Here is a 72089-nt window from a genome sequence, read left to right on the forward strand (position 1 = left end):
AATCACGGAGAAATCATTATCATTATCATAATCCTATCTCCCTCACATTCAAGGGCTAGGCTTGAATCTCTGGAAACATGTGAATCCTCCCTTTCTCTCTACCTTTACTCTCACATGAAGTCCAGAACAGTCTCATCCCATCAATGCATCTTGGGAATTCATCTTTTCCTTTCCACTCACCTCTACTTTCACCACAATCCCCTTTCTCATTTTTCTCCTCACACAGCAGCCACTTCACCGTTGGCCTATTGTGATAGCTCCTCTACCTCCAGACTTTCTGCTCTGACCTCCTCACCTCCCCAAACAACTCCCATTATTCCAGCCTCTAAAAAGGCTCAGAAACCTGCCATGTAGCATTATACAAAAAAATGAAGGCTTTGTCAGACAGACATGGGGCCAAATCTTGGTTGTGCTGTTAACTAGCTCTGTGACTTTGCAGAAGTTACTTAATTCTATTCAGCCTCATTTTTTTTTGTCTTTAAAATGTAAGTAATAATAAGTAGCTCACTGGATTGTGTTAAAGTGTATAATGGGCAATGAATACTTACTGATTTAAAGAGAGTAGGTGAGATGGCATATTAAACATCAATGGCAGGATCAGGTAACTATTAGACATTCAACACTGGCACCAGTCATCATTCATATTGTGTTTACCATCCGTAATCACCATACCATATATGGTGACTGTCTCAGGGATCTAATTTCTTGGCTTGGCATTTAAGCTTTACCTGGATTCCTAGGCTTATGTTTCTTCCCTCTCTTACATCAACACTTCACTCCAGTCATATTCTACTTGTTGTCTTCTAAATATAATTCATGCATTCCCAGCTCTAAATACTAGTTCCCTCTGTTACCCCTCCCAGAGTATTCTTCCCATGCATTGCTACTCATCTAAATAGTATCCCTCATTGAAGGCCTTTAAATCACCCTATCTCCTAAGTCATCTCTGACTGTACCAGACGAGAGCAACTTCCCCATCCACTAAGCTTTTTCTCCACAACAAGCATCCACCACTTAGCCTAAGTGTGTCTTCCCAACTTGAGTACAAACTGCTTGCGGGCATAGAGCGAGCTCACCCTATACCTCTTGGATCCACAGTGCTTAGCAAAGATTCCAGCACATAGTAGGAACCAAATAAATCTTAACCATTATCATTAACCACTACAATGCAGTGAGGCTACAACAACTTTTTTTTAAAAATCACTATCTGACGCTATCAAGTAGGTATCAAGCAAAAATCTTCTATCCCAGATTTTTGAGTTTCTGGGTATGGGCATACATTTCCTAAGTTAGAATTACGATTCCATGAGCAGTTCATGTAAGTAGACCTTGAGAGAATTGGTATCCATAGAAGTTTGTCTTAGCACCACTTCTTCCACCTTCACATCTCTCTCTCTCTCTCTCTCTCTCTCTCTCTCTCTCAATATAAATATATTGATGTAGATATATATAGAGAGAGGTTTCAGTCATTCACAGGTGACAGTCCTGGAACCTTTGGGTGTATCAGTAACAGCAGAGCTGGCTCCTGTTTATTGATGATAAATCAGTATGGAGAAAAACTGCTGGGTTTCCACTCCAGGGAAAGGGCCACAGGAAAAATAAGTTAATAAAGGTGAAAATACTTTGTCCACTGTAAAACAGTAGCCTATGGATGAGTATTACAATTGTCATCACCATTGTTATCACCTCCCGATAATACTTAAATCACAGGAATTCTCATATGGGCAAGAGTTGGTCTTCTACTTCTTGGAACCCCCCCTACCACCTAAACTGAGTTTATTTTAAAATAGCTCACACTCTAGCACTTCTTTCTTCGTAGTGAACAACTAGGAAAAAAAACTTTGAAAAGTTTCGTTTATTAATAATACTCTCACGGAAAAAAATATATGAGAGCTTAGCTGTGAGTGAATAAATGTGTGTGTTATCAATGACCCAAATTTCTCTAGAAATACCTGGAAGGGACCCCCCCCCTCCTTCTGACAGTGTCATTAACAAGCTGTGTGCACTCCTTGTCTCCATCCATGGAGCTCCCCACCGTTGTGCAGGAATCTGGGATCGAGGACGAGCAGTTCCACCAAGCACAGATTTTAATGAGGGACTCTGCAATGGGACACCACAGCTGCTGCTGCTTTTTACATTACTAGGGGCTGCTGATTGACACCACGGAGGCTTGCCAAGGTCTTGGGGCATGTGAAAGGGAGCGGGAGCTCTGTGCAGAGACTTTTTCCATGTCGTTGACAGCCAGTGGGCGCAAGCTACACAAACACAGTTCCAGGCCACACAAAGTTTGCAAAAATTAAACTTATCTGGATAGACAATACAAAATTAAAGTTAATTTCATTCAGCTGCATGCTATTGCATTTCAGGAAAACAACAACAACAACAACAAAACCTGTTTGCTCATGCAAACCTCTCTTCCCCCAAGCCAAAATTCTTCTAAATAAACTAACCAGATCCAAGATTTGGAGTCCGAAGTTCAGGATTTAAATCCCAGCTCTGTATCTTACTTATTAGTTGTGTGGTCATCAGGAAATCACTTAAATTCTAGAGCTGTCAGTTTCTTCATTTATCATGAGAACAATAAAAGTCATCTTTCAAAAATTTAATTCTCCAAGAGAAGCTGTGAGAATTCAATGAGATAATGTTATCTTAGGTCAGGTCTTCCAGAAGTAGAACCCAAGACAGGATTCCTAGGCAGGTGAGTCAGCACAAAATGCTCCCAGGAGAAACAGGCAAGGCAGTGGAAAGTCGAACAGGAAGAGGAAGAAACCAAGCTGGGGTGCAATTTCAGGCAAAGTTCCATCGACGGTTACCTCTGTCTGATCCCACGAGCAAACTCAGGAGCATAAAGTATGCATGAGTTTGTCCCAACTGGACCTTTAACTCTGTGTGTGGGAGGAGAGGCACTCCAGGGGCTGGGAGCAGTCTTCAGAGAAGGGAAGCAGGGGCGGCCTGATGGGAACAAACTTGCACCAAAGCTGGGAGAGAAGTTTATATGTACTGATAGCAAAAAGGAGTCAAGAGCAGACCCCTGCCTGGCACACAGTGTGGCTGGATCTCAACCTACCAGTGGCAAAAGGTGCCACTGGTACCTATCTATTTCAGCTTATCTATTTCAGCTCACAAGATGGAATATTCTATGCAACTAAATATCTAGAAGCCTGAAGGATTTTCTGAACTCTTGGCCCTGCCCAAAAGCTGCACATCCAAAGCTCTAGAGAGCCTCAAAATGGCTTCTTGGGAAATGATCAATATTTCTTCCTCATTGCCAGCCAGGCTGTAAGTGAGAAACCAAGATGAGGTTGACATTACAATAATGAACAGGAAGCAATTCAGGGGAAATGAACTCAATTCTTCTTGAACTTTTGGAGATTTTTGGCAGAAGATGGAAAGGGGTCAGGAAATGATTCCAACCTTGTTAATAGACAAACCCCCAGAGTTGAGTCTTGGGACACATTTCACAAATCCTTAGTAAAGACCTCTCCAGCCACACTCCTGAGGCCAAATCAGCTTCAAACAACACCTAGGAAAGGCTCATCAGGCATCCCCCCCATTGTCAGCAGTTCCTGTGGGGCATTTAATCTTTAAGGGACAGGAAGAGCCAAAACTGCAAAACTGAAAGAAGCTTAGATATGACTTTTGATTTCATCAATCTCTGAAATCAGAATACCCCCCAAACCCCAGGGATCCTGGCATTTTCTCTCTCATGAGGCACTAAATTCGGAGATTTAGTGAGCTGATGAAAATGTGACCCCTCCTGCCTGAATGAATGACTTTCCAAGTTTGTTAGTTGTTTCTTTCTCCAGGCAGAGGTGACAATGCCAAAACTCTTCAGTCTTCCTGGAGACGAACAAAGAGAGAAGGCTGAAGCAGAACCCTGAAGCTCCACTTACAGCCCCATATTATTATTCTGGTTAACAGGTATTTATGGAGTTGCCACTGTACCCTGGGCTCCCTACTACATGCCAGGGGGCAAAACAAAGCTGGTTGAGGTGGGTCCTGCACTAAGTTCACTAGGGAGACCTGCACTGCACTGGTCCCTCCCTCCCTGGAGAGCTTACTGTCTTTGGATGCAATGTGTTTCAAGGAGGGGTGGCCTAAGGGAGGAATCCCAGAGCTGAGGAGGAGAGCAAGGATGGAGAAAATCAGAGGGATTCCGAGCAGGGTTAGAAGCCAGCAGGCATGGATGAGTGAACCATGAAGCAGCAGCAGCAGCAGCAGCAGTAGCAGCAAAAATTCTTAGAGCAAAACGATTTCTCTCAGCATTCTTACCTCGAACCTCTTACTCAGCATTCTTACTAGAGAAATATCTGCCTTTGGGGGAGCACTTGGGAAAAGAGCTTCTGAGCTTCATTCCCTCCCCTCCTCACTCCCCCACAAGGCAGGAGAAGAGTCTCACCCAAGAGGCAAACCACACCCCAAGCCCCTAAGGATGATCACAAAGATGGCTCACAATAAATGTGGAAGCAGATGAAAAGGAGAGACTGAAAGAGCAACTGAAACAAGAACTATTTCAAGTCAAGAATCAAGGTGTAAAGGTGGGGAGGGGGCAGCAGAAATGGTGGTGACAATGCGTCCAAGATTTCTCAGGGCTGTGCTGGTTTTGCCTGTGGTCCTGACTTCATTCTTAATCATAGCCCCGTGACTCTCAGTATTGTCCCGGTTTAGACAATAAGTTATACAGTCACAATAAAGGAAATGGGATCAAGCACCTAGAAGGGAGAGTAGTGTGTTTTGATAGAAAAACATCTACTCCTCAGACAAAAGAAGAAGGAAAAGATGGAGGTTTACAAATGAGAAGTTAATACAAGTGACCAAAAGAACAGATAACTACATGAACCCAAGGAGAGAGGTTACATTATTTCTAAGGCCTCTTCCTAAGCTCTATGATTCTATGATTTCCCCCCCCCCCAACCAATAAGGGATGAGGGGAATATTGGGGGCTTAAATGGGTTGCTTGTTTGACAGAGTTACCAAGAGATAATTATCTTCTGATTTCCTCTACCTCGTATCTCATCTGCAGGCTTCTAACTCCTGCCTACCCCCTTGGGGGAAAAAACCCAAACACCCTAAATGAAGGCATTTTAATCTCTGAGAAATGGCTTGGAACCCAATTAATTGTACAGAAGGTTGTGTGAAAATTTAGTGAGAGAAAGTGGTCTTTCTTTCATGGAAGTAGAAAGTGGTCAACTTTCAAGGAGTCAAGACAAATAGAGACCAAACAATAAGAATGTACTGGTACATCTTTAGTGCTGCCAAGAGGATGATGTGTCCTTTTTATGAGCTTGTACTTAACAAAAAACTTTTAAATTATAACTTGTGGATTTACCTACACAGAGGGAAGGAGCCCAGCAGTCAATTCAGATTAACATACACATAAATACATATTTACTCCACACCACCCCAATAGTTATATATTCTCATTAGAAGTAAGTAACTGGGTTTTTCTACTTATACATCAAGCTCATGTGAGTTTGGTGAGTGTGAGTCAATTTCCTTAGCCTGGCTTTCTCAGAACACACTCATGTTTCTGAAACCAAAAAGCTAAATAGGTGACCCCAGCTGGGCAAGGTCCCATGAGGTCCCAACTGAACTGCCAGCCCACTTCTCTTTTGGATAACTCTGTCTATTCTTTCTTCAACATTAATACCTAGGAACTTGGAACAGCTATGAAGCCTCTGGGGACCCTCTGCTGTGGGTAATGACTGAATAACTCAAGGAGGCTCTGTGGTGGGACCGGAGCTCTGATTCTTCCTCTCTGCATCCCTGGAGTATCAGTAGACTCATCCTGGATTGTTCATCTAAGTCGTCTCTTAGCTCCATTCTCTTTGGGACCAACTTCCCAGAGTATACGGACCAGCAACTCTACCCTCCAGGATGCTTTCTATCCTTGAAGAGCCTCCTCAGGCCAATAGAAGTTTTCATCAAAGCAGTATGAACTTCTTTCTTAATTTCTTGTCTTTGCCAACCCACCTGACTTAGCTATTCTCCAACCCCAGCCAGGCAGATGTGGCCACCCCCTGTTCTCACCAGTACTCAGGTCCTTCTCCTACAGTATTTTCTCCCTTCCTTCCAGACCCAGCCTTTTTCATAAACTGGTTCACTTTTCTAACCTCCAAGAGTTCTCTAATCATCAAACCAAACATCTAGCACCTGCTGACACCCCAGCATCAAGAAAGAAGCTAGAATGAAGAAAGTGAGCACAGTCAGGGAAGCCTAGAGCCCAGGACATAATCTAGTAGGAGCTGTGTCATTTGAGGCCACCTACGAGCCAAGGGCCACTTTAGATTTTTAGGCCTGCTGAAAGTGATGTTTTATTAAGGAGAAGAACATTTTCAATAATACACTGGCATGGGATGCTGTTAGTGCAGAAAGCAGGCAGGAAATGCCTACTAGTTAGTATGCCTCTGCGTGGCTGCATCTTTCAAGCTTGATTAATACTTAATGTGATTGTCTTTAAAATCTGTCACTGCTTGGCAGTGATCAGATGAGTACCAGTGACAGAAGCACAAATATTTGTATTAGGGCTATGCCGTCTGCTAGGGTTGTATGATTAATAAATTTTGCCTGGTCACCCACAGAGATTTTGTTTTCTAATTTAACTGCAGTGGTATTAACCAAAAATGCTGGAACGAGTGTGGGGGAAAGAAAAGAGAGGAAGGGCAGGTTGTTAATAGCTTTGGGGTTTCTCCTTTAATTATTGAAAGGGTAGCCCATTGCTTAAAGGAACTGGCTGACAAATTTAAAAGTCCTCAAAATCCTGCTGGAACCAGAGCAGACACTCTTGAAACCTGAATTTCATCAAGGCAGATATAGCCTGAAGAGAGGAGAATGTGCCAAAGAAATGCTTTAAAATTAAAAAGCGGGTGGGGAGGGTGGGCACAGAGAGAGACAGAGATTTTACCCCAGGGAGGACAATAAGACTCCCCCCCTTTTTTTTTAATTTCAGAGAAAATGCACACAAAATACCAGATGTAACTTCAACAATTCCAATACAGCCACACTAAATATTTCCGAGCCAGAAAGAATGTTCTGAAAGGAGACGGAAGAGAGAAATGCCCAGGCTCACACTGTCTTGAGAACAGCTGTGAAGTGATTATTACCAAAGGCTCTGCCTGCTCCAGGCAGATCCCAAGATCTGCCTTTAACTCCTCAGTGGTCACAACATAGTCACATGGGACACCATGTTCTAGTTTTTCTGATTTCAGGTGGGAGGAAAGGCCTTCGGGTATTTCTCCAGGCCTTCCTGACTATGTGATCAAGCCAACCCTTCAGAATTGCAGCATCCTGCGGGGTGGGATTGGGGGGCTCCAAGCATGGGTTTCAGTCACTCAGGCCGGGGTTTGAATCATTATCTCTGTCACTTTATTAAGTATGTGATATAGGGCAAGTTACTTAACCTTTCTGGGCTCAGGTCTGCTGCTGGCTTACCTGGATACTCACCTCTATGACACACACAATCATCTTTCAAGTTGTAGTACAAGGACATTGATCCAAACAAATGAAGACAGCAGTCCCTACAGGATACAATACTAACAGAAGGTGTCTAGTTCAATCATCACTATATTATTACCATCATCATCATTAATTAGGAGTCTGCTGTGTGCTAGTTTTATAAAAGATGACTAGCCACCTGTGTCCTATAGGATAAGACCAATAAATTGCTGGCAAGGCCAAATTACTCTATGCCAAAAGCCAAGTAATACACAGGGTAGGGAGAATGTAGAAGGGAGAAACCCACAGAGGAGAGGGACTTGGGCTCAATGGCCAACTCTGAAAGTTGACAATTGTATGAAAGGAAGCTAACCCGGAATACGTGGCTAAGCCTGCAGAGTTTTCCATTTTTATTGAGATATAACTGACATATAATATTGTGTAAGTTTAAGGTGTACAAGGTGATGATGTGATACACACATATATTGAATGTGAAAATGATTACTACAATAAGGTTAGTTAACACATCTATCACCTCACTTTTGTGGGAGGTGGGGTGAGTAGTGAAAATTAAGACCTACTCTCTCAGCAACTGTCAAGTACACAATACAGTATTGTTAACCATTATCACTATGCTGTTGATTAGATCCCCAGAACTGCTTCATCTTATAACTCAAAGTTTGTATCCTTTGACTCATTTCCTCCACCCTCCATAACCACAACCTGGAAACCATGAATCTACTCTCTGTGTCTATGAGTTTAGTTCTTTTTAGATTCTACAAGGAGGAGATTATATATATATATATATATATATATATATATATATATATATATATTTATTTATATATATATATAAATATATATATAATATTATATATTATATATTGAATATATATTCTATATATATTCTATATATATCATATATTATATATATTATATGTATTATATTATATTTATATTATTTATATTATATAAAATATATATATAATTTTATAATATTATATTATATTATATTATATTATATTATATAAAATATATATATATATAATTTTCTTTGTTCATTCATCCATCAGTGGGCACGTAGTCAGTTTCCATGTCTTCACTATTGTAAATAATGCTGCAATAAACATGGGAACACAAGTATCTCTTCAAGATGGCGATTTCATTTCCTTTGGATATGTACCCAAAAGTGGGATGGCTGGATCATTCTGCTGCCTTGAAATAGTCAGTGACAGACCCACAAAAGAATCACACCCACCACCTATCTCTACATTCAAAATTCAAATTTTGAACACGAAGCCCCAACATATATAAATGCAAATGTAATTACATACACGTAAATTCAGATATGTTCTAACCATCTGAGCCTTCAGCCCCTTCAGTAAGGAGTGTTCATTCAAGGATGAACCAGTCAGACCCAATCCTGGCGCTCACAGTGCTCACAGGCTAGTGGGAGAAAACCACAAGAAACAGACCTTGTCAGCAGAATGTTGGAAGTTTGCTCTTGGGCACTTAGCACAGCCTAGCAAGGAAGAGAGAGCAATGCCTCCAGGAGCACACCTAAACCTGGTCGTGAAGCATGAGGAGGAATCAGGGATCCAAGGACGATGATCAATTGAATGACTACAAATTTGTTTCCATGTAGCCTTCCAAAAAACACATAGTGTAAAGGGGAGCACTGGTTAATGGAACCAGAAAAAATGAGGATTAAAACCTAAAAAGAACACAAAAAGGCATTTGTAACATGTCTTGACCTATGAATAATTAATTTGGAATTACACTAAATCTAAAAGCCAAAAGCTTGGCATCCCATTCCTACCTTGCCAGCCAAATCCCCGAGGAACAGAAAGCAGAGCATTTACAGCTTCTTGAACTCCATGATCCCATCTATAAAATGAAGTGGCAACAGATCACTTACTAACTATAGAAAATACTTTAATCATTAAACATGCAGAAATCCCTTGTAAATGTAAAAACATGCTATTTTGAAGCTTCCAGATCTAATCTCATTCCTTGTCTAAGTATCAATTAGAAGAGTTTTAACTACCCCAGTGAGCTAGGACTAATTTTCAAGGGCAGAAACTGAGACACCAGAGTGGCAAGAGCCTATCTCCTTTGGCACTGCTGAAGCCTGTCTTAGTATCAAGTCCTCTACCCATCCATACTGCTACTGCCCCATGGGTTCTGCCTTAGGCCCTCTTCTCCACTCTACCCTCTTCCTGGTGACCTCACCACTCCCATGAAGGTTCTGGGAGCTCCCATATCTCTACCTGTAACCTTGACCTCCTTTATGAGCTCCCTGCCTATGTATACAACTGCCTCCTGACCATTGCGCCATTGGATGTCCCAATTGAAATGTCCAATCTGAACATATTATTTTCCCTTGATAAACCTGACCCTCTTCCTGGGTTTCTTAGATGGTAGGACTATCTACCAGATTCCCTCAGCCAGAATTAGGGAGTTATTCACGCTTCCCATTTCTCATCCATCAATCACCCAGGACAATAGACTTCATCTGCTAACCAGCTCTCAAACCTCAAATCTCCCACATCTCTCCATCCCTATGGCCACTACCCCACTGAGCTTTCCTGAAATAGTGTTCTTCCCTTCCAATCCATTTTAAAATGAAACACTATCATGGCATTCTCTTCCTTAAAATCTTTCATGATTTTCTACTGCCTTTAGTATACAATCCAAACACCTTACCATGGCTTATATGGTGCTTTGGGACCTGGCTCTGCCTATATCTCCAGCTTCGTTTCTCACCTTCTCCCTGTTCACTCTCTATGTCCCAGGCATGCTGAATTCTTTCTGTTCTGTAAATGTACTGTGCCCTTTCTCACTACCAGCTTTCATATATAGTTCCTCTGCTTGGAATACTCCTCCTTCTTTACTTGGCTAATTCCTACTTATTTTTCAAACAATCTTCCTCCAGGAACTCTTTCCTCGACCTCTAAATTAACTGGTTAGCCCTGAAATAATATTCCCAATTCCATCTGTACTAGACAAGAAAATATGGGCTACACTTTGGCAACAATAGACTCTAACAGCTTAGTGACTTAGTAACATTTTATTTTTCAGCACTTAATTTGGAAATAATTTCAAACTTACAAAAAGTTGCAAAACTAAAAACAGTACAAGGGACATCCATATACCTTGTACCCAAATTTGCCTGTTGTTAACATTTTACCCCCATTTACATCTGTATTTAAGGGTAAGTTACATAACATATGGCTCTTGATCCTAAATACTTCAGTGTATATTTCCTAACAATAGAGAGGTCTCTTACATAACTATAGTATAACTGTCATCTTCACAGGTTTAGACTAATACAAAACTTTTAAAAATCTAATCTAATATTTGCATTTTAATTTTGTCAGTTGATCTAATAATATTCTTTGTAGCATTTTCCCCTTTCCCCATTCATTCTAGAGGTAGATACTGTATTTGTTAGTTGCCTCCTTTAATTTAGAATATTTCCAGAGTCTTTCTTTGTCTTTTATGACACTGACATTAAAAGTCTATTTCTCATTCACATCACATGTCTGAAGCAGACTGGCCTACACTCCTCCATCTTATAGCTATGTTCTCTGGAATATGAGGCCTCCAAAGTTATCAAGGTAAGAGTGAGCATGGAGAGAGTGTACCCTGGATGAAAGTGACACATCACTTCCACTCACATGGCTTTGGTGACAATCACACAATGCTATCAAATGCAAGGGGCTGAGAAATGTAGAAATGTAGATAGATGAGTGAGGGCTAACAGTCTCTGCCAGGCTTCCTACACTTCTGCTATCATGAAACTTATCCTGTCTCATTGTAAATGCACATGGAACTAGTTATCACACACAGATTTTTGACTATGTCATAGCAGAGTTTGCCTTTGTCACTGCCATCTCCCCAGTACCTAGTTAATGCCTGGAACATAGTCAGGGCTTGTTAAATATGTGTTGAATGAATGAATGCCCACCTTTGCTCAGTTTACATATCGTTTCAAATTTCATTCACCGTCTGGGCATTGAGGAGGCACCTGTTGGGACGAGCACCTGTTGAGTGTTGTATGGAAACCAATTTGACAATAAATTTCATATTAAAAAAACAACAACACAAATTTCATTCACCCTCAAGAACCATAACAACTTTAGAAAGCTCAGAATAGAATCTACACACTGAGTGTGGTCAAAGAGTTTTCCCTAAATTCCCAGGTCAGTTCTAGAAACAAAACACAAGCCTTACTAGTGATCATAAATAAAGCCAGGAAATAGTTAATAGCTACTTAATTGTGATTTAGAAATTGTTTCTTCAATAGCCACAAATTCTAAGATACAGCACCTCCTGCTGGAGAGGATATATAAATTAAAGAGAAGCAAATATTCCATTTAAGTCATATAAATGTTGGCCCCATCTCCAAATGAGATCTCTCTGAAGCCTTTAGCAAGTTGTTAGAGAAGATTCTCTGTCTCTTCCTTAAAGACCTTGGACAAAACTTAATGCATATATGGAGGTCACTAAGAATAGCATGTAAGACCTTAAAAACCTACAGCCCACAGGGGTACTCATTCAATATCACAAAACTGGCAAGTGACAAGGCCAACATTAGAACTGAGATTTCTGATTCTATTGTCTATGCTAACCTTCCCTCTCCTTCCCTCTTACCAACACCCTCCCACCCTTCCCCCACCCCCAGTAATCTGGTCAAGTCTCAGCTCTGCAAAGCTGTTGCCACCTCATGTCAGTTATTTCTGTCTCATCATCCAAATTCATCACTCAGTTAATGTTTTGCCCCCACAGTGCTTATATTCAGGCTTAGAAATTTCTACTTGTATTTGGGAAAGGCTACTTCTATGTCTGTTTCTCACCTATAGCTCTGGGAGATAGGTCCCTGTTTCTTTCACTTACATTTTCCCCAAGCTGGCATATTAATTGGCCGAAATTGTTACAGATCTGATGGTATCTTACACTGTTCCATGGTTTCTAGTCAGAAATCTAAGCTTTGAACTACCCTGAAATTGGAGCTGGGACATCGAAGCAGATGTGATATGGCAGGCAAAGGCTAAGGAAATACATGCATCATCCTGGCTCGGGTAATGGTGGCTTTCATCATATTTCTCTCCTTTAACACAGCACAGTTAGCTCTTTTGTAAAGGCTTTACCTTGAACATCTCTTACTAATTAAGCCCATTCCTTCCTGGCAGTCTCTTTGTACTGCAAATGGGATTCAGCACTGGCTGCTGTGTGATTTGCAGCCACAAGAGTTACAAAGGTGCAGGGTGCCCAGAGAGCACTCTGGAAGAGGTGGGAGAGCAGGGGAGGGGGTGAGGGGAGTGATAAATGGGCTATTTGTTCTAAGTAAAAATTGCATATCCCCTCCTGGACTTTCCTACTATGCCCTGAATTGTTTTATTACCTAGCACTGAAAAGAGCCATGAAATAAGTATTAGACATGTAGAAAAACCTACTTTAAAGGATGAGTTCATTTGGCAAATAATATTAAACAGTACTTTGTTCAGGTTTCCATTCTCTTAGCCAGCTATAGTGATTACTTTATGCCAGGTGTTTTTTAAGTAGTTAATGTATACTAATTCTTAAATCTTTACATAAGCGTCCTAAAGTAGATGCCATTATTATGTCCATTTTACAGATGGGGAAACTGAGGCAGTGGGATCTTGAGTGTAGCCAGGTCTTACAATACTAAATGGCAGAGCTAGGATTTGAACTTGGTTGTTTGACTTCAGAGTCAATGTGCCCTAAACTCCATACCAAAACTTCACAGAAAAAAGAAAACTGTCGCTAAACTTCCTCACTTGGTTAGTGTTTTATGAGGCTAATAGTATCTATCCACCTTGCCAGTTGGACAGGATTCATGGCAATGGCTATAAAGCTCCTATGACAGAAAGCCACAGCATGTAGTCCATAACAGTAGCTATTATCTTTGTTATTCTTGATACATCAGCAGGGATTCCACAATAGTTCCTTATGTAAACAGAATCATCATGTAAAAGTGTACTCATTAAACCCAAGCCCAGAGACACTGAACAGTTTTCGGTATTGAAAATCTGACCTCAAGTAAACAAATGTCATAGATCCAAACACCTAGCAGAAATTTCCTGAAATCTCCTCTCTCTCCCTGTGGCTCTTTGGGCTCTGATCAGTCCCCAGGGCCGGTCTCAGCCTGAGGAGTCCTTGGGCAGCCAGGTCAAGTCCAGGCCCTCTGGGCCAGAGGGCCCACTCAGGGTGTTGGTTCAGGGGTCCCCCTGGAGTACACTTGGTTCCAGAGTTCAGTCCCAGAAGCCCTCCAGGCTCCCAAGAGCTCTCCAGTTTGGGTGTGGCCTAGGCTAGCCACTTGGAGAAGGTGCAGAATGAAAGAGCTCCCCTGGGGTGGAGGAAGAGGCAGATGAAAAAAAGAAAATATTCCATGGCCCTCAGAGTTTCCCAGGCCCAGATTAGTAAACCTTGCACCAAGCAGAAGCCTAGTGGAGCTCAAAAGTGCCTTTCAGCAGCCCTGCAAACTTCTGTCCTGGAAGAAAAAAGCCATAAAACACACAGCTTCCTGCCAGGGCCTTGTGACCACAACAGGTTTCCAGCCTCAGGATGGAAGCCCAGAGGAAATACAGGCTGAGATAAGGGAGATTAAAGGGAGTGTAGCCCCTTGGAAGCTCAGCCACAGGGAGGATGTCCCTGAAGAACAGTAGAAGAGGGTCATACAAGGGTGTCTGTCCTGCCTGTGGCCCACTGAGGCAGAGGGTGAACCTCAGAAGTTCCGGAGAGCCCCGTTCTCTCAACATGGGAGGTCGAGGAGTGGTGCTGCAGCTGGTGCTTTGAGAGGCGGACTTGAAAGGGGCAATCCCGGTGTGCGGTTTTGTCAGAATAGGATCAAAACCATCACTAGAGAAAGAATATTGCTCATGAAAGGACAGGAGCCTTTCTTGTCTACTCAGAAGACTGAAAGAAAATGTATCTGCTCAGCTGCTGAACTTGGCTTGAAAGGCACAGAAAAACCTGTACGAACGAGGGGAACTAACAATACCTCTGCTCAGGGCAAGGATTTGTGGTAATATTAAAACTTCAATTTGAAGAAATTGTTAAAATCCCCAGACATGAAATTAATATAATTAGGTAATAGCTCCTGAACTTAGATCTTTCAGCAAGCTGCGAGAGGGAAAAAGCAGCTAGACCCGACCTCATTAAAAACTAAATGAACAAACGCCAGCTTCCAAAAAAAAAAAAAAAAAAAAAAAGCCAAGGGGGAAAAAAAAACCTCACATAGGGAGTGAAGCTCAGGAAGAGGCAGATGCAGAGGGTTCCAGGTCTACACTGGGGGTCAGGAAACCCGGGTCTGCGTCCCTCTGGCTGCTGCATGACCTTGCACAAATGGCTCAAGAGCATGAATCAGAATCCTCTGAATGGCTGCTTAACATGCAGATTGCTGGGCCCCACCCCCAGAGTTTCAGAGTCCCTAGGGGTCAGGTGAGATCTGACTGAGAACCTGCATTTCCAGGAAGTTCCTGGGGAGGCTGATGCTGCTGGTCTGAGGGTCACAATTCCAGACCCACTAGGCCTACCTGGACCTCAGTTTCCCAGTCAATAAAATGAAACAGGAAACCAGGTGATCTCTAAGGCCTGGTCTAAAATTTGTGAGATGAACAACATGAGAAGGCAGGGTGGTGGTAAGAGAATTACTCTACACAACTGAGAACGGCTTACGCGCTGTGTGGACTCCCGGGATAGGACACACAGATGTGCTGCCCGAGGAACCACACAGAAGCTGACTGACCGCAGACACTGATTGACTGTAGACCTTCCAACAGGGCAGGGCTGGGAGCTACGCATCCCGAGGCTGCAGCAGCAAATGCTTTCTCCCCACCTGCTAGAAAATGGAAAAAGTGAGTAGCACAAGAAACACCAGAAATACCTCATTAAAATGATGCAACTTTAGTAAGAGTCCCAGTCAATTTTTGAAGGGACAGCCACAAGTGACTAAGGAAAGATATTCTACTTTGGGATTCCAAGGACAAGAGAACTATTTGAAAAGATATACATTTAAAGGCAAAGTCAATTGTCAGGCTTTGTCACCCTTGACCACTTTCCTATGTTTCTATATGAACATACTAGCTTTTGGTAGGAAAAATAAAACAACTAAAAAAAAAATTACACTAAACTCCAGAGCTTACTCAAGGGTCTAAGAGCCCTGTGTTCATTTCATACTTGTTTGTTTATGTAAGTAAATAAAGCGATAAACTTTGAGTCTTCAATATTCCTTGACTACTCTGGTCTATTCCCCCTACATTTATGAATAAATATATATCTCTTGCAACCCTAACATGTACATACAGTGTGTAAAACTGATATAGCTAAGGACTACTAAGCAAATTTCATGGAAATAGCATTTTTATTCATATTAACAATTAGTTGAATTTTTATATATGCATTATATATATATATATATATATATATATATATATATATATATATACGTAATTTAACCTATGTAAGTGTTTTGGAAAAATTTATATAATTTAACATATAATATTTATATACTATCTCTTCCACAATGTCTCCCCCATCCCAAAAAATTAGTTGCATTTAGCAAACCAATCTTGCTTTTAGATGAGAGCCTTATTTAATAATTAATATATATCAATATGTGTATATTCAATTACTTCTGTGGTTAATAATATGACTTTGGAGTAAAGCCACCCTAAGTTTGAATTTGGACTCCACCATTTGGTGGCTAAGAGATGTTGGGCAAGTAACTTAACCTACAAGGAAAATGGAGGAAATAAATGCCTCATAGGGTTATATGAGGATTCTATGAGTTAATGTATAATAAAGCACCACATTTATAAAATGTTAGCTAGTCTTATAAAACAATGTGACATGTTTTTTCATTAAAATGTTTAATAAATTATGTATGGGAGCTTTAATGAATATTAAATTAACATAATCAGTTTTTAACTTTAAAATTAGGTCTCTATTTCCAAGGTTAACTTCAAAAATACTGTGGAACCTGCCAGATACATGCCAAGAGGAGAGACGTTGATCAATGTGGTAACCTAGCAAGCAGTAACCATGTCCTAAGGGAAACAGAATCATTTAATGAATTCGCTAGTTGGTCTTTCCTAGTTAGATTTGTAGCTCTGAATTATAGCCAACATTCCATGTTTGAAAGACTCTTTTTTGCCCATATCTCTGACCTTAACTACTAGTTCTTTGTATTCCCTTACTGTCATTTTCTGCATGACCTGCCACTGCCTATTTGCTATTTCTGCACACATCCCTCTTCTCTATTATCTTCCTGGCATCATCCAGTCACACTTGCAGATTGCTCAAGGCAATTAATTCACCTACTGTGTGCAAAGTAGGCAAAAAAGACCCAGGCTTTGCTTAAGCTGCAGTTCTTATCTAAGGTCTCCTATTTTAGGCTTGGTCAATAATAAGTTATGTTTATTTACTTTGTTTAAATTTTTATTATTTATTTATTTATTTATTTATTTATTTATTTATTTATTTAAATGTTTATTATTTTTGAGAGAGAGAGACAGCAAGCAGGGAAGGGGCAGAGAGAGATGGAGACACAGAATCTGAAGCAGGCTCCAGGCTCTGAGCTGTCAGCACAGAGCCTGACGCGGGGCTCGAACTCACAGACCACGAGATCATGACATGATCTGTAGTCGACAGCCCAACCGACTGAGCCACCCAGGCACCCCAATGTTTATTTATTTTTGAGATAGAGAAAGAGTGCAAGCATGGGAAGGGTAGGGAGAGAGGGAGACAGAATCCAAAGCCGGCTCCCAGCTCTGAGCTGGCAGCACAGAGTCCAACACAGGGCTCAAAGTGAGATCATGGCCTGAGCTGAAGTCAGACGCTTAACTGAGCCACCCAGGCACCCCTAAATTACGTTTATTAAATCAGCAAGCATCTAGAGAACAGACAAGACTCCGGGCTGACCACTCGGGGTGGAAGAGGTGCCTATCTTGGGGCAAAAGCATGATTTTAGGGTCTAACAGGAGACATTATACCTAAATGCACATAACTATCACAGGTAGAAAGCAGAATGCAATGAGTATCAGAAAGAAGAGCTCCAAATGAACACATGCAGTTCAGAAGACAAAATCCTTCCTATTAGGAGAGGTCTGGGAAGGCAGCGTGGAGAAAAGGATGTTGAGAAGTTTTGAAGTTTTGTATTTCTCTAGAACAGCGGAAGTTGAGAGAGGAAATTCCAGGATGACAGGATGATATTTATAAAGATATTGACATATAAAGGTGGGGTTTCCTTTGGCCACAGTAACATCGGAAGTGTAAAGGAATGGACAACAATCATTAATATTGACCAAATTTGCTGAGCCGCTGCTGGATTTTATTTTTGTACTTTATGTACTTTTGTCTATTATTTTATTGAATCTTCATAACAACCTTGTGAGGTAAATATTAATGGAAACTTTCTTATCCCTAGAAACAATAGTAGGACCAGGCAAAAATAGTTGAGCTACTTGTTCCTGAAATACTTACTCCTGGAAGATAAGACTGTGAAGTCCCTAAAAGAGCTCACTTTGGGACCTCTGCCTCACAGTGCCCACTAATCCAGAGCTGTTGTTCTAAACTGTGAAATTCCAACCTCTTCTGCTCTTCAAGACCCACTTACAGTCCTACAGTCCAGGCTCTAAAACCCTGTACATATATTCTTCTGACTTATTCCATCTGAGACACTACAGACTTTGGAAAATGGTGATCCCACCTTTACTGAAGTTAGTAAACTGAGCTGTGCTTGATCAATGGAGTTTTTAGCTGTCTTTTGAGGAGTTAGCTATTGATAGACTAATATTATATCCCCCATTTTATAGGTAAAAAGCTGAGGCACAGAAAGGTGAACTAATTTGTTCAGTGTTTCAAAATTAAGTGGCAGAGCTGGAGTAAAACACAGATATTTCTGATGCTGAAGTTAGCTCCTAACCAGACAGTGGAGGCTATAACTGGTAACTTGGGAGTTTGGATATTTTCAGTACTCAAAGAAATGTTCAAAGGATTCTCCTCCTAAAGCCTCCCTGCTCTCTGCCCTGCTTAGGAATGCCCTCTACAACATGACTAGCAAGGGGCCATGTAGCTTCTGTTTCAACATTTTCAGATATAGGTCTTGCTGACTCAGAAGATAGCCCCTTTCATGACTCAACAGAAGTAAGCACTCTTTAGCACTGGGCATTTATAAAAAAAAAAAAAAAAAAAGAAGCCCACTTATTAGGAGCATGGACCCACCCCACATATTCCTTCACCTGTGTCCCAAGAGTAGAAGATGCTCCAGTGCCCTTCTCCTTGCTATGCAGTGGGCTATAGTGTTATGACTTTAATCACTCCATCTAAACCATGGTTCAACTTAGCAGGCCCCTTGACTTTCATTCTGGAGTACCCACGGGAGTAGAGTTGGGCCTTCAGACATAACCACAACACTTCCAGTTAGAGCTCAGGGCTCACACGTTTATGCAGAATTTCCAAACTTCTGTTCATCAGAGCACAGCCAACCTCTCACTGATCCTTTTCCCCAAGGCTATTTCTTCCGAAGTAGGAGCAGAGTAGGGACTGGGGAAGTATGCAGGACAGTATAATTCATTAACTTATTTCTTCTAAAACTCAGGCAGAGGATTTAGGATCTAGTTTCTATTTGGTCACTTCTTTTTTAAATGTAATAAGAACATCTTTCTGGCTGAGTGGTACTGACTGGTACAAAGTTAACTTTTAATACATGAACAATTCTGAGCCAAAATATAATTAGAAACTCTTAGCTTCTATCTTTTCTGGAGGGGATAAACATATACAGAGGAAATTTATCATACGGAGGACCATATCTCATTTGTCTTTTTTTCATTCCAAACTCAAGTTTAGAAAAGTAGCCAGGGAATTTAAAAAATTCACTACTTCAAAGATACCAGCTTAGTGCCCAAATTCATATCAACCACAAATTTGAGCATCAAGTCTTCCACCGAAATCAGTGATTTTTTAAAGGAGAGGTGAGAGCAATAACAGGTTCCTGGAACACCTTTATAAGCCTTTTTTCAAGTTTAAGTGAATTCATTTAATAACTTAATACATTAAACCGTACCATCATCCAGACCACACTGTTCCAACTTCTCCATAAGAATTTTGTTCAAACTGATCAAAATGCTAGCTGAAATACAGATAAACTGAACCTCTATCTACGATTGATCTTCATCTGTAATGACTGGGTTTTTTTTTTAATTTTTTTAACGTTTATTTATTTCTGAGACAGAGAGAGACAGAGCATGAGCGTGGGAGGGGCAGAGAGAGAGGGAGACACAGAATCTGAAGTAGACTCCAGGCTCTGAGCTGTCAGCACAGAGCCCGATGTGGGGCTCGAACTCACAAACTATGAGATCATGACGTGAGCTGAAGTCGGTCGCTCAGCCGACTGAGCCACCCAGGTGCCCCATCTAATGACTGTTAAAAGAGGAAAAAACAAGACCAATCTAAGATGATTTGTTCAGAGCAAACCCAGGTTCATCTCATCTACTTACTAATAAGTTTAAAAATTTTTTAAGATATAGATATCAAACTCACTAGACTACAGAATATAGAACTTCCTACCTTCTTTTTTTTTAATTCAGAAGTCTACCTATCTTTAATCCCTCAGCACCTTTCCAAATCACTACCATGCCTTAAAAAGTCAGCCAATTACTCAGCAGTTGTAGCTATATCTTCTCAGCTTCCTGGAATGAAATTCACCGTGGCCCAAAGATTTGAGCTCTTTCAGAAACTACATATACTCTCGTTATATTCTCCCAAGTCTTGTGCTTCATCACTTTCCTTAATAATTCCCAACTAGAATTGTTTTTCCTTTCTAAGAAATTAATATTTCCCTCCTCTATACACATAGAACAGTTTATTGGTACTTTCATCCCAGAACTTATTCCCTGTCCTAGTCCATAGCTCATTATAAGCAGCTTAAATGCAGGGACAAGATATTATTCATTTCTGGGTCCCTTCAGTGCCTATCACAGCATGAATAGGAGCCCCATCAATGTTGAGTTGTTGCTGAATGGAGCCTATGAAAATGACATTCTGGGGGCACCTGGGTCGCTCAGTTGGTTGAGCGTCCGACTTCAGCTCAGGTCATGATTTAACAGTTTGTGAGTTTGAGCCCTGCATCAGGCTCTGTGCTGACAGCTCAGAGCCTGGAGCCTGCTTTGGATTCTGTGTCTCCCTCTCTGTCTTCCCCTCCCCCACTCACACTCTGTCTCTCTCTCAAAAATAAACAAACATTAAGAAATTTTTTAGAAAAAGAAAATGACATTCTGAAAAAGTAGTTCAGGACAATTAATCTGGCTGTGGCATGTGGGAGACATGGGGAAATGTGGAAAATAGAAGCAAGGAAATCACGTAAGGGTGATAGTATCTTAGGATGAGATTAGAAGGGCCTGAATTAGGGTGGTGGCAATGGAAATGGAAGTAGAGAATCAATACAAGAGAAAACTTAGAGAGAGAACAGGCATGATCCGCCAAGTGATTGAAAGTGGGATGAATAAGTGTGGCCAAATGACTAGCTGATGGCCAAAAATTTATGTTTCCCTAAGGTATTGTCAAGAAGCAACTGCCCAGCCAGGTACTACATTTCTCTACACACCTTATGCCTAGATGGGGCCACACAAGTAGTTTTTGCCATTCAAATGTAAAAGGAAATGATGGCATGTTGCTTAGGTCTCAAAGCAGGTGAAAAACCTTCATGATCTTTTGCCTCATCTACCACCCAGAAGGAGAATTCCAAGGTCCTGGAAGAGGAAGGAAATATTCTTGAAGAAGGTTGTGTCCTTGAATAACCACATGGGACATCATCTACCAACTGAGAACTGAAAACACTGATAGTGTACTTTACATGAGTGACACATAAATTGCTATTGTGTTAAGCCACTGAGTTTTTAGTTTATCTCTTATAGCAGCTAGTGTTATCTTAATTAAAATAGAAAGGGGCAGGAAAAGTTTTGGATGCTTTGAGATCTCTGGTGGTATCCAGTAGTTTGGAAAATGGTGGCACTGTCTTAATGCAATAAGAGGTATCAAGAGGAGAACCATTTAAGAGGGAAACATCAATACTCAGTTGAATGACGTCATGTAAGGAAAGTGCCAAAGCAAAGTCAGAAGGCTCAGCTTTAGACTCATCTGTTTCCCTTAAAAAGTATGCCCTGGGAGGCTCAGTTGGTTAAGCATCTGTCTGACTCTTGGTTTCAGCTCAGGTCATGATCTCAAGGTTCATGAGATCGAGCCCTGCATTGGGCTCTGCACTGTCAGTGCTTGGGATTCTCTTTCTCTCTCTGCTCCTCCCTTGCTTGTGTGTGTGTGTGCATTCCCTCTCTCTCTCTCTCTCTCTCTCTCTCTCTCTCTCTCTCTCTCTCTCTCTCTGTCTCCCCCAAAATAAATAAATAAACTTTAAGAAAAATATAAAATTAAAAAAAAATTTTAAAGTATGTCCTTAAGTCCTCTTTTCTGCCTCAATTTCCTCATGCAGAGGCTAATATATGGAGACAGGTCTTATAAACAAGAGTTAATGCCATGTAAAATGGCACTATTATACTCTTATCACCCCCTTTTAAAAGTACAAAGAACCTTAGAGATTGTCTGAGAAAACCACTAAATCTCAGATAGTGGTTACTATAACTGGGCACTGCATTAACTTACACCATTTTCATGACATAGATACTGTTATTACCATCACCAATTTATGGATGAAAAAATTTGAAACACAGACAGGTTAAGTAATTTTCCCATGGTCATACCCCCAGTAAGTGGTTAAGTAGAGATCAAAACTCAAGCAGCCTGGCTCTCAAAATCTGTGCTCTTAACCACCACAAGATGTCCTCTCTAGGTACAGCTTCTTCATTTTAAGTGTGAAAACTCAGGTCATGTCACACAGGTGGTTATGCACCAAATATAGACTACAGTGACAGAGAAGGCAATTTTCTCCCCAGGAAAATTCTAGTTTCTCATAAAAGGCTGCTTCTGCAGAAAATCACTGAGCTGAGAATGCATAAATTACTAAAGAAACTGAACCAGATATTTGAGTAGAATTTATGTTGATAGGAGAAAAAAACAAAATGAGCCTTATCCTTGCCATATCTTTCAAATATGGAACAGGAAGAATAAGCAGATGGATTTATGCAAATGTTCTGCAGGCAAAGTTCTCTTATGGTTCTAAGACACATCAAGGTCCCTAGAGGAGTGAACCCCAATCCCTTGAACCTCTTCCAAAGCAGTGTAGAGAAATGGCCCCAAGGTGACCATGAGGCCAGACCAAGCTCAACTGTGCTTCTGAGAGCACTTAGGGTAGTCCAAATCTGGGGAGCTGCCAGGATAGCCCACAACACATCACAACCCTCCTTGGGTCTCCTGAGATAGCTCACCCCTGAAGAACCTGAACATCCAAGCAAAATGCCTCACAGGGGTTGATGCCAACTGAAACTCTTTCCGGACAAAGTCACCTGTGAACAAGATGCCATCTGAAGTCTCCACAAGAAAGAAGGGCTTCTCCTGGTGTGAGACCATTCACACCTGCTTACCTCCATATCAGAGAAAATCTCAAGTATCTGAAAGCCCCAGGGGCAATATGCATCTACCTTGGGACCAGCTGATCCACATGTCTTACTCATTCCTACTAATTCTCTTTATGGAATGTCACGTTCTCTTAAGACACAGATGGAACATCTTAGATGAATTTCCAGATGGCTAATCTGCCCCTTTCCATTTCCCATACTTAGAGAGACACCAGTCCAGTGGCTGCTACAGAACTGCAAACACACTTGTGAGTATGTTTATCACCCCATATGGACTGTTTATTTCTAACCATGCATTGACCTTGAATTATTTAGGAAGACCCCAAAACCAAGACACATTGACAAAGATCTTAGTTGTGAGCATCATCACATGACACGATAAAACCAAGGAGAAACATCAGGAAATGAGAAGATAAAACCAAGAAGAAAAATCATTAAAAAAGAGAAGGCAAAGTAGGGGGGGGTGGCTGGGAGTCTGTAGATGATGAAAAGAGAGAGGCCAATTCCCACATAGACTTTTTCTTTCCAGTCCCAAAGCCAGGGCTCTCGAAATTCAGATATACCTGCCCTTTCAGATGCAAAAAGGCTGGAAAATAGTTATTCCATACCTTTGGATGTCATCCACTTACAAACCCTCTCCCATGTTTTACCTATTTGGTCCTCACAGCAGCACGTTTTATGAGAACTGTGGCCAATTTGTTTTAAGTAATTTTCTCAAGGTCACAGAGTTCTGAACAAAACATGTCTACAAATTCCAGCCCTGGCCTCTTTGTCCCACCCTGTGCTCCCTCTTGCATCACAATGTGAATTCTGAAAGAATACAGGTTCTACCATCAACCAGCTGTGTAATCAAGGATGAATTACAACTTCTTTATGGCTCAGTGTCTTCACTTGGAAAATGAAGTTACACTAGAAATGGATGATCTACAGTTCTGAAAGTCTAGGAACACAGAAGTCTGTACATCCATGAATTTTAACAAATCACTATTTTTTAATTGCCAGTTATGACTTATTAATGGATCATGAAATTAATTTAGTGGGTAGCCAACATTCCCTCTTTTTCTAAAAAATGAAATGGAATGGAAAAGGTTTGAATGGAGTAAGGTGGGGTTTGGTAGGAAAAAATGGAGTGGGACAGGACAGAAAAAAATGTCAGCAGGCATTGAACCGATGGTGAATGTTGTTTGTAAAACTGGGTATGTAAACTAAGTCACAACAAAATTTATTTCTTACTATATGACACAGTCAAAAATGATTAAAACTTAAATTATAAATTCACATGATAATTATAAAAACAGCTTTACTATATTCCCCAAATATGTTCACACTTGTTTTTTTGTGGTTCATTTTGGCTCTGGTTTGACTTTCTCTTTCCCCTTTGGCATCTTTTCCCCTGGACCAGGACTTCTCATCCCCTCTCTCCCTTTCTCACTTGCTCAGCACCCACCCTCCTTGGGGAGGCTTCTAGCTGCTGCTGGAAAGGAAAGTTCCAAAGGAAAGGAAGGCATCAAGGTGTCAGATAGAATGGCAGGTTCTGCTAAGCTCAGGACATCTGGTTTCCTGAAAGGGGGAAACACAAAGGATGAAGACAGTCTAGTTGGGAAGATACTGAAGGCCCTGGAGATTCTGGACAATAGTGTCATTGTCTGGGAGGGACGGGGCTACAATTAACTACATCTCTGGCTCTTCTGCCCTTTCTTTGCAGGGAGGCAATTAATACAAATGTGTCCCAAGTCTTCACATAAAGGTATTTCAGAAAGGGCTTATGTGAAGGGAGGCAGAAGTTGTATCTGCTTTCCCAAGGCTGGCTGCCCAAGAGAAATTGTCTAAATTTATATAAGAAATGAAAATTTGGGGAGGGAATGGAAGACAAGGGCTTCCAGTCTATTGCTCAAAAACATTCTCCCCCAAAAAGGATTTCCCCCTCTAGTTCAAGTTTAAGCAGGTGAGACAGGAGCTCCATGGGGTTGGATTGGAGTTCTATGACCCTGGAGCCTTCCACAGGATATTTCCAATCATTAGCCTTTCCTGGAGCCTCTCGGGTATAAAAATTCTGGTTTTCTGTGTAATTCAAAATTTGAAGTCAAGGTCAGGAGCTAGAGAATAAAACCCCCTGTGCTAGCAGATTCTTAGTCATCCAATGTCTGAGATGAAGGTCAGAAAAAACATTTGAAAGAGACCTTTAATTCTAAATCATCTGGGTGGAAACTCAAGAGGTGATATCCTAATTCTTCCTATCAGTCTGGTCTCAAGGACAGTTTGGTTTGCAATAATGTCCAGGAAATTATTAATAATGAGAAAACATCATTCCTAGAAGCCACAGTCTATTAAAGGGATGCGAAAGGTAAGTGAGATCTCATAGGTTCTGCACAAATATTCTCTTTTGGTCTTTTAATGACAGCATCAGTGTTTCCTTCAAGGGGTTGCAGACGGAGGTGAGATGAGGGTGGCCCTAGTATCTAATTGGCTCCCTATGCTGAGCTCTGAGCAGAGGATCACAGTGTCCATTTCACATCTGTCTGGCAATGATGCCTTGTCAAGTGCCACTGTATTAAGCAGCCCCTGTGGCTTTATAAAACAGTTGACCTGCTATTGACCTGTTCTGTGTCACTGGAGCTCAAGAGCAGTCTCTTTGGTTAAATACTTATGGGCCCCATGATAGATTATAATAAAGATTATAAAGGCACAGCCAAGCTTAATGGCTCCCAACTGGCCCACAGTACAAGGAGCAGTTCCTGTTAGAGGAGCGTGGGTGAGCTCCTTCAGGGAGACCAGGTCAGCAACAATGACTCCAAAGTTGCTCCATGATAACCCCTTCCCAACTCCTAGCCCTCCAAAGAAAAACAAATGGTCCATCAGGGCCAACTCTACATTTTTTCAGAAAACAAACCTTTCCTTAATTAATTCCCAGACCCAAAGGTGGCTGTTACAAATTTCCACAGGTAAAACCTCATTTTTATCATCCAAAATGACTTGCCAGGAATTATCACTCTTTTTTTTTTTTTTTAATCATTCTATGCTTGCAACTGGGCAAGGGAGGTTAAGCATCACTGCTGCCCTGGACATAGTCAAATAAGTTAAGCACTTGTAGACAAGAGAACCAAAGCTCTAAAGAGACACTTAGATTGGATTAAATCAACATCCAACATCACATGTAGGATAGGAAGTTCACCAAAGATGATAAGAGAGGTCCCTGGTGGTGTACATTTGGACAAGGTAGGAAAGGTTGCTAATATTTTTAAGTGCCTACTATGTATCACACATGTGTTAGGTATTATATATCTTTCACCCCATTTAACCTTTATCAGACCCTTAGAGGGAAGGTATTATTTCTCCTTTTAACAAATGAGAGAATTGATGCTTAGTGAGCTTTAGTTTTGGTCTGGTTTGGCTTTTTGTTTTTGTTTTTGTTTTCCCAGCTTTATTAAGGTATAATTGACAATTAAAAACTGTATACATTCAATGTGTACAACTTGACGATTTGTTATATGTATGCATTGTGAAATACCACAATCCAACTAATTAGCATACCCATCACCTCACATAGTTACCAGTTTCTTTTTGTGTCTGGTATTAGTGAGTTTTAAGTAACTTTCTTCAATATCAATTTCCTTTGGTATGTGAAGATTAAATGAGATTACGCAGGTATGTTCTTATAACTCTTGATATAATGCTCAGTATATGCTATTTTGTGAGTGCCTAGGTTTTTCACAGCTTGAGAAGTCTGTGACTATTATCATTAGCTCTTAGGAAGAGACCTAATGGGATGGTCAAGACAGAGCCTGGGTCTTGAAACTAAGCTCCAGAGACCCAGAGACCTAATGGAACAGTCAAGACAGGAGCCTGGGTCTCGGAACTAAGCCCCATTGCTCTCTCCAGCATGTTTTTTTTTTTTTTTGTCTGTTTGTTTTACTAATCTTTTAAATATTATGAAGTGGCTCACAGGAAACAGATGCATATTTAAAATTCAGGATCAAGAAAAATAAGAATAGGACACAGGCCAGGAACACAAAGATGGAGACCATCAGGAGCTGGGCAGCCACTGTAGCCAAACCTTGATTTACTGAGAACTGAGTTTTCTGGGCACCAATGCAGAGGGAGATGTGATGAGTTACCCCTGTTTTTTTGTTCAGGAGGAAGGAAGTATGCCAATTCCTTAGAGGAAATAAAGTGTGTCCTTAAATTTTTCACTAATCTACTTCTCACATGAAGCATCATATTAGAAGCACTGCATGGATAATGTCCTCACCAACCTAAAATGCAGTCATAACTTCATTGTGGCTCTTGTAATTTCTCTTAGTCAAAGCCAGCAGGGTAACAAAGCACACCTCAGGGAAAGCAGCCTGCTGAAAGTCAAGCAAGATGGTCTGACTGCATCTTTCCTATGGTCTGTTCTGATCAAAGAATGACGAACAGTACATCTGAAGAAATTAATGGACTTGTCAACATACCTTCATAAAGACTACTTTCTTAATGGGAAATACTAGAGGGCTCACTCATGATCTGTCTCACTCTCCAACTCTCCCTCTTCTAAAGAATCTGCTGCACCTCACTGCACTAAACACAGGTGGTTAGAACAGGGCAGGCATTTCATCAGATGGCCAGACACTTGTGAGACCTGGCTTAAAAGATAAGCAGAACCAAGCAGATTGTTCCCCAGGAATTTGGATCCAAAGCCCCATTTGGAATCGGGAATGTTCTAAGGGCAGGAGTGGGAGAGAACGTGATGGCTAAGTACTAAGGCTGAGCAGGAAGGAAGTAGATGGCATATGTATTCAGGGAAGGCTAGCTGGTAAAGAGTAAGGACAAAGCACATCTACACAGAGAGACCATGCAGCTCCTGAAAGAGGGACTGTGATCATGGACTTTCCCCAAAGGCTGCCCTGGATCCAAAACCACCTCCCATTTCCAGACCTGGCCATGATGAGAATCTTATTTTTGAATTCCTGGGAGAGCCCTCAATTCTTATAATAAACTCTATTTTTCTTGGGTGAGGTTGAATGGGTCTTTGTTCCTTGCAAATAAGTGAGAGAAAATAAGTGAGCCTAAAAAGAACACAGGCTTATAGTAAGAGCTGAACAACAGACAGTATAACATTCCAGTCTCTAGATTGCAGGCACAGTGGTGTTGATCCAATACATAGGAGATCAAGAGCAGGTGGTATAACACACAGAAACTTGGATGATTCCAAAGGCATTATGCTGGGTGAAAAAAGCCAGTCGCAAAAGGTCACACACTATATGACCCCATTTAGATGTCACTCCTGACAAGACAAAATGGTAGTGATGGAGAACAGGTCAGTGGTTCCCAGGGGCAGTGGGAGGGGAGAGTGTGACTATAAAGGGATAGCATAAAGGAGTTTTGGGGGTGACAAAGATTGTCCGTATTCTAATTGTAGCAGTGACTACATAAATCTATACTTGAGTTTTAAAACAGAGAACTATAAAAAGAAAAGGAAAAAGGAAGAAATGAATGAAGATAGAAGGAAGGAAGGAAGGAAGGAAGGAAGGAAGGAAGGAAGGAAGGAAGGAAGGCAGGCAGGCAGAAAGGGAGGATGTCTCTTGAGTAAACCAACAGAAACTCAGTCACTAAACAGAAACTCAGCCAGATCAGAAGGCGAGCCAATTCTCAGTAAAATTGTCTTGGCATAGGCTGTCCCCATGCTCTTAGCCTTATGTTTTTATCCCTCAATACCTCCTTGTTTTTCTTCTGGCTGGCACTGCCTTCATAGCAAAGTCAAGTCAAAGAAATGAGCAATGATGATGGAATTTCAGGTATCAGCCAAGAGATGAGGGAGGTTGTGATAGCTAGAATCAGAAGGTCTTGCTATCTTCACACTGTAAACGCAGAAAATCCTCTATTCTTCCAGCAGATGATCTTGTATAGGAAGAAGCATGATAACCTAGAAGCAGCACTAAAACTTCTGAGAGATAAAGAAAGAAAAATCCCTAAGCAGAAAACAAACTGAATATGAGGATAGGGAGAATTAAGGCAAAAGCAGCTTTTGTTCTAATCAGGATGATTAGGTCTAAGATTTGAAGTTGGAGATGTGAGAAGAGAGCAAAGGTCTTTACCTGCTCTGGCTTAAGCTACTTAGGGCTTCCCAGTGAGGCAAGAGAGTGCCCTCCACATGGTCCAGCACAGTTTCCTGGTCTTGGCCAACAATGGCATCTTGCTTTGCATCCATTCCCCAAACTTTTCAGGGAAGGGTAGCTCAGTCAGCAGATTATGGACACTCCTGGGTTCCCTGACCAAGTATCATCAAAATACTATCACAACCTTACCCCAATGTGTTATTTCTAACAATGGTGTCTGTTGCTCTCGAGACCTGGTGTTTAGCATACAGCAAGTAACACACATTTATTGAGTGAGTGAGTGAGTGAGTGAGTGAAAAAGAGGCAAATAGAAAGAGAATGGGAGTGAGCAAAGGAGAGGGGGCAGGGGAGAAGGAGAAACATGCGTACCCTAAGGCTCACTCCCTCAGGGAACATGCTGTATGAACATGACAGTCACTCAGTCAACACACATTTATTGAGTGCTATGCTGGAAATCTTCCTTTCACCTCCACAGATGGACTCTCTACCTTTGTCCACCTGCTGTGAACTCCAGGAGACCAAATGTATATAGGCTGCACCAACAGTGTGCCCTTGCGTGCAGGTGGTTTCAGTCACTGGGGAGCACCTACAGGAGATGAAGGAGGGAGGAGAGTAAGATCAGAGAACTGATTTCCTGGCTCCCTCTCTAAGGGGTTGCCATGGGCAGGCTGCAGCCCTAGATTAAAATGGCTGTTCACACAGATTTTGGTGTCCCCGGTGTCAACTGTCCCTCTCTCACCTTCAGACTTGGGGTAGTAATGACTCCCCACAGCTTCTTAACTCAGGGTGCTACACTATATCTTCTGGCTTCCTACCTCCTACTCACACCTTTGTAAATAATCATTTTAGTAAACTTGGAGTTATTTCTATCTGGGAGCAACAATTGCTTTCTGCCAGTTCCCTGACTGATACAAGCACCACCTATGTGCCAGGCACTGTGCGAATCTCCTGGGATACAAGTATGGATTAGACACAGCTCCTCCAGGAGTTCGTGATGCAGTAGGCAACAGACGCATAACAGCAAATTCTAATGCAGACTCCAGTGTGCAATGAGGGAGCTATGCACAGGGTAGTGCTTTCCAAGCCAATTTCTGAAAATTAAGCTGAGATCTGCCTCTCAGCAAAGCAGTGGAGAGCTCCCACTGTGCACTGCAGAAAATCCAGAGATAATGTTTCCAAGAGCTCATCTTGTCGGTTTTTTACTGATCCCTGGAAGAGTAAGGAATGACTTGTTTGAGACTTTCAATTTGTAGTTGCAGAAACAAAAGCAAAGTTTAACATGGAATCTTGCTATTCAATCAAATCTATAAATACAGAGAACAAATTGATGGCTGCCAGTGGGGGGATGGGCAGAATAGGTGAAAAGACTTCCAGTTATGGAATGAATAAGTCATGGGAGTTAAAAGCACAACACAGGGAATATAGTCAATGATATTGTAAAAGCGTTGTATGGTGACAGATGGTAGTTACATTTGTGAGCATAGCATAAGGTATAGAGAAATTAAATAACTATGTTGTACACCCAAAACTAATGTGATGTTGTGTGCCAACAGTACTCAAATGAAAAAAATAATGAGAAAGAAAGAAAGAAAGAAAGAAAGAAAGAAAGAAAGAAAGAGGAAGGAATAAAGGAAAGAAGGAAGGAAAGAAGGAAGCAAGGAAGGAAGAAAGGAGGGAAGGAGGAAGGAGGGAAGGAAGAAGGGAAGGAAAAGAAAGAAACCTAGTTGTATAACTAACTGACAGGATTCTTCAGATTCTCCCACTAGCTAACCACAGCCCTTTGAATCAGTTATTAGTTTCTGTAAGTGATTTTTTTGCTAATTTCTTCACTTTTTGACGTAAGAAATATCACAGTACTTTTTTGGTAAACAAATGGGGTTTTATTTTTCTCATCGGACAAGAAGGTTTGAGATGGGCTGTTGCTGATCTTATTTCAGTGGCTCAACAGTGCTATTGAGGATCTGGATTCCTTCTGTTTCTGTTCCACCAATGGTAGCATTGTTAGCTTTTCCTCCTCATGTGCCTCCTGGTCACAAGGTGACAGCCATACTCCAGGCATCGTAGGCAAGTTCAAGGAGAGAAGAAGGCCGTAGGTAAGCTCTCCTCTCCTGCCTGTACCTCTTATCAGGAAAGCAGAGCATTTTCAGATACCAAAGCAGACTTTCCCTTGCATCTTACTGGCCAGGAATAGTTCACGTGATCACCTCCAGCTATAAGCAGTGCCGGGAAATTTGGTATCTGGTTTTCATTTTTGTGCTTGGTTGTCCTCTTTTCCTGTTTCAATCATTATCAAGTTCATTTTTTTCCTTCTCTTTTGCACCTAGCACAGTCTCCTTTTACTTGTTCAGGAAGTCACCCTTTTAGCTCACTAGAGATACTACATGCTATTTTCTCTGAACATACTATCCAGAGGAAAAACTTGTACTGGTAGCTCCCAGTTGTCTTTTAACTTTCCTCTTTATTGGGAGGTATGGTATGTCCTGACCAATAGCAAAAACTTTAGCTGTAATAACTCTGCGGAATAAAAGAAAACCTGTGTTGGTGTATGCCAAATAGTAAAGATCAGATCCTGGCAGATCTAAAATGGAACTTGAACAGGATCTTCAGATAAGTTGCAACAAAGACTATCATGTCATAATTTTTTAAAGAGGGTTGGAAGGTAATGCTTCAGGTCAGACAGGACTCAAAAACAATGGCAAAGAAGAGTGAGAAGACCACATGTACCAAGGCTGACCATCCACCAGCCATCGGCCGTCTGCTGTGGTCATTATCCTCCCAGCCACAGAAATGCAGAAGAGACAATGGCAGAAGTGTCAAAAGCAGGGGCTCTGGAGCCACGCCATGATCTTTGGCAAGTTCCTTAAGCAAGCTTCCTCAGAACTGATAATAGTACTGGGGTGCCTGGGTGGCTCAGTTGGTTAAGTGTCCAACCTCAGCTCAGGTCCTGATCTCATGGTTTCTGGGTTCAAGCCCTGCCTTGGGCTCTGTGCTGACAGTTCAGAGCCCAGAGCCTGCTTAGGATTCTGTGTCTCCTTCTCTCTCTGCCTCTCTCTCCTTCATGCTCTCTGTCTCTCAAAAATGAATAAATGCTAAGAAAAAAATTTTTAAAAAGAAATGATAATAGGATCTACCTCATATTGGTGTGAAGATGAAATGAAATACACCTATAAAACATTTAACAGTATCTGGTTCAATATATCACGTTCCTCCCTCCCCAGTGCATGCACAAGCACACACACACACACACACACACACACACACACACACACACACACCATTGTTACAAAGTTATTCTAGGGAGTCAGGTGGAACGCTTACATTGTCCACTGCACATAAGTATTCAAAAGTACTAGTTCTCATGAGGATATGCCCGACAATGAGCCACCCCTGCTCCTCAGGAGGAGAGTCAAACTGAATGAATTAGAAGACATTCTCCATGAGAAGATTTACATCAGTAAGACAGGGAGCAGTAAATAAAGGCAACAGATTAGTGCAATATTACTAAATCCCATCATTTAAGTTCCCGCCTGGCAGATTTAATAAATGAGATCTATCTCTTCTTGGTGGATGCACTAGCATAAGTACCATCTAAATCAGTTCTGCAGAGAATCAAGTAACCTGATGGATATATATCTTTTAGCTCAATAGCAGAAATGCATGGAGGATTTGGAGGGATTTGTGCCAGGAATCAGAGAATGTAATGTTTGTCTTGAATTAACTAATTTTTGTAACCAATGGACTGTGAGTGATATTCTCTTGCCAAAGTAGATTTGTGATCTGCCTGAAGTACCAACTATGTTCCAATTTATACAGTAAATCTATTTGGTAATATGAGGTGTTGCAGCAATTTTAACACATCAGTAAAGATGGAAATCAATTTATTTTCCTTAGTATTTGACAACAAGTTTTGTAAATAAAATAAGAAAATAAGGGGGTTTCTGGGACCAGGCCAGCATTTTGTTTCAACTTTTTCTACTTTGTGGCTGCTGGTTGAGGGCAGTTTTTCCCCCTAGAGATATCGCTCTGACCCAAGACCAAGCACTCCCCTGGGGCCACAAACCTCTTCAGTTGCTAGGAAGAGTGAGCACTTCTTCAGGACAGGCCCACTGCTGGGTTGATGGGCTGGAAGTGACCTTTAAAAGTGTGTCAGGGGTGCCTGGGTGGCTCAGTCAGCTGAGTGTCTGACTCTTGATTTCAGGTCAGGTCATGATTTCACATGATCCATGCTTGGGACTCTCTCTCTCTCTCTCTCTCCCTTTCTCTCTCTCTGCCCGTCCCCCACTTGCTCTCTCTCTCTTTCTCTCTCTCAAAATAAACTTTAAAAAAATAAATAAAATTGTTTTGGGTATTGCCACACACCCTATCTCACCTGGCAAAGGAGATTAGGCAGATATTGGCATCCCTACTTTACAAATAAGGAAACTGAGGCTCAAATACAAGGGATTTGCTGAGGACGAAGGTGAGACTCAAATTCTAGGTCTTTTGAAAATAAATCCTGATTTTTGTTTATGAATCCACAAAGTAATTTAATGGTTTAATCTCTATGTAAACCTTCTCCTGTCTCCTGAGAAGATGAGGACATGAGGTCACGGAGACAGGTAGGAGGTCGTGCAGGCAAAGGGAGGGGACCTCAGACAGAGTGGCAACATGTGCAAAAGCAGAGAGGGCTGGGTGAGACTTCCAGTCTCTGCCTCAGATGGGGAAAGCCAGAAAGAGAAACCCTCCTACACTTACAAAAAATCATTTTACAAGGCCAGACAAATAGCACATGCAACACTTTTCTTGAGACCATTAGGGAGTTCAGGTGATAGGACTACCAACTAACCTAAAACTTGAGGAGCAGGCACCTGCAAGGAGAGATGAGTCATGAGCTCTTGCTTACTTCGGGCTGCTGGAGATTGAAGAACTTAGTAAAACTGTCAGCAAGCTGGCAGAGGCCGAGGATGAGCTAGCAAAAGTATTTAGAACCCATTGAAGGAAGTGGATCTATAGGAAATCCATGCCCACTTGCAGTTTCTTCTTCATAGATCTCACTGGGCATTCACAGAAAAGTCCAGTATGCATCCTAAGAAAGGAACCCTTGTGCTACAGGCATATAGGAAGGAAATGGCAGCTTCTGCAGGAAATACAAGAAACCTAACACAGATCCTACTGCTCTCTCTCTCCCCAACAGAACAAAAGCTTTAAACCGTTAGTGGGTTAGTGGGTGAGCTACATACACTGTCACCCTTAGGGCATGGAAGAAAACCAACTACAGCTGAAGGAGGAAAACAGAAAAGAACCCTCTATTCCAGGGTGAGGTGGGAATACCTGCTGAGCCAGAACTACCTCTGGGAGGGGCAGAAGCACTGAAAGCACCCTGGTCCTGGGGCCCAGGAATATAAGACCTGTGTGAGACTGTCCAATTAAGTGGACAAGGAACACCTCTCCACTCCCCACCACTTCCCATGACTAGGCTAACAAGCAGCAAATGACAAATAACAACCGAATATTGATGAGAGACTTATACAAATGTGGAGAGGGGCACATCTCAAAGAGAATATTAAAACCTGAGGATGGAGAAAACGTTAAGAAAAACCTTCTAACAAACCCCCCATTCTAAACACCAGGCAATGCCACAGGTATTTTAAACCCATAGTGCACTGCGGCTAACCATGGCAACAACAAAACCCAACCCAATTAATTAGCAGAAGGAAAGATGTACTCATTCCAGGCACAAAAAAAATTTACAGATCATACTATGTTGTCTGCTATCTAAGATGGTCACCTTCTAAAAAAAAAAGAGAGAGAGAACAACTAGATATATCATATTAAAAATGCTTAAAACACAAGACAAATTTTTAAAATCTTTAAGAGAGCCAGGGGGAAAAGATACATTATATACAAGGGAACAAAGATAAGGTTTACAGGAGACTTCTTGTCAGAAACCAAGCAAACTAGAAGACAATGGAGTGACATATTTAAAGTGCTAAAAGGAAAAAAAAACAGCAAAATAACAGCAAAAACATCTTTCAAAAATGAAGAAGAAATACTTTCGCAAACAAATAAAAACTAGAATTCATTGCCAGTAGGACTGCACTATCAGAAACATCAATGGAAAATTTTTAGGCAATACGGTACTAGACAGAAACACAGATCCACACAAAGAAATGACAAGTACTTGAAATGGAATAAATGAAGGTAAAGATAAAATTCATTTTTTCTTATTTTTAATGGCTCTAAAAGCAGCGGATTGTCTAACATAAAATGAGTACCAATGCATTGTGTTTATATCATGTGCAAAACAAAATATACAACAAAAATAGCACCTAGAAAATGAAAGAAAATAGTATATTGGGAATATACTGTTTAAGTTATAATGTTATTTGAAGAAGGGCTCTAAGTAAATACAGGTGTATTAAGCTATACATTGCAAATATATTGGCAGTCACTAAAAAATTAAAAAGGAAATGTATAGAGAATAAGCCAATGGTAGTGATAAAATGGAATCATAGAATATATTTAATTCCCAAGGTAAAAAAAGAGGAATTTTTTTTCATTTTAAAGAGAGAGAGAGAGAGCACCAGCAGGGGAGAAGGGCAGAGAGAGAGACAGAGAGACTCTTAAGAAGGCTCCATGCTCAGTGCAGAACCCGATATAGGGCTTGATCCCATGACCTTAGGATAGTGACCTGAGCCAAAATCAAGAGTCAGATGCTCAACTGACTGAGCTACCCAGACGCCCCAGAGAGGAAAAGTTTTTTAAACAGATGGAAAAAATTGAAAACAACTAACTATCTAGATGGTAGATTTTAAAGCAACCGTATCAGTAGCCACACTAATTAGAAATGGTCTAAATTCACCAATTAAAATGCAGACATTGGCCAATTGTACAAAAAAGCAAGACCAACTATAAGCAAAAAATAGTCAAACTGAAGGAAGAAATAGATAAACTCACAATTATAATTGGAGGCTTCAACACTCCTCTATCAGTGATTAATAAAATAAGAAGATAGAAAAATCAGTAAGAACCAGCACTGTCAACCAGCTTAAGCTAATTGGCATTTCTAGAATGCTTCACTTAACAAAAGTAGAAAACATTCTTTTCAAATTAACATAGACTATTCACTAAGACGGACCATGTTCTGGACCACAAAACAAACCTTAACAAATTTTAAGGAAGATAAGTCATACAAAATATGTTCTGTAACCATAGTGGTATTAGACTAAAATTTGTGAAATAAGGGTCCCCAACAGAGTTTAACTAGAAACTTGGGACACCAGGTTGGGAGGAGGGTCAGTGAGCTTCTATGCATCCATTGCACATGCAAATACAGGCAAAAGCTTTACAATTCACCTGAAGTTAACACACATAGTAGGAAAACTATTTTTGGTTGTCACATTCCTTCCCACCTAATGGGAAATACCTATATTTGCTTTGACTTGAGATGTATATACAAAGAAAGGCCGCGAAATATAGGCTGATATCTGGGAATCCAAATCTAGGGCCTACTGCTCCTCATGCCCTGCTCTTTCCCTTTCTCTATCAGATCACAAGGTGTAAGCAACACAGTGTGACAATTTAGCCCTCAGGCGTAAGGACCTAGAGAGCAAGACTCAATATTTACTCCACTGCTCACTAGCTATGTAATTGTGGGTATATTACTTAATCTCTCTGAACTTCATTTGCTCATCTGTCAAGTGGAGAATAGCAACTGTGTCTATCTCAGTTTTTGTGAAAATTAAATGGAGATGATATATGAAAGTACTTAGCACAGGGTATATAGACCATAGTAAGCTCTCAATAAGGATAGCTAATGCCATTATCATCCATTATCATTATTCCTAGGGAAGAAATTCTCCAGGGAAGCTTTCCATAGGGCCAAAGCATTTGTACTGTTTAGAGATTATTTAAATTTAGGAACTGGCAAGAGGCATAAAATCTATAGGTATGAAGAAATTAAATCGGCTGTGCTCTCCTGTCTTCTTCCTGGGAAGGTCAGGGAGATAAAATGGAGCCGAAATTTTGGGCTGCCCTTATATAGAGTCTCTCTCAGGAAGACCCTGTCTCATCCCAAACTCTCTAAGTTGTTTTCCCTACCTGATTGTTGGTGCTTGGAATTCCTTTAACTGGAACCAAACACTGTCGTTTCACAGAAATATGACTTAAATATATATAGCGTCAGGACGGGTGATACATTGTATTATATTTTTATTAGGGTAGAAAAGCATGTTTTATATAAGAGGAAAGAAGGCTCTGTTTACATGAAGAATGGGGAATTAGGAGGTCCTCACTGAAAGGGAAGATGGTGCATTCTAAAGACCCTCCTGAACCCAAAGAAAAAAGGAAAACAAATAAAACCAGAAGAATCTCAGGGGACACAGAGACCAGAAATCTACAAACATCAGGCCTTAGATCCATTTGTTAGAATCACTTAAAGCATTTGTTAGACATACTGACTCCTAAGCTCCACCCTAGACCTACTGAATCTGAACCGGTTGGGGCAGGATGATAGGATTTTAACAAGTGGGAAGAGCCAGATATAGGAATCATGCATCAGTACCAACTTTTTACTTTACAGAGGATGAAACTTGAACCTAGGATAATGCAGTAAGCTTGTCCAGGGTCATTTCACAGCTGTCTTCAATAAGCTTGGCTCAGTTCTAACTTTGGGAATGAGAAAGCAATGTGAGCAGACAATGCTAGTCACTGTCCTGCCTGCCCATAATGGTCCACCCAAGCATTCAACATGTGGACAGCATTGTCTTCCTGTAATCCCAGTGTCTCTATGCTACTACCCATGGTGACACCTCTATCAGGAGGGCTGAGCTAAGCCCAAACTCTTCTGTAAGTTCAACTTCTTGATTATACCCTCAACTTTTCTCCCCACATTGAAACTGTCAAAAGTGGAAATGTCACATTTGGTCAATAGCTGGCTGTCATGATTGGAGCTGTACACACTAACAAGAGGAAGTCACAAGAGGCCAAAAATGAATCTAAAGGGAACAAAGTGACCTCTAACCAACAAGAAAACACAGACCAAAAAATGGAGAAAATCGATGAGGTGAAAATGGTCTGCTCAGGAAAATCAATAAGGTGCAAATCAGCTGCATTCAGCCCTGTGGCCTTGCACCTGGCTCCGACCCCAAAGTTGAACCAAATCATTTCTGCTTCCCTAAGACAGCTCTTTACTCCTGCCTCAACCTCCTCCTCCCAGCATCTGCCTATTTATCCAAATGTATATTTCTCCCTGAAATGCCCTAAATTTTGTCACCACATGAAAAGGCCCTTTCTCCATCCTCCCATGTCCATCACTCTTGCCTAGGACCTCAACATTTCACATCCAGATTATTTCCAGAACCTGCTCCTGCTGCCTTCATCCTGTCCCTGGTACACCTGGCATGCAAACCTCAAAATAACCTGCCTCCTATTTTTCCCTTATATGAATCCTCTGCCAACCAAGCACATCTCCTCTTTATCCCTCCCTGAAACTCGAAGCTTTTGTTCAGACTGGTCTTAAGAAGACCTGTTCTCTTCTCTCCCTAAATATTCAGATCTTCCACCCACTTTGGGTTGAGACAAAGTGTCTCTGGCTCCATCAGGCCTTCCTGGAACACCAGCAGCTCCCAAAGATCTCCTCTTTCTCTCAGCACCCATGGAACTTTCCATCTGAAGATGTGCCCTCATTTCTACATTAAGCACATGCCTGCTTTCACTGTTACAATGCTGGGGGTTGGGGGTGAGCTGTGTCATCCCTACAATATTCTAACTCCTGGAGGAAGGCAGCAAAGAGTGGAAGGCACAGTGGGATGAGAGCTGGGGGTTGGTGCTTCTAGTCATGAAGGGCCTTGGGCAAGTGATCAAACCTCTCCAGCTTTTCTATAACATGAGATGGTTGTATGGGAGATGTCTAAGTCTCCTCATTCTAACATTCTAGAATTCTAAGGCATGGATTATCTCTTTTTTGATATCCACCATAACACTTATTAGCTCTTTGCTTTTCATTTTCTTTAACCTCTTAAGATTCTCTTGCCTCATTTGTTAAATGGGGTTGATAATACCTTCTTCACAGAATCTTTGAGGGGATCAAGTAAGATACTTGCACCAAGAAGGGTTTTATAAATTTTGTTATTATTATTAAAGAAATACAAGGAACACATTAAATATCTGTTGAATAGACGAATAAAAAGAACCTTTTAAAAAGAACAACTATTGTTTGAGGCACACACACACACACACGCACACACACATAACATTTAATGCTCTTCAAATAATAAAGCATGTTATCTTTCCTTTTAAAACAGAAAGTATTTTCCTTTCCTTTCCCTGAGCTAGAAATCCCGTGTATAACTGCCCTTCTGCATTTGTGTCGAAATCAGAAGCTCAAAGCTATTTCTGCAGCCCACTGTGCTACACAGTATGTCCCAGGTAGGCCATGGAAATGTCCTTGCCTACCCACAATGGCACTTCTGAAAGACAAAGAGCCTGCCCCTCCTGAATAGAAAGGAAGAGGTGGACCAAATGTTCCTTTTAGAGAAGCTACAGTCACTCTAACCTGAGACATGAAGATGATAGTCCTCGAGAATAAAATGAGGAGAGGCTGCAATTCAGAAGCCCTTGGTCCCTGGCTGATAGAGTGTTAAAGTTCAGTGAGCTCATTGAATGAATCTTGTTCGTTCTCAGAGCAGATCCACTTGATGATGTTTCTCTCTGAGTCAGAAGGTAGAGAAATCTCACCCACGTGGTGCTCAGACAGACAAATCCAAAGCAGAGGTCTCAGACAGACCCCTGAGAATGAGTGATCACACCCTGAGCTAGCCACCTGGGAGGGAGAGTCTCAGCTCAGCCAATTGGAGGGTCTCAGGAAGAACCATAACGACGCCAGAGCCCCCAGTGACTAAAAGGCAAGATAGTTCTGCCATAAAATACTCAGGGAAATGGAGTTAGGCTGCCTGGAGCAGATTAGGAAGCCAGAATACACGCATTCCAGAATTCAAGCAACCCAGACAATATTTAAAGAGTGTGATAACGCCCTTCTAGGAAATATAACAACTTATTAAGTCCATAGATAAAAGAGCTTCACACAATAAAAACATTTTTACAACTGCCTAAGATTCCAAATTTTAAAGTATTGCTTCAAGGGCCACCAAAAAAAAAGAAAGAAAGAAAAGAAAAAGACAAAAGAAAAAACTAATATGCTTCGTTTCCTTTGATGGAATTTCACTGGGGCCAGAAGGCAGGTTTGAATGTAAGATGTACAGGGAGATTGAAAAAGAAATGAACATTTTGAAAAATGCATTACTCAGTAACCAGATTAGAGATTAACAACTAGTCAAAACCAATATGTAAATGAACTGTCACACTATTTCTATAATCTTACAAATGCTCAGTATGCACCCCCTCATTCCATAGGACACACATCAATCCTGAAGTCTAATCCATTTCAGACTTTCTGTAGGTGGATGGTTGAAATGGCAGCCACAATGCCTTCCTTCATTTACTCTGGCTCACAGGGAAGGAGGAACAGACACAAGATTCTTGCAGTCTCTGCCAGAAATCAGATGGTGTGGTATCTGGGGATCAGGTTAACCACTGTTCAACTGGGTTTTTTTTAATTACCATGTGTTATTGTAGGGTATGTGTATGATATCAAACATATAAAGAACATTTGGGAATTTGACCAAAATTATGTAGTGACAAGGAAGATAATGCTAGAAGTATATGCAGCCTATCAAGGTGAAGTCTGCAGGAAAACAAGTGAGAAGGAGAAAAAAAATGTGGTAAGGGAAATCCCATAGCATAAAAGGATTAAAATTAGGGCCAAAATAATGGAAACATGTCATTGCCCTTTCTCTTACCAGCTGTAAGATCTCACATAAGTCCTTCATGTTCTGTCAGCCTCAGCTTCATCATCTAAAAAATTGAGAAAACAGTAAATGACCCTTGTGAAATAAAAATATTTAGTTTTGTTTTTTCTTTCAGGACCTCAAGGAGCAAAGTATGAAGACAAATCAGTGACAGACCCATAATCCTGACATTGAACAGATTTATGAATCTGTTTTGAAGACTTGTCGTTTGTGTCAGTATTTTGTGGTCTCAAGGTGGCCCGCATGGTACTGGGCCAGTACCTTGAATCCCTGCTGAGCCAGGAAGGACCCACAGTACAGTGAAAAACCAACATAGAACTTCTGCCATGGAAACTGGGGCTGAATACATGGGTACTCATGTCTTTGGCTAGTGAGGTACATGTGCAAGAATTCATTTTTATTCTTATACAGAAAACTCCATGGCCTGGTCCTCTGAATGTTTTTCACATTCCAAAAGGAGGAAGATTAACTCAATAGCTTAATCCTGCTTCCGTAACAGAAACACCCTCAACAGGGTACTATGTTATGTTCTGCCACAGTCGCTGAGTTCACACACGCATGAGCCAGTGTGTATGTATGCATGCAAGTCAACCGCAGTAGAAGTACCTTGGGTCTAGAAGGATACTGACTCTCTGAAGGAGAAAAGCCAAAGTGACAAGCTCACTCCTAGTGCCTAAGACCATTCCATTCCTGACCAATAATGATGGTCTTTGAGTCAGCCTCAAAAGTGTTTTCAGCAAGCCCGGTATCCCTGCCCTCCCCTCAGTGTCCAGTCCCTCTGTTGTGCCAAGGCTGCCAGCCAAAGGACCAATTAGTGCCAACTGTGATGTCAACACTTGCCTGGTGAGTCCCACATCCAGCCACATCTTCCTAATGAAGCTATGAGCTATTTAATTAGGAGCTGCTCTGACAATTCCGTCCTTGTCACATCAGCAATAGATTGGAACACAAGGGAGAACATTTCCATTGAACCCGTGCCACAGCATTTGCTCTGTAAATTGAGACGAGTGGGATGCATTCACCTTGCTGATGCATAGAAATAAGAGGCAATGCAGCTTCTCACCAGATCATGTGGAAAGGTACAAAGACACAGCCATTCACAAAACAGAGAACGTCTGTTTTTTTTGCCCTGAGTTGTTTGCTCAACATCTCTTCTTTAGGAGACATGTGTGTGCTGTCTTTACGGATATTGCGTTTAGAGTCACTGGGACCTGAGTTTTGATTTCTGCTCTGGACTTTATGAACCACCTGACCTTGGGCTAGATTCTTCATTTCCCTGAGGCTCAGTTTTCCTGTCAAATGGGAATAATTATGCTATAACAACTCTGAAGTTGTTATAATGATTAAAACAAACAAACAAACAAACAAAAATGAATATAAACCACTAAGCACAAGAACTAAATATTTAATCAAAGATACTTCTTCTTACTGGTACATCTGAGTGCCCTGTGTTCTAAATTAAAAGATGAACTCAGGGTGCCTGGGTGGCTAAGTCGGTTAAGTGTCCGACTTCAGCTCAGGTCATGATCTCTCGGTTTGTGGGTTAGAGATCTGCGTCGGGCTCTGTGCTGACAGCTCAGAGACAGAGGTCTGCTTCAGATTCTGTGTCTCCCTCTCTCTCTGCCCTTCCCCTGCTCATGGTCTGTCTCTCTCTGTCTCTCAATAATAAATAAACGTTAAAAAAAAAAGATGAACTCTACACTGTGATAAGTATAGCATTGTCTCTATGTTCCTCTCCACTATTTCCACTCCAGACCCTTCTCTTTTCCAACCCAGTCACTTCACCAGTCCTTATATAATGTAGGTTTCAGCCACCTCAACACCTGCATTGGCCTCCTCTATAAATCCAGTTTGTAGGTAATTTTCAAAAAGAATGGCTCTCGGGGTGCCTGGGTGGCTCAGTCGGTTGAGCGTCCGACTTCCGCTCAGGTCATGATCTCACGGTTCGTGAGTTGGAGCCCCAAGACAGTCTCTGAGCTGGCAGCTCGGAGCCTGGAGCCTGCTTCAGATTCTGTGTCCCCCTCTCTCTCCGCCCCACCCCTGTTTGTGCTCTGTCTCTTTCAAAAATGAATAAACATAAAAAAAAAGTATGGTTCTCAAGTCTGAACCCCAAGCTCACTATTACAAAGTACAATGGAATGGAACTTTTATTTCCCTTGAACTGGATAACTTGCTTGCTAATTCAGTCTTAAGTCCCATTAACTTTTTGGCAGCCTTTCCACACGAGGATGGGAAAGGGCCTTTCTAGCCCAAGGGCCAAGAAAAGGTGATTTACTTGGAGGGAACCACCTAACTCCACCCATTTAAGTCCTTATTAAATGGAGAAGAAATGAGATCTTGAGTTATATAATTCATTTGTGATTATTACATTCTTTGAAAAGGTTAAGGTGCTTACCACAAAATATAAAACAGTAATCTGCATCTTTACTGCTGATATTTCAAGAAGGAGATTTGGAAATTTTGGAAGGCAAACATTCCACTAGAGTCTTAGGAGACAAAAAGGGTATTTGGGATGGAGTCTGACAATCAAGGAAAATGAAGATAAAGAGTAAAATTGATACACAATTTCACAGTTTCTCCTATCCAGTTCAAAAGAAAATGTAGGCCTTTTCAAAAGCTAAAAGTACCTTTAAAAACCAAGTGTGATAGACTTCTTTCTTTTTTTAAGCCAATATTTTTAAACACTGCCCTTTTACCCTTGAAACCAGCACTCCTCCTCCCTGAAGATGGCCAGCCAGGGCACATTGCCCATCAGCAGAGAAGGGACATTCCAGCAAGAAGGCCTGCAATTATCACGTGATCAAAACACAAGAAATTAACTGGAAGCAAGATCCATTTAGAATTTTCTTTTCCTCATTCAATTTGTAGCCAGGTCAATAATGATTTTTTTTTTAATCTGGCAGGGATTCCATGTCCTATGCCATCCAAATGTATCTGGCACATCTGCAAAGCCATTACTTCCCTCCAGAGCCAGGCAGAGAAAAAAGAAGGAAGAGTGGCTTTACCAGGCTGAGTTTTGTAGTTCACCAGGCTGAGAACAATAGTAACCTGTGGCAGAAACAGAACCTTACGATAACAAGGATGGGAAGCCAAAACTCTCATCCACGAACAAAGGGGCATTTTCACTGACAAGTAAGAGGAAAACAAGAGTTCCTTAACTCTTGCATGAAGAGATCAAACCAAGAAAGAAAGTAAAATCATCTGTCCCCTCAACCTGTACGTGGAACCAGAAATACAGAGGTCCAAGTACTCTAGACCAGGATCTCTCTTTAGGAGATATAACAGGCAGGCAAAGAATGAATGATACAGAGAGACAGGCTGAGAGAGCAGATATGGAGAAATGAGACAAAGAAGATATGATTCAAGGAAGGCGAAGGAGAAAAAGTGAGGGGGAGAGAGAAATGCAGGAGGCCCCAACTGAGGGGGAAAGAAAAGTGGCAAAAGGAAATGAAATCAATAGCAGGATGAAAGTTAGAGAAAAGGCATTTGATGGGCAAGAAATAATGGGAATCAAAATGAAAGGGAAAGGGAAGCAGAGTAATGAATGCAGGGTGGGCTGCAGAGACCCTGAGAACTGGATAAGACACTAAAGCTGTGTTCTTTATGCATTTCTTCGGGGGACTTAACAATTGCAAAGCATAGTCCACAGTGATTAATGTTTGCTCTCCAAGAGCACTGACATGGGGGTCAGGCCAGTCTTGACCCAGATCTTTGAACCTGACACTTAACTTTTTGAGTTTTAGCTTGTGCATCTGCACAACGGGGGTAATAACCTGCTTCACTGGATTGTTATGAAGATTAAATAAAGTATATAAAATCCCACCACAATATATGATTCATAATGGATGCCTAATGAGTGTTAGTTTTCCCTCTTTCCCCATATTAGGCATTCTATACTAGTCTTTTTTTTATCATTAATAATGCACTGCCTCCCCACCCCACCCTGTGGATCTGGCATTTGACTGTTTAAATTCTTTAAGGGCAGAACCTGTGTCTGGTTCACCAGAGAAACCTCAGCATCTTGCACAGTATTGGCACAAATCCAATAGAAGCAAGAGAAGAAACAGGAAGGGATAAGAGATAAACATAACTATTCTATGGCATTGATGTTCTAGCATTGTTCCAGTTGAAATATATGGGTCCATAATCAGACTTCATGAACATTTTTGGGTTTATAAAACTATCTCACATCATACACAGAAGAACAGAATTCACCCAATTCCCCAAATATCATTTCTCCTATGATTTCATCCATCTAGAAGACAGCCAGCATTCTGGAAAGAAATTATAGTAATTGAGACTGGCAAATGTTTCCTTAGAATCTTGAAAACATTCCCATCTGTTGCATAGAGGAGGCATGTTTTCCAAACCAACTTCTGAATGAATCATAAGCTGCAGCAGCTGTGAGAATGGGCCTCCCAAACTTCCAACTGCAAGAAATGTAACTGACCAAGGGCCCCAATCTTCTGCTGGCTCTGACACCCATTAAAATTTGTCATGCTATGGTGCCAAGGCCACTCTTCCCACTGGCTGCTCCCAGGCAATGACTCAGCACAGCAAGGAGTCTAAGGCTGTCTCTCCTGGGAGACATGAGTGACTTTGGCCCAAGGACTTCCCTGGAGCTTTGCCAAACATCCTCTAGAACTTACCTTAACCCTCTCAGCAGTCTGGGGTGCTTCCACCCAACATTTATTTCCTCTCTTCTTCACTCAAGGCCAGGCTTGCACCCTGATCTGATGGCTCTGGCAGACTCTTGCCTCCCTCTCACTTTCTCTGACATTTTCCTAGACGTTCCCTTAATAAAATCCTGTCTTGGCATCTCCTTTCTGGAGTACCTGAACTGTCACATGAGTCATCCTAAGCATGTCAATGAACAGGGAGGGAGACACGAAAGAGGTAGGGACAAGATGATCTCATTACAAGACCATCCAGAGCAGTCTTCTTACATAAGCAATGGAACCATATCATATATATATATATATATATATATATATATATATATATATACACACACACACACACACACATATATACGTATATATATGTATATACATATGTATACATATATATGCATATACATATATACATGTATATATGTATATATGTATATATGTATATACATATATATATATGTACACAGTCTAATGAGATTGCAGTCATGAGAGAGGAGGAAGTCCCAGAAGAACCAGGAAGGACTAAGAGATATACATGACTACTCTAGATTTTAAGTTCGCAAGAGTGTTCTAATTCAAATATTCTGGACCACCACCAGACCCTGTCTTTGAGCATGTAAAACATGTTCACATCAGAAACGGAAGGATAGAATTCACCCCAGTTCCTAAATATCATGTATACATATATACACGTGTGTGTGTACGTGTGTGTGTGTGTTTATTTAGGAGCAGCAACATTTAAAGAAGGACATTTTGCATTGTTAATCTTTGTAAAAAAAAAACCAATCTCCATTCTTGAATAGATAAAATAATTAAAATGTTTTAAAGCTTTCTTCTCCTGCCTGTATTCAGGCAAAATTTTCTTTCCTTTTGATGAGTTTTTATTCTTAAGAGTTCAGTTCTTTTGTTTAAACTGTAATTGAATCAAAGTTTTCCTTGATTATTTCATTTCTAGTGTACTCTTTGTTAGAATAGATAATGGATGATAGTCAGATAGATGTATAGATAGATAGACCTCGCAATTTTAGAAATCTAGTCTGTAATCTTCACATCAGTATAATTCAAGACTGTAACATTAGACCCTCTCATAATGCTGAGCATATAGACAGCACTTGAAAAAATTTTGTTGATAAAGTCTTAACCTTGATCCTCATGAAGGCTGATTTCATACAAACAACTCCCAAAAGATTCTCTTTGCATTTATTTCCCAGAATTTGCTAACCCCTTAAACAAGGCATATCTAGAAGGACTGAATTTAAAGCTGACTGGCACAATCCAGATCATGTGAAGTATGGAAAGGGATTGTCAAATGCCCACATGGGAACTTCAGTTAGTTACTGGTTAACCCCAAATAAAGTCCATCCAAATACAGTGATTCAAAGTCCTTTGCAACCACCCTTGGAGATCATTAAAATGTGAAATGTTCAAGGATACCCATCACTCTCTGAGCAGTCTGAGAGGTTCTGGGATTACTCCTGCACCATTGTTTTGGCTCCAGAAGATAAACCTGGAAGCAGAAATTGCTTGCTACCCAACTGACATTCGGATTCATTGAGTTTACATACCCAGGGTTCCCTTGGCCAATAGGGTTCAACTCTAAATGAAACAAGAACTTGGAGTCTGGCCAAAGTGATCCCATGACCTATTTATTAATACCTTTCCAACATAACCTTGATGATCATATAGGCTGAGAAAACCATTTTTCAGTGGCCTAGATTTTGAAAAAGAACAAATATTTTTGAAGAACAAAGATAAACCTTGATATGATGAGTTTGTTTCTTTTGTTGTGATTTTTTTTTGTCTCTCCCACCGTTTTTCCTACCACTCTGGCCAACCAGGCACAACTATGAAGTAGGAAAATTTTGACCCTCATGAATTCATTAAAAAATTACTTATTGAGAACATACTGTATTTCAGTCCTAAAGTTATATTCTGAGAAGACCATGATGAAAAAAATCAGCATACTTTCTGCCATCATTAGGGCTTTAAGTTTGGGAGGTATATGGCCAGTAATAAAGTAACTCCACAAATCAATACCTAATTTTAAACTATTAAGTGTGCTACAAAGAGCAGGATGCTATGGAGAATCCCAGAGAAAGTAACAGAGGGAGTAAGTTGTGAAACATGAGGAAGCGTTGACTCAGAAGAGAGGAGTAGACCGGGTAGAGGGAATATCTCCAGGCAAGTGGAAAAGCAGGAAGAAACACAAAGCATTTCAAGAACTAGAAGAAGGCTATAATGGCTGAGCCCCAAGCCCCTAGTGCAGTGAGATGAGACCACAGAAGGAGGCCACAGCCAGACCAGCAGGCCCTCACACATGCCACAGCTCTGAAGATTTTCTCTCCTTAGACTTTTTCTAATCCCCTCACCCCAGAGCCCTGTGTCCTCAGAGTTTTCTCAAGCTGGGATCTGACTCTGCTTTGCACACTCTCCTCATGCATTTCGATATCCTCTCTCACCTGTTTTCTTCCCCATGAAAATACGAAAACACCCAGGCTTTCATCCTGGGCCAGCCTGCAAAAACACAATTGTAGAGACCCTGTCCCTTCCTGCTATTAGCGCTGCCTGAATTGCCCTGCTGCTTTTTCAGTGTGTCTTGTTTCTTTTTCTCTCTTTTAGCTCAGATTTATGCTCATATCCTCTCCACTTTGTTGCTGTATAAATACCTGGCTAGAGCCCACTCTATAGTCCTTCACAAAGATATTAGACATTAAAAGAGAAAGCAAGGCCTCTCTGCTTTAACCAACAACAAGGAATCCCAGTCACGGTTTCCAGATCTTTCATGGTGGGAAGACACTGTGGGCACCACATTGCTGGGACTCCTTTAACCTGCACATAAGCAACCACTATTTTTCCCAAATTGTACATATCTAGCTTCTAGAAGAAATATATGAGAGAAGGTCATTCACAGCTGTGTTCAATAAACCCGTGGTTCTCAACTGGGGGTGGGGATTATTTTGGCTCCCAGGAGACTTACAGCAATGTCTGAAGACATTGTTGGTTGTCACGCTGGAGTTGGCAGGTGATGGTACCAGCAGCTAGAAGCTGAGGATGCTGCTAACATCCTGAACATCCTCCAATGCACAGAACAACCCCCACAACAAAGAATTATTTGGCCCAAAATGTTAATAATGCTGAGATTGAAAAACCCTACAATAAACTTCTCCAACTTTGAAGTGACAGTTCAAGGTCTATACCCCCTATCCCAGATTAATATCATTACTTTGCTATAATTAATATCATTCAGTGGCTAACCACCTCCACAATGCATTCACACAATTACTAGCTATATTTGTATGTATTTTTGTTGATTGCACTTTTCTCCTTCTTGTCTCTCCAACTTAGATGTTTCGGGCCTTGAAATAGATGATATTTTAATATACTTGGTGCACATAGTAACGCAGCAAGACCTGAGCAGCTGGCATCCAGCAACCTTGTCCTGTGTTGGAAGAGAAGATTAGATTGTTGAAAAGTACCAGGTTTCCCTTTTGCTTTGCATATTCTCTTTAGGTAGGGGACCACTGCAGTGGAACCCAGGGCTGCCCTGGGTAGAGGCAGACAAGGATCTTTAATATTCAAGATAGGAGTGAACACGTTATAGTGACAAAAATACATCACTGCTGTCACCCTCCTTTCATGAGGACACCAGTTATGTCAGATCAGGGCCCCACCCTTATGATTTCATTTAACTTTAATTACTTCCTTAAAGGCCCCATCTCCAATCACAGTCACATTGGGGGTCAGGGCTTCAACGTGTGAATGAGGAGGCACACGATTCAGTCTATAACAGTGGGCAAGTTTGGTGGCAGGCCAGTCAGAGAGGTGAAAGGTACAGCAGAAATCCAAGAAGAAAATGATGAGGCCTGCACTGAGTTAGTGGGCATAGGGATGAAGAAAAGGGGAAGTATCTGAAAAACAGAAAGTCGGTAGGACTGATGAGACATAGTAACTGGTTAATTGTGGAATGACTTCAGTAATTGAGTACGAGATAATCATGTGCTGAGGTGGAGGAAAAGCAGAATGTGGGAAAAAAATGAAGAGCTCACTTCTTCACTCTTGGTGTTGAAGTTTCTGGGGGATATACCAATGGAGAGATTAAACATGTGGTAGGATGTTTAATCCTACCTGGATTAGGATCCAGCCTAATCAGGCCTGGATCAGGAAAGAAATCTAGGCTGAAAAATAAGATTTGGGAATTGCCGGCATGGGTAGAGGCTGGCTGAAAACATGAGAATGGATGAAATCACCTAAGAAAAGTAAGTAGAGTGAAAAGAAAAGGTGGCCAAAATCCAAACCTCAGAAAGAAACCATTTAAAGAGTGGGTGGAGGGGCGCCTGGGTGGCGCAGTCGGTTAAGCGTTCGACTTCAGCCAGGTCACGATCTCGCGGTCCGTGAGTTCGAGCCCCACATCAGGCTCTGGGCTGATGGCTCAGAGCCTGGAGCCTGTTTCCGATTCTGTGTCTCCCTCTCTCTCTGCCCCTCCCCCGTTCATGCTCTGTCTCTCTCTGTCCCAAAAAATAAATAAACATTGAAAAAAAAAATAAAGAGTGGGTGGAATAAACGTTGCTTGTGAAGGTGCCGGAGAAAAAAGAACTAGGAAAGTAATTGAAAAATCAAGAGCATTTGAGGTCAAGGAAGCTGGGGAGGAGAGTTCAGGAAAGGCCTGGTCAGCAGGGCCAAATGCCACCCAAACATGAACAGTGTGACTTAAAAATGGATGCAGCAGGCAGATAGGAGGGCCCCCCATGGGAAGAGATCTAGCACTGCACAAGAGGCAGGAGCCACGCTTGGGGGTTGGAATGGGGGCACAAGGAAGGGGTGACATTGAGTAAACTAATCCTGTCAATTTACTGTGTGAAGGAAATGACAAGGGAAGAATGCAAACAAAGGGGAATGTAGAAGCAAATTAAGGACCTGTTGTTCACATAAGAGGCTTAAACACATTTATGTGCTGAAGGGGATGTGCCAGTAAACAGTAGATTGGAAATACAACCAAGCGTAGAACACTGAGGGCATAAGGATTCCAAGGAAGCAGGGAGTGCAATTCAGGGTCCAGATGGAAGGAACACATCGGGCATAAGAACCTTTTGAATGGATAGATTATAGCCCTGAAGTCAAAAAACTCAACATGCCAAGGCTCCTACTTCTCCCTCTCCCATCTTCATGTTACCACTTCTGCTTTACTAGAGCCTTTGCCCTGTTCAGACATCTCCTTATTTTTCAGGACAAACACATTTTTCCAGTTGGGCTATCATAAGCTAGCCATCTGGGACTTAACACAGTCCCAGGGGCCTAGTAGTTTCAATAAATATTTGTTGAATAAAAACCTAGGGGTGGGGCCTTAGCTTGTTCAATGCAGACCTTGTACCTTCCCATGGTCACCAGAGAATGGACCATAAAGAAAAGGCAGACCTACTTTCAGGGAAGGTCTCTGGGAAAGATTCATTATTCATTCTACAAACATTAACTGAGTGCATGGTACTGCCTTTAGCCACCGAACAGATGGCCCAAGGCAGCTGATTCATAAGGACTCCTCCAAACTGGAGGATTCCCTTCTCCCCACAAATGACAACTCAGTGGCGTCTACACGCACCCATCTGCCACAAACTGGAGCCCAAATATTCTCTCTGAATCCCCGGCGTTGAGAAGCAGATCACTATCAATTTTTCTTTCTGTCAACAGGAGCTGAGGAATAATTATGTCCAATTGACATAAGCAACTCCAATTGCCTTCAGAATTTGGCCTGAAGCCCAATTATATTTCTCTAGCTTGTGCCACAGTATATGAACAGTACAATTTGTCTTATTTCTTTCTCCCACTTTTTAGAATATTCAGGAAAATTTGGCTCACTGAACCCAACCAAGCATGTTCTTTAAGAATAATTTTGAGCACGATCCATAAGCCAGTTAATATGATATATATTCTGAGAGAAATTCAGTTGAAAGCATCTAGATATATTATTTTTAAATTATATGCACATGAGTAAAGTATATTTCACACAAATAATTTTAAAATGCTGTTGCTAGGTTGAATATAAATTAAGGTTGTAAATGTGTACATTCAGGGGTGCGCATGTGCACGCACACACACACAGTCTCAAATTCACCCCTGAGCTGTTTTGTAAAAATTATTTTCTAAGCTGGTTGTTTGAAATTTAGATTGTACATTTCCACAGCAAATGCCATGAATGCTGGGCAGCTTCCCAGGGTTATCTCTAAAAACCAACTTTACTTATAATTAGATGAACTAGGTAGGACTGGTCTGGTTCTTGGGAAGAGTGAAGTGCCTATGTGTTCAATAGGGAAGAAAAAAGAGGTCAGGGGACCATTGGATAGGAAAAGAAAATCAGCTCCAGCTAAAATTTTGCATTCTCCCCTCTCCAAGCACCCCCCCCCCCCCCGCCCCTGCATGCTGCACTAAGTCTTATGTTCTGGAATCCTTTTCCCAAGCTCAGAACTTCACTTGATGTCTAAGTCTCCATGTACCAACTGTGCTTATCCCTGCCCATCACCAAAATCTGTATTCCCTCAGAAGCACAAATCTTACCCCATGAACAGACCAGCCCTGCCCAAGCATTTGTCCTCAGGAACCCACTGGTGATACCAAGACCAAAGGAGGGTTTGTTTGGCTCATTCAGTATAGGCTTGCTGAGTCTTGTTTTCTTTTTTTTTCAAACTGCATTAAGTACTAATATTCTAAAATCAAGAGTAGAGAACAGATACTACTAACACTCACCAATATCCACTTATCTTCTTCTGAGCACACTTCCCAGCCCCTTTGTAGTTGGCAGGGCCACATGACTGCCTCGGGCCAATGGACTATAAGCAAAAAGGGCATGTGTCTTTGAGGCTGAGGCAGGGAAAAGCTCCTGTGTGTGTCCCAGTCTTTCTGTTTCTCTGTGTGTTAGTTTCCTAGGGCTGCTATAAGAACATACCAAAAACCAAGTGGGTTAAACAACAGAAATTACTGTCTCAGAGTTCTGGAGGTCTAGAAGCTTGAGATCAAGGGATTGGCCAGGCCATACTCTCTCCAAAGGCCCTAGCGAAGGATCTGTTCCAGGACTCCATCTTTGCCTCTGCCAGTGCCTTGGCTTGAGACCACACGACTCCACATCCTTACATGGCATTCTCCCTGTGTCTGTGTCTCTGTGTCCAAAATTTCCCATTTTTAGAAGCACAACAGCCATATCGGATTGGGGCCTACCTGATGACCTCACTTCAACATGATTACTTCTGTAAAGACCCTGTCTCTAAATAAGGTAACATTCTCAGGTTAAACCTCCAACATATCTTTTTAAGGGGATTAGGTTCAGCCCATAATACAACACAATTCAACCCACTAGGAACATGGAGACCTGGTGTTGACATAGCAGAGCCTGGATTGCTGGCTCCCAGACTCTGAGAGGACTTCACATGAGGAAGAAATAAATTTTTGTTAAGCCACTGGAATTTGGGGGTTGTTTGCTATCACAGCATAGGCTAGCCTAACCACCTAATGATGCAGGAATATTTCATGTGAAAATCCAGGTTTCTTCCCTGGAAGATCTAGCCTTCTAGATTTACACCTCAGTGGCAACCACCAGCAGGCAACTGAAGAGTAGCAGTTTCCCTCAGACTGAACCAAATACTGCTCCCCAGGCCTCAGTTCACTACAACCCCCACTCCTCCCTATCATCACCCCTCAACCACTTTCCCTTCCATGTGTGTTCTTGTTTTCCTTAATCTCCATGCTTTATATGATTATATTACCTGCCTAGCCTCTTTAAGCTTGTGAATCCACCAAGTCTACTCCGCACTGGTCCTCTTGTTCATGGCTGTCTCCTTATTTCCCTTTCTGAACTTTTAAATTATAATTTGTGTGTGTGTTCTCAGTAGCTCCATAGATAGCTACAGGTTATATTGGTGGAGTAAGTCCCTTCTAGCTCAGAGTTCATAATTACCTATTTGCCTGTTCACTTTTAATGTAGAGGCATATTATCATCTGTTTATCAATGAAGAAACTTAAGAGTAACAAATTAGGTGATATACCCACTGTCCCAGAATGGGAGATTGGTGAAGACAGAATTTGCAGTCCCTAAGACTGAAAAGCTGTGTTCTTTCGAACCTCTGGGTCTCCATTTCCTCACAGAAAAGTGAAGCTATTAGACAAGAAGTAGGAGTTTCCAAATTTAAGTTTAGTTGTGTAAGTTTTATTCTAGTCAAAGCTCGACATGGAGCAGCCACAAGTAGGTAAGTGGCTCTGGCTGACCTAGAGGTGAACTCCCAAGTCAGATAAGTGACATGTTGAGACCAGCATATGTTTTGACCAAGAAACATTTTAACTCAGGAGAAAATACAATCAATTAAACTTCTGACTTTAAAAAAATAATTGCCAGTTTTCTCTTTTAATTACCAAACGTAGTAGATATATCCACATCAAAAAGATATATCCACACCCTAATCCCAGAACTTATGAATATTACCTTATATGGTAAAAGACTGAATGTTGCCTTATTTGGAAAAAGGATCTTTGCAGATATAATTAAGTTACTTAAATTATGGAGCTTGAGATGAGGATGTGATTCTGGATTATCTGGGTGGACCCTAAATCCCATGACAAGTATCTTTATAAGAAACAGAAGACACAGACACAGACACAGAGGAAAAGACCATATGAAAACATAGGCAGAGATTGGAGTTCTGCAGTCACACACCAAGAAATACCCAGATCCATCTTCTGGAAAGGAAAGATTCAGGGAAAGACTCTCCCCTAGAGACTTCAGAAGAAGCACAGCCCTGCTGACACTTGATTTTGGATTTATGGCCTCCAGAACCATGAGAGAATAAATTTCTGTTATTTTAAGCTGCCAAGTATGTGGGAATTTGTTACAGCAGCCAGGAAACTAATACATCAAGCAATGTGGAAAACTAGTAAGTCCATACTATACCTGAGCTTTACCATACTGCCAACACCATTCCATGGTGGAAAAGTAGAGATGAGATCAAGTTGAAGGATATAGTGAGGGTGGATGAGGTTCAGAGACAGCGTGAGGCTCAAGAATTCTCTGAGTATTTCTTACACCTTGGCTGGCCTGTGTCTTGAATTCATTCTTCCATCAGAGTTAAAGACACTTTGTGTTCAGCTATTTAGCCCTTTATTCTCAGCTGCAGACAGCACAGGAAATTGCCAATTATATTTCTAGCAGTTCTCTCAGAACTTTTGATAATATACATTTTCATTTCATAGTATTTCCATGTAATGCTGCTTTGTGGAGATAAGCCTCATGGTCCTTAGAACCTATCCCAGTTTAATCAGACTTCTAAGAAATATCTTCAATATTTTTCTGAGTAGAAATAATAAATATGCATAAAAACTCAAACAATAGGTCAGTGAATAAAATAGAAAATGAAAATCACTATAACAGGAATAGGGGTTAGGGTAGAATAAAAACCAAGAGTAGCTATTGCACACATTATTGATGATAACAACCCATGATTTTATGGTTTATAGGGTCATTTTGTGCAGCCATGCCATGCCATAATATCTACATCAAAATGATTGAGCCAAGATGAATCTTGTATCAAGACAGCCTTATCAAAGTGCCCTGCTTCTCGCATTGAACTATATATTCTCCCTGTCCTTACAACACCCAGAAAGTCCTGTAAGAGATTTCCAGAAACTCCTAAGAGGTCTTTGTGCCACAGTTTGAAAAATGTTGGGTGAGATGCTCTTAAAGTGTCTCTCAGCTATAACATTCAATAAATGTGTGTAGATGTGGATGTGATTAATAGGCAGTCATAAAATAACACAATACAACAGTTATTGGAATGGATACCCATAAACCAGTAAATGCCTGCCAGCAATCAGATGACTAGTAGTTTCTGCCTCTATTGATACTTGTGATTGCAACTTAATGATGTTTTTACTTAACTGATGGCAGCTGTCTCCATGAGAAGCTATTAGCACATTAGGTCTTTATTAAGACTGGCAAAGTAATAAATAATGTTTGTGACTTCTCCTTTGTTCACAAGGTTAATTGTTGTTTAATAATATTCCCGTGATGTGTTAAGAGCTCCCAAGGAATTATGTATGTAAACCACTTAGCTAAAAAAAGAAGTCTTAACAATCTACTAATTTTCAAGTTGTTGATAGACTTGAGACATACCTGGTGGTAAAGTACTGGGTATTATCACAATCACCCAGGATTTTTCATTTATTCTAAATTTTTGTTTAAATCAACAAATATTTATCTAGCAAAATACTAAGCTGCAAACTCTGGGAGGTACAAAGAAATATAAGAAACCACCAATGTTCTCAAGAAATGTTTGATGTGGTCGAGGAAGAAACTATACACATGATAAGTCCATTATTCAAATGAGCTATAGTCAGAGTATACAAAGAGAAAACTAGTTCAGCTTGTCTATAATATATAATCTTTTTATACATTGCTGGATTTTGGTGTGCTAAAATTTGTTTAGAAAAATTTTTAAGTCTGTGCCATTTGTTTAAGCCACTGTTATCTGGTTACTTTGCTACTCACTGCCAAACACATCCTAACTTACCTATGTGTGCTGCCTTAGATTCCACTCTCCTCTAGGCAGGAAAGAAACTGAGAGATAATTAATTTTTATCTCTCTATCCTACCAAAGAGGAGGGCAGAGCCCAAAGAGATGAAGGGATTGGCCCAGATAATGTGGTGGCAGCAAAGCCTGGACCAACCAGGACTCAGGTCACCCAATTGCTCGTTCCCTGAGGCCTTAAAAAATGGTCTCAGCTGTGCCAGTTCTGCCCTTCACAGTTTGCCCAGTTTGGACATATCATCTCAAATCTCAGCACACAAATTAGACACACAGGCAGAAAGGAAAGAAATATGGTGATAGTGTTGCTTGATGGTAGTGGTAAAAGCAGTGGTGATGATGAATGAGAGGAAGGAGATGAGGATAAAACAGCAATTTAGTGAGAGCTTAAGATGGACTACGTGCTTTACAAACACATCTATTGTAACCTTTACAGTGTCTCTCCAAGGTAGTGACTAAAAGTATTCTAACTCGACATGTGAGGAAACAGTGGCATTAAACCTCTGAGGTTGTGCAGTAAGTGGCTGCTAATGAATGTGAAATCCCAGACTGGGTTGACGTCAGAGCCCAGATGCTAAACCACAACACATGTATCACAATGGGCTACGTGACTTCTAGAGAAGCTGCCCAACCTAGGAAGGAGTCTGAGAGGGACCAAACAGGGTCATGGGATAGTCCTTCTGGGTGGTGGCTGAGAGAGCTCTGAGAAAAGTTGATTGCTAAAGTAGCCCCAAATGGCATTTCTGTGTTCTTGCCCTCTGTGGTACATTCAGTTACCAAGACAATCATCTCAAATAGGAATTCCAACGAAGCTCAGAGCAAGTTAATTAGCCGTGCTGCAGACACATTAAAACTCTGGGAGCAGTTACCATAGTAGGTAACCTTGCATGTTTTACAAAGTGTGGCATTTTCATTTCAGCTCATGTTGAATAATGAATAATTTTCCCTGCCCCCTGCTAGACAGTGAATGATGAGAAGCGCTTTGGTAATTCAGTGATATTGAATAAATCTGATGGTAGAATATCCACATCTTTCCCTAGGCCACCATCCCCTTATTCTGTCTCTCCCTTTTCCCCTCTCCCTCCCCAACAAATCCTATCCCAGACCTTGAGAGAAGATGGCTGCTGAGGCAGCACCTGCCAGGCCTCCTGTGTGGGAATGTGGATGGGAGGGTATGGGGGGTTACCAGGCATTCCTGGCAACCCAGATGGGGTGGTACTACCCAGAAGTCTCTGTTCTGCCCATCCTGAACCCATCTTGCCTGTCCAAGGAAGACAATTGCAACAGCCTGTGTAATTCTCCAGCACCTATGTTATCTGTCTTTTAAAAAGTTCTATGTTTAGTTGCTTTTAATTTTATTTCCTTCCACTGAATGTAAACACCATGATAGTAGAGACTTTGTTTTGGGGAGATGGAGCCTAGAAGAGTGCCGAGAACATAGGGGGAATGCAATAATATTAGCTAAATGGATGAATGAGTACCAGAAGCATTTGCCAGTAATGTCAATTTTACTGAAGATTTCCTGGGGAGGCAGAGGAAAGAATGAAACCCCATCCCATGTAGCAAGACTTTACCCAGTTGCCTACTGGACATCTTTCTTCTGATGTACTTTACCCACCCAGCCTCCACAAATGCCCCTCAACTGTCCTAACAATCTAGGAGATACCTGCCATCAAAACAAAGCCCAGAGTTTGTATGCATGCTCCCCAACTCCATCTCAGAAATCAGTTCATCTAAAGACAAAACAATCCAACCATCAAGAGAGAACTGACTAAATAAATTATGGTACATTCATAAAACAGGATACTATGCAGCCATTACAAAGAGTTTGGCCAATGATAGACAGATAGATAGAACAAATAATAGCTAAGAAATATTATTTAATGAAAAAAGCAAGACATTGGACCACATGTATAGTATGATTATATATGTGAAAGAGAGAGAGAAATACATATATATTAATATTGACTTAATAGATCTTTGGAAAGACAAAAAAAGCCAATGGTTTTAGTCTGGAACAGAACTAAGAAATTATGTGGAAGGAGACTTTTTTAAGGGTTTTTTGGTACTGTTTTAAGTTTTAGTTTTTGGAGTGTTGCTTTTTGTGTTTTTTCTTTTGGAGTGTTTTAATTTTTTATGTACATCAAATAAACATAATTATAAACTAAAGGAAAGAAAGAGTACACTCTTGATTATTGAAATGAACTATATTCAGGGGATAAAAAGAAAAAAACCTTTCAGCTTGGTTATAATATATAGTCTTCTTTATACATTCCTGGATTTAGTTTGCTAAAATTTGTTTAGAAAAATTTTTTAAGTCTATGCCATTTGTTTAAGCCACTATTACTTGGTTATGTGGCCAAGGAGACCATCAATCAATTTCATCATGCCCCTGAAAGAATTCACCCAACCAAATAGGAATATCATGCTCTGGGGATGTCTGCTGAGAACATAGACTTGAATCTTCACTCTTCCATTCTCTGCAAGAATAAAGTCTTAACGTACATAATGCACCTGTTGGATCCCAAGGCCAAAGAAACTCATTGAACTGACAACTTATATGCATTTGCTTTAGAGATGCTATTTAAGAATAACTATGGGATTGGTCTACCCAGAACTTTTAGCTCCCTCAGCCATTCTTTCCATGGAAAATAATTTTTTAAATCAGAATAAATTAGCTTTGTGATAACAATAGAACATATGAGTGTTTAGAAACATGTTGTATTTATAAAAAAAAAAAAACTTTCCGATCACCTCAGCTTGGCTTTCTGGAATGTATTCCTCACTGAATTATTTATTATCTGCTGGTCTTTTTGCCTGTATCCACCACTTGCTAATATGTCCTATACAGGTCAATTGTCCTACATAGGTCTAATGTGTCCTATATAGTTCAATTGTTGGAGTAAGAGAGAAAACAAGAGCAAGGATTTTCTGGGGTTTTTTTTGTGTGAACCCCATGAGAGAAATCCTACCTGCCCTTTGAAGGGTACTGTAAACTCTCTTAAGGGGTGAGGGTGTCGGCTCTTTGCCAGGGAGAACCCATGGCAGTTCACGACCACATTTAGTGGCTGAACAAACCATGCTCCAGAGCCACTGAGAGACAGTAGGGAATTAAGTCAGGATCTAAGAAACATTCAGTCTAGGCAATCTTCACCTCCCATGGATTCTTCCAATCCTATGTCTATGTCTATGCCAGTACCTACACCTATACCCATGCTTATACATATACCTCACCTGTACCAAGATATCTATACCCTTTCTCTTTGACTGAGTTAGACAAAGACTGAGTGAGACCAAGCATAGATAAGGAAAGGGAAGGCTGGTGAATTTCATTCTTGAAAGAAGAAGGGGAAACCCTTCTCTTAGTGATTCTGTACTTTTTGGTACCATCAAGGAGATCATGGTAGAAAGAGCAGTTCCTTTTTGATTATCAAGGAACAAACAGGATTGGATTTTATACTTTCAAGTCAGCTAAAGAGAGGGGCTGTGGCAAGGGTTGAAGAGCAAGCCCTGCACTATCAAATCCTGGGTAAGTCAGATGATATTTCCAGTGCAAATGAAGATGATATAAGTATAGCAAAGAACCCTAGGTTCATATATTCATAACTTTCTGTTTTGCATCTTCCTGGAATTAAAGAAAAATTGCTAATGTGATCAGCAAATTCCTAGATCACTGACAATTGTAGAGGATAAATGAACACAGTGGCATTTTAATTTAGGGGCTGATTAGCTAATAAAAGAAGAGCCATTTAGAACTGGATGATCCATATTTCTAGCCTTAGAGTTTCACTTGTCTAATTTAAGGCCTTGACAACCACTTACAAATCACTGAAGACAGAGCCGATTTTAAACCCTTATCAGTCATTCACACCTAAATGTGAATTAATCTATTTTATATCTCCCCTTAAGAATAATTTTCAACAGGAGGAAGAGGAACAGAACATGGTCCCAAGTGTTTGAAGGAGTTGGAAAGGATACCACTATCAAATGGAGTAACTGGAAGAAAAAGATGGGGAGGACAGAATCAGCACCAAAGACAAATTTCAGTACTTTTCTTAAGGAGCAGAGCTCAAGCACAAGAGAGCTTTGTCACCTCAAGTGCCTCCATGATGTGTCCAGTGGCAGAGAACATGGTGGTTTCCTGACATCTCCTGATTCATATGTTATGTATAGAGGAGCCTCATCCAAGGGTATCTGTCAGCTGCCTGAGCTATGGTTGTTCTCGGACCATTCCTGTAACAAGCAGCAGAATAGCATAACCTTATTCTGAAGTTTCATAGGAACCATTCTCTGCTTAGAGGGTATCACCTCTGCCTGGCCATTCCATCTCCTTCTTAACCACAGCCATATGCACCTTGAACACCCTCATTATACAATAAACATAGAACTCATAATGGTTTATGAATTTATCTGTGTGGTCTAGTATTGAAAACTTGAGAAATTTTAAACATGGCTTTATTAAGAAAGTTATTTGACTAGATTCTAGGTGGTTCCCATAGCCAGAGACCTAACACATAGGGAAAACTGAACCTCACTGTTGGGGGTTAAATTGTGCCCCCCACAATTCACATATTGAAGTCTTAACCCTAGTACTAGAAAGTGGCTGCATTTAGAAACACTATTTGCAGATGATCAAGTTAAAATAAAGTCATTAGGGTGGGCCCTAAGCCAATATGACAGTCTCCTTATAAAAAGGACAAATTTGGACATAAACACACACACATTCACACAGGAAGAATGCCACATGAACATGAAGGTAGAGATCAGGGTGATATGTCTGCAAGCCAAGAAACAACAAAAATTACCAGCAAGCCATCAGAAGCTCAGGGAGAGACATGGAACAGATTATCCCTCAGAGCTCTCAGAAGAAGCCAACTCTGCCAACATCTTAATGTCAGACTTCTAACCACCAGAACTGTTTAAACTACCCAGTCTGTTGTACTTTGTTATAGCAGCCCAAGCAAACTTCAGTAATTACAGTAAACTTCAAAGCCATGGCTCAAGATCCCTCGGCTTAATGCTAATAGCTAAAAATGTCCCTTTCTCTACTTTGCCTAATATCCAGGAATCAGTCTTCAGTAAAATAGTTCTAAACTGAGATGGGTCTTGAGTTTCCAATTGGGTATAGGGGTGGAGGTAGGTGGGGAACTGGTTTTAGTCTTGGTTCACTATTTGCATGACACTGAACAAGTTATTTTCAATCCCTATGTCACAATTACCTGATTGTCATATGAGGAGGTTAAATAAAATTCTGGTGGCAAATAGATTTCATCTCCTGTGTCTATTCTAAGTGACTTGTGGCAGCAACCTAGAGTATTGTCTTGACCACTTGATGTGGATCAATTCTCGGCATCCCTGAGCCTGACCCACCAGCTCTGCTCATCTCATCAGATGAGAATCAGGTAATTTAGCAAGTTATAGCCATCCCTTTCATATACTGTTCCAATGGCTCTAGGTAAGACTCTTCACAATCCTGTAGAGCAAGTACTTCAGCTTTGGGAATCACTCCTTGCCTTGCCATGCAGATGCCCTAAGTAGAAAGAATACAATGAATGATCAGCAATGTCTGCTGCAAACATGAGATGGGGAATTTGCCCCTCCCTCATGTACTTGCCATTCTTGGACTACATGGTCTCTGAGACGTTCCAAATTTAAAAACCTTAAAATTTCTTTCTCCACTGATCTAGGGCTTCTTATTATCCCTCATCATCACTTTTAGTTGTTGCTGCTATTTTATGCTACTCTCTTGAACCATCTGTTCTTTCTCTTTTTTCTCTCATATCTCTTTGCCAATTGTGATGGTTAATTTTGTGTGTCAACTTGACTGATTCTAAGGGAATTCCCAGATAGCTAGCAAAACATTATTTCTGGGTGTGTCTGTGAGAGTGTTTCTGGAAGAGGGTACCATTTGAATAGGTAAACTGAATAAAGTAGATTGCCTTCATCAGTGCAGGTGGGCATCATCATATAGAGGGCATGAGCAGAACAAAAAACAGAGGAAAAATAAATTTGCTCTCCGGTTGAGCCAAGACATCCATCTTCTCCTGTCCTTGGACATTGGTGCTTATTGTTCTCAGGCCTTTGGATTCCAACCAGGACTTACACCATTGGCTTTCCTGGTTCTCAGGGCTTTTGGCTCTAAATGAATTACACCACCAGAATTCTTGGTTCTTCAGCTTGCAGGAGGCAGATCATGGGATCTCTTGACTTCTGTAATCATGTAAGTCACTTTCTATAATAAATAGAAGATAGGTAGATAGATAGATGATAGATAGGTAGGTAGGTGGATAGATAGATATGAGGACATATGTATATATCCAATTGATTTTGTTTCTCTGGAGAACCCTATGATACACCAACCTTTTCCTGCTCTCTTCTCCTGTGCTTTACAGCATTGGTGGTGACAGAATTATCTATTATAATCATAACCAGCCAATGAAAATGCACATTTCCTTCTAGCTGGATAAAATGACCAATCACAAGACCAAAGACAAGACATTGTGTATGACCTTTTCAACTTAAGCTCTTGGCTATTTTCCCTCAATGCTTATAGTAGTCTTTTTTTTTTTTAAGTCTCCTAAGGGTTTATGGTAGTCCTGGAGGTTATGAGTGCTGGATGCTAATAAACTGGAGCAGTGTTGTGATATGACAGAAAGCCTTCGAACACTCAATAATTGACAAGACAAAGCCACAGCCACAATTTCTGAAGAGGAAGCTATTGCATTACAGCAAACGAAGCCCTATCTTTATCTATAGCTTTCCATACATCATCCTGTTTGATCTTCACAATCTTGTGATGCAGGCAGGGCAAAAACTCTGTTATTCCCACATTACATTTAGGGCTCAAAATCAGACTCAGTGACTTAATTGCATAGAATTAAAACATTTCAGGTTGTGTCATCTCACCAATCACGCAACAAATTATTTAATCTCACTCATAGGGATATTATCATATATGAGTAGATCCTCTTTAATAACCATCAAGATCCACCAAATAAATAGGGTTAAATTTGGCTGAGATTGCACTGATTAAAAACCACATTTAATGAGGCTTTAAACTATGTCCAAACAGCTTTTCCCCAAAGCAGCAGAATGGCTTCTCTCTGATGCATTCTCCCTTTTGAATGAACCAGTTTGCTATATAATTTCATGCCTCACTCAAAGCTCTGATTGCCTCATCAGGTGTGAATCAGATAAATTAAAGAAATATCTAAATTCATTTTGCACATGGTTCCAAGTTAATAGGCTCAGAGTGAGGGCCAGTATTTTACTCCACATTTATCCCACAAGAGTAATGGGCTTTGGGGTCACTGTTTTCCTTACTATGAACGCTCCTTTCACTATAGTCTAGATGCCATCAGTGTGTCTAGTAGTCAGACTCACCATAAATATACGAACACATGCCCAAGTGTTTCCACAGAGAAGCAACCAAGCTTTAATGTTTTCTAGGAAAGTGAGGAAATTCTAGTGTATTGTATGTTCTATATTACTGCCACTTTTTCCAATCCCTGAACCTGGACTTTCCTGAAATACTGGCAAATAGAAGCAACGGGTTCCCCTTTAGCTTAAATTTTCCTCTGAACCAGAGTCTAAAGAACGTTATACTGAGAGCTCAAAATAGAAAAGGCTTGCTGTGAAAAAGTACATATCTCTAGGAGGAGAAATCAGCATCTCCTCTGCCTCCTGGTACTGGTGTGGCATCCAGTGTTAGAGGAGTTCTGTGGGGGCGAGCAATGAAAACTCACCTCAGGAGGTGCAGCTGTGTCTAGGTTTAGAGCAAGAACTAAAGGTTTGCTCCCTGAAGAGCTAGTAAGTATTGGGAAGAAGTAGGAACACAACTATCCTTCTTTGCTCTTCACAGGTATTACCCAAGTTATTTGCCAAAAGGACAGCACACAGGTTTCAAATAAGTCTTTCAGGTTGAGATAGCATGGAGCTCATTACCAGATTAGAGATTGAAAGCCACCAGGGTGATGGCTGTGGGGTGGGCCTCCCAAAGTCCTGAATCACTCTTCCCAGGGCTGTCCACCCACACTGCTTCAGGAATATGGTCATCTGTCAAGTATCTCTGGTATATCTGCAAAGCTCAAATACTCAGGTAATTTTTAGGCCTTATTTTATCAGACTTTTCAACAGATATGTGATTATTCTCTACCTCTTTAAATCTTCCTTCTCCTGCTTCTCTGACACTACACTATCATAGGTTTTCTCCAATCCCTCTGGCAACCTCCCCGTAGTGCTTCCTTCATACCTCCTGCTCTCACTTCCAAATGTTGGCGTTCCCAAAGTGCATTCCCAGTCCCTATTCTTTATTCTTTTCTCTATCCAGACTTCCTTTTAGGTGTCATATCCATTTCACCCTATTTAGTGGTATCTGCATATGACTGTTACCAAAACTTTTCTCCAGACATTCCTCTTCCAGACTTCTGGATTTGTTTACCCAGCTGCTTTTCTGTTATCTTTCTGTGGATGTTTCAAAAGCATAACTGAAGCCTTGATTCAAAAAAGGTCTCACATGTGCCCCTATGAATCAGCACTCCTGTACCTTTTGGATAAATTCCTAGTAGCACTATTGCTGGGTCATAGGGTAGTTCTATTTTTAATTTTTTGAGGAACCTCCATACTGTTTACCAGAGTGGCTGCACCAGTTTGCATTCCCACCAACCGTGCAAGAGGGTTCCCTTTTCTCCACATCCTCACCAGCATCTGTTGTTTCCTAAGTTGTTAATTTTAGCCACTCTGACTGGTGTGAGGTAGTATCTCATTGTGGTTTTTGTTTGTATTTCCCTGATGATGAGTGAAGTTGAATATCTTTTCATGTGGCCATCTGGATGTTTTCTTTGGAAAAGTGTCTATTCATGTCTTCTGCCCATTTCTTCACTGGATTATTTGCTTTTTGGGTGTTGAGTTTGGTAAGTTCTTTGTAGATCTTAAATACTAACCCTTTATCTGATATGTCATTTGCAAATATCTTCTTCCATTCCATTCGTTGGCTTTTAGTTTTGTTGATTGTCTCCTTCGCAGTGTGGAAGCTTTTTATCTTGATGAAGCCCCAATAGTTCATTTTTGCTTTTAATTCTCTTGCCTTTGGAGATGTGTTGAGCAAGAAATTGCTGTGGCTGAGGTCAAAAAGGTTGTTACCTGATTTCTCCTCTAGTTTTGATGGTTTCCTGTCTCACATTTAGGTCTTTCCTCCATTTTGAGTTTATTTTTGTGTATGGTGTAAGAAAGTGGTCTAGTTTATAGTGGCACTTTCAAATTATGGAAATAGCCAAATTATGGAAAGAGCCTAAATGTTCATCAACTGATGAATGGATAAAGAAGATGTGATTTATGTATATAATGGAATACTACTTGGCAATGAGAAAGAATGAAATCATGCCATTTGCAGTAACATGGATGGAACTGGAAGGTATTATTCTAAATGAAATAAGTCAGTCAGAGAAAGACAGATATCATATATTTTCACTCATGTGGATCTTGAGAAACTTAACAGAAGACCATGGGGAAGGGAAAGGGGAAAATAGTTACAAACAGAGGGAAGGAGGCAAACAATAAGAAACTCTTAAATACAGAAGTAACAGCCAAGATGGCAGAAGAGCATGGAATTTTTTTGTGTGTCTCTCATCCATGAAATACAGCCAGATCAATACTAAACCATCCTGCACAACTAGAAAACTGATTTGAGGATTAACACAACAATCTGCACAACCTGAACCACAGAATTCAGCAGGTACGCAGCGTGGAGAGGTGAACTGGGAAGAGAGAAGCTGTGGAGGGCAGAAAGCTGTTTTTGCTTGTGGAGAGAGGATGGAGACGGGGGGGGGGGGGTGGTTGGAAGGGAAGGACAGGAAAAGCACCCCCCCCAAAAAAAAACACCTGGAGAGAAAGTAGAAAAGTGGAAACAGCCACAGGGACTGAACTAAAAAGGGATAAAGGAGAAAGGAGAGGGTTTAAATTCCATTAAGACTCTATAAACAGGGGGAACACAGAGTCTGAAACTCCACAGCATGATACCTGGTGGTGCTCTGGTGAGAAGGGCGAATCCCCAGGAGCAGAGTGAAATCTGGGCATCTTCAGCCACACAGGAAGAGGCAGTTCCCCTGCTGGGAGGACATCTGGTAGAGGCTGTGTGGCTCCCCCCACAGGCAAAGGTCCCAATGGACCCAGGAGAACAACCACATTCACTGGTGCTGGAACAAGGTCGTTGAGGGTGAAGCCTGGTGCCAGATGTGTGTTGTGATTTTCCATAATCCCTGAAATGTTGCTGCTACACGATCACATGAACTTTTTCTGGGGTGGGCTGGTACCCAGCTGCAGTCTCTGGGCATCGGCAGCAGCACAGTCACACTAACGTTCCTGGGTGCAGCTGGCACCCAGCCACTGCTTGGTGAGACCATCCTGCAGAGGGGCAGAACAGGTCAAAGATGCAGTCCCTCAGAAATAAGAGGTCAGGAAAAACAGCGGTATCTGAGATAAAACTCAGGAGGGAAGTGCTGCCTAAAGCTTGGTCACAGACAGTGTAAAAGTGGGGAATGGACAGAAGCCAAAGACAAAGGACAGGTGTGCGATTGCTGATCGGGGAGAACAGAGTTCCAATACTACAGACTAGGTAGCTGGGTGACACCATTTTTACCACTCCCATGCATGCGCATACGCACCTACCAGCGCCACAACAATCCACCCTAGTAGGCTAGCAGCGCTATCTAGTGGAGAACCAAGTTGTTACATTAAGCCCCGCCCAACTGGGCCAACCTCGCTCTTCAAGAACACAAGTCTCACCGCCTGCTTAGTTTCTGGACTAGACAGCACTTCGTAGTCTGACTTCTAGGGGAAAACAAAGTAATATCAGTTGTATTTCAATCTGTTAGCTGGTCCACCTATTCAATTTTCTTTTTTTTTTCTTTTTCACTTCTTTTCTTTTTCTTGAATACAGAAAGAGAAAAAAATCAGTTTTATTTTCACTTTTTATTAAAAATATTTTTCTTTAATTTTTTTTACTTTATTTTATTCTTTTGTGTTAATTTTTTCAAATTCTATTTTACTTATATCATTTTATTTTAGTATACTTCAGTGTATGCACTTTTTCAAATTTTTGAACGATTTCCTTTTTTTCTTTTTCTTTTTTCTCTTTTTCATTTCTTTTCTTTTTCTTGAATACAGAAAGAGAAAAACTTCATTTTTACTTTCAATTTCTATTAAAATTTTTATTTTTTTCCTATATTTTTTACTTTTATGTAATTTTTTTCAAATTCTATTTTACTTTCATCATTTTATTTTAGTCTACTTCAGTGTATTCACTTTTTCAAATTTTCAAGTGACTTCTTTTTCTTTTTTCTTCTTTTTTCTCTTTTTTGTTTCTTTTCTTTTTCTTGAATACAGAAAGAGAAAAATTCATTTTTATTTTTAATTTTTATTAAAAATATTTTTCTTTAATTGTTTTCTACTATATTCTTTACCTTTGTGTAAATTTTTCAAGTTCTATTTTACTTCCATCATTTCATTTTAGTCTACTTCAGTGTATTCATTTTTTTCAAATTCTCAAATGATTTCCTTCCCCCCCCCCTTTTTAATCTATCAAACCACTTTCAATACCCAGATGAAAACACACCTAGGATTTAGCATCATTTATTCAGTTTTGGGTGTGTGTGTGTGTGTGTGTGTGTGTTTAATTTTTTAATTTTAACATTTTATTAATTTTAATTTTTTTTAATTTTAATTTTTCAACCTCATTAATTCCTTTTCTCCCTTCAAAATGATGAAACGAAGGGATTCACCCCAAAAGAAAGAACACAGAGAAATGACAGCCAGGGATTTAATCAACACAGATACAAGCAAGTGTTTGAACCAGAATTTAGAATAACGATAATAAGAACACTAGCTGAAGTCGAAAATAGACAGAATCCCTTTCTGTGGAGATAAAAGAAGTAAAAACTAGTCAGGATGAAATAAAAAATGCTATAACTGAGCTGCAATCATGGATGGATGCCATGGAGACAAGGATGGATGAGGCAGAACACAGAATCAGCAATATAGAGACAAACTTAAGGAGATATTGGAGCAGAAAAAAAGGGGGAGATTAAGGCAAAAGAGCATGATTTAAGAATTAGAGAAATCAGTGACTCATTAAAAAGGAATGACATCGGGGCGCCTGGGTGGCGCAGTCGGTTAAGTGTCCGACTTCAGCCAGGTCACAATCTCGCGGTCCGTGAGTTCGAGCCCCGCGTCAGGCTCTGGGCTGATGGCTCAGAGTCTGGAGCCTGTTTCCGATTCTGTGTCTCCCTCTCTCTCTGCCCCTCCCCCGTTCATGCTCTGTCTCTCTCTGTCCCAAAAATAAATAAACATTGAAAAAAAAATCCTTAAATAAAAAAAAAAGGAATGACATGAGAATCATAGGGGTCCCAGAAGAGGAAGAGAGAGTAATAGAGGTAGAAGGGTTATGTAAGCAAATCATAGAAGAAAATTTTCCTAACCTGGGGAAAGACACAGACATCAAAATCCAGGAAGCACAGAGGACCCCCATTAGATTCAACAAAAACCAACCATCAATAAGGCACAACATAGTCAAATTCAGAAAATACTCAGGCAAGGAGAGAATCATGAAAGCAGCAAGGGAAAAAAAGTCCCTAACCTACAAAGGAAGACAGATCGGGTTTGCAGCAGACCTATCCACAGAAACTTAGCAGGCCAGAAAGGAGTGGCAGAATATATTAAATGTGCTGAATCAGAAAAATATGCAGCCAAGAATTCTTTATCCAGCAAGTCTGTCATTCAAAATCGAAGGAGAGATTAAAAGTTTCCCAGACAAACAAAAATTAAAGGAGTTTGTGACCACTAAACCAGCCTTGCAAGAAATTTTAAGGGGGACTCTCTGAGGGGAGAAAAGATGAAAATATAAATACATACATACCAAAAACAACAAAGATTAGAAAGGACCAGAGAACACCACCAGAAACTCTAAATCTATAAGCATCATAATGGCAATAAATTCATATCTTTCAGTACTCACTGTAAATGTCAATGGACTCAATGCTCCAATTAAAAGACATAGGGTAACAGAATGGGTAAGAAAACAAGATCAATCTATATGCTGCTTACAAGAGACCCACTTTAGACCTAAAGACACCTTCAGATTGAAAGTAAGGGGATGAAGAACCATCTATCATGCTAATAGTCAACAAAAGAAAGCCAGAATAGCCATACTTATATCAGACAATCTAGGCTTTAAAATAAAGACTGTATCAAGAGATGCAGAAGGGCATTATATCATAATCAAGGGGTCTAACCACCAAGAAGACCTAACAATTGTAAACATGTATGCACCAAATGTGAAAGCACCCAAATATATAAATCAAATAATCACAAAGAAACTCATTGATAGTAATACCATAATAATAGGAGACTTCAATACCCCACTCACAGCAATGAACAGACCATCTAATCAAAATATTAACAAGGAAACAATGGCTTTGAATGACACACTGGACCAGATGGACTTAACAGATATATTCATAACATTTCATCCGAAAGCAAAAAATATACATTCTTCTCCAATGCACATGGAATATTCTCCAGAATAGACCATATATTGGGACACAAATAAGCCCTCAGCAACTACAAAAAGTCAAGATCATACCATGCATATTTTCAGACCACAATGCTATGAAACTCGAAATCAACCACAAGAAAAAATTTGGAAAGGTAACAAATACTTGGAGACTAAAGAACATCCTACTAAAGAATGAATGGGCTAACCAAGAAGTTAAAGAGGAAATTAAAGAGTTCATGGAAGTCAATGAAAATAATAACACCACAACCCAAAACCTCTGGGACCCAGCAAAAGCAGTCATAAGACGAAAGTATATAGCAATCCAGGCCTTCCTAAAGAAGGAAGAAAGATCTCAGATACACAACCTAACCTTACGCCTTAAATAGCTGGAAAAAGAGCAGCAAATACAGCAGAAAACCAGCAGAAGACAAGACATAATAAAGATTAGAGCAGAAATTAATGCTATCAAAACCAAAAAAACAGTAGAACAGATCAATGAAACCAGAAGCTGGTTCTTTGAAAGAATTAACAAAATTGATAAACCACAAGCCAGTTTGATCAAAAAGAAAAAGGAAAGGACCCAAATAAATAAAATCAATCATGAAAGAGGAGAGATCACAACCCACACAGCAGAAATACAAACAATAATAAGAGAATATTATGAGCAATTATATGCCAATAAAATAGGTAATCTGGAAGAAACGGACAAATTCCTAGAAACATATACACTACCAAAACTGAAACAGGAAGAAATAGAAAATTTGAACAGACCCATAAGCAGTAAGGAAATCAAATTAGTAATCAAAAATCTCCCAAAAAACAAGAGTCCAGGGCCAGATGGATTTCCAGGGGAATTCTGCCAACATTTAAGGAAGAGTTAACACCTATTCTCTTGAAGCTGTTCCAAAAAAATAGAAATGGAAGGAAAACTTCCAAACTTGTTATATGAAGCCAGCATTACCTTGATTCCAAAACCAGACAGAGACCCGACTAAAAAGGAGAACTATAGACCAATTTCCCTGATGAACGTGTATGCAAAAATCCTCAACAAGATATTAGCAAAAACCCTCAACAAGATATCCTCAAAGATATCCTCAAGATACACCCAAAAACAAATAATCCAGTGACAAAATGGGCAACAGATCCAACAATACATTTAAAAAATTATTCACCATGACCAAGTGCGATTTATACCTGGGATGCAGGGCTGGTGGTTGAATATCTGCAAGACAATTAACATGATTCATCACATCAATAAAAGCAAGGACAAGAACCATATGATCCTCTCAATAGATGCAGAGAAAGCATTTGACAAAATACAGCATCCTTTCTTGATAAAAACCCTCAAGAAACTAAGGATAGAAGGAGCATACCTCAAGATCATAAAAGCCATATATGAAAGACCCAACGTTAATATCATCCTCAATGGGGAAAAACTGAGAGCTTTCCCCCTAAGGTCAGGAACAAGACAGGGATGTCCATTCTTGCCACTGTTATTCAACATAGTATTGGAAGTCTTAGCCTCAGCAATCAGACAACACAAAGAAATAAAAGGCATCCAAGTCTGCCAGGAGGAGGTCAAACTTTCACTCTTCACAGATGACATGATACTCTATATGGGAAACCCAAAAGATTCCACCAAAAAACTGCTAGAACTGATTTATGAATTCAGCAAAATTGCAGGATACAAAATCAATGCACAGAAATCGGTTGCATTCGAATACACCAACAATGAAGCAACAGAAAGAGAAATCAAGGAATTGATCCCATTTACAATTGTACCAAAAACCATAAAATACCGAGGAATAAATCTAACCAAAAAGGTGAAAAATCTATATACTGAAAACTATAGAAAGCTTATGAAAGAAATTGAAGAAGACACAAAAAAATGGAAAAAGATTCCATGCTCCTGGAAAGGAAGAACAAATATTGTTAAAATGCCGGTACTACCCAAAGCAATCTACATATTCAATGCAATCCCTATCAAATTAACACCAGCATTCTTCACAGAACTAGAACAAACAATCCTAAAATTTGTATGGAACCAGAAAAGACCCCGAATAGCCAAAGCAATCTTGAAAAAGAAAACCAAAGCAGGAGGCATCACAATCCCGGACTTCAAGCTATACTACAAAGCTGTAATCATCAAGACAGTATGGTACTGGTACAAGAACAGACAGTTGGATTAATTTAACAGAATAGAGAACCCAGAAATGGATGGCCAACTAATCTTTGACAAAGCAGGAAAGAATATCCAATGGAATAAAGGCTCTCTTCAGCAAGTGGTGCTGGAAAAACTGGAAAGCAACATGGAGAAGAATGAACCTGGACCACTTTCTTACAACATACACAAATATAAACTCTAAATGGATGAGACCTAAATGT

Source organism: Acinonyx jubatus, chromosome B3, assembly GCF_027475565.1.
Source record: "Acinonyx jubatus isolate Ajub_Pintada_27869175 chromosome B3, VMU_Ajub_asm_v1.0, whole genome shotgun sequence".
Lineage (NCBI taxonomy): Eukaryota > Metazoa > Chordata > Mammalia > Carnivora > Felidae > Acinonyx > Acinonyx jubatus.